Here is a 72,089-nt window from a genome sequence, read left to right as displayed (position 1 = left end):
GGGATCTTAGTTCCCTGACCAGGGATTGAACCCACAGTCCCTGCACTGGAAGCACAGAGTCTTAACCACTGGACCGCTGGGGAAGGCCTTCATGTTCTTCCTGGCGGCCCCCACACCTTCCTTTCCCAAGGCTGCATCTCGGGTTGCTGCGTCCATCTGGACCAGCTTTGTTCATCCCCTCTGGCTGTCACTCTGCCTCCTCTTCTTTAAAACCCTGACACATGCTCTGTTTCTGCACACTCGGAGCAGCCCCCCAGTGTATTGACTCTAGTACATTAATTCCCCAGGATTTTTTGTGGCATTGAGGTATTGCTGGTGTGTGTGTATATAATACAGACATACATATAGACAAGTAGACATATGTGTGTGATTTACTATAATATTAAAATTAAAGAATCTGCATCTCTTAAAGTCATTGTCACTGTCCCTACCAGAGAAGTTGAAATATTTCAGTGCAGAGACGTAGAAATTGCTGTCCATTAAGCTCAACATTCAGAAAACAAAGATCATGGCATCTGGTCCCATCACTTCATGGGAAATAAATGGGGAAACAGTGGAAACAGTGTCAGACTTTATTTTTTTGGACTCCAAAATCACTGCAGATGCTGACTGCAGCCATGAAATTAAAAGACGCTTACTCCTTGGAAGGAAAGTTATGACCAACCTAGACAGTATATTAAAAAGCAGAGACATTACTTTGCCAACAAAGGTCTGTCTCGTCAAGGCTATGGTTTTTCCAGTGAGATGTGAGAGTTGGACTGTGAAGAAAACTGATCGCTGAAGAATTGATGCTTTTGAACTGTGATGTTGGAGAAGACTCTTGAGAGTCCCTTGGACTGCAAGGAGATCCAATCAGTCCATTTTAAAGGAGATCGATCCTGGGTGTTCATTGGAAGGACTGAGGCTAAAGCTGAAACTCCAATACTTTGGCCACCTCATGCGACGAGTTGACTCACTGGAAAAGACTCTGATACTGGGAGGGATTGAGGGCAGGAGGAGACAGGGACGACAGAGGATGAGATGGCTGGATGGCATCACCCACTCGATGGACATGAGTTTGAGTGAACTCCGGGAGTTGGTGATGGGCAGGGAGGCCTGGCATGCTATGATTCACGGGGTCACACAGTCGGACACGACTGAGCGACTGAACTGAACAGATATATACTTTTTAGGGAAATAAATGAATTGTTCCATTTTGAAAAAAAAAAAAAGTCACTGAGACCCTCTCTTTTGATATTGGTGGATCTGGCTGGACTTCTAGTTCGGTTAGTGATTTTTTAGTTATAGTTAAAGGCTTCATTAGATGAAATGTTACTAATTTGGCAGCAATCTGAGCTGCTTTACTTTTGTGTCTTCCGTGATGAAGAGGTTGACTAAGCAAATCAATAGTGCAAGTGAAACCGAACTCCTTAAAATATATAACAAACGTTTCAGCCAATGTAGCACATCAGTCACCTTTCTTATCCTGGTGAAATACACATGACATGACATTTACCATCTTAACCATTTTAAGAATGCAATTCAGCATATATACATTAATGTACAATATTTGTTTTTCTCCTTCTGATTTACTTCACTCTGTCTGACAGACTCTAGGACCATCCATGCCTCTGCAAATGACCTTATTTCACTCCTTTTAGTAGCTAAGTAATATTCTGTTGTATATGTGTACCACCTCCTCTTTATCCACTCATCTATCACTGACATTTAGGTTGTTTCCATGTCCTGGCAAGAAACTCAGCTCAGTGCTCTGTAATGAAATAGGGGTGGGGTGGGAGGCTTAAGAAGGAGGGGGTATATGTAAGCATATAGCTGATTCACTTTGTTGTACAGCAAAAACTAACACAGTATTGTAAAGCAATTATATTCCAATTAAAATAGGAAACTGGAAAAAAATATATAACTCAGTGGCCTTAAGTGCCTTCACTGATGCTTTTGAACTGTGGTGCTGTAGAAGACTCTTGAAAGTCCCTTGGATGGCAAGAAGATCCAACCAGTCCATCCTAAAGAAAATCAGTCCTGAATATTCATTGGAAGGACTGATGCTGAAGCTGAAACTCCAATCCTTTGGCCACCTGATGCGAAGAGCCAACTCATTTGAAAAGACCCTGATGCTGGGAAAGATTGAAGGCAGGATAAGGGGATGACAGAGGATGAGATGGTTGGATTACATCACCGACTCGATGGACATGAGTCTGAGCAAGCTCCGGGAGTTGGTGATGGACAGGGAAGCCTGGCGTGCTGCAGTCCGTGGGGTCGCAGAGTCGGACACGCCTGAATGAACTGAAGTGCGTTCACAGTGTTGTGCAAACACAGCCACCATCTAGTTCCAGGATTTTCCATCACGCCTCATGGAAACCCTGACCTGGTTGTCAAGACCCTTGGAAACCCAAGCAGATTCACGGCAGCATTATTTGTGATGGCGTGGAGCTGTGGTCTTTATTAAGGAGAATAAATCAGGAAAACGTGTGGACTCACTGGGGAAAGCAGCGCTTTGCTTGATTGTCAGACAGACTCCACCTCCTGCAGAGATTGTAGGCATCACTTGTTCACATTCCTTCTTAATGGCTGGTGCAGGATGAGAAACCGAAGTTTTGCTATGGTTACAGATTATCGCCAAAAGAGTAGTTTAGCCTAGCCAAGGTTTTTGTTCTGATTTCCGCAAAGTCTCCTGTGGGCAGCATGATGACTCAGAGACTCAGCTGTTTTCACTGTGCTACTCTGCTTCTCCGCGTTGGGCTTGCAGGCCCCACATCTGGAACCCGAGGGCTGCACGCGGGCGCCTGCTTCCTTGGAGAGGGGCGTTCCATCTCAGCTCGGAGGCCACGGGCCAGAGTTAGGCCTGCGGTGCCAACTGCCTGCACACCTGCACGAGAGCTGGGAATTGTTTTCTTTTGTGTGCTCGGGAAGGAAACAAAGCAGACGGTGAGGGGCAGAGTGAGCAAAGGCTCCCACAGCAGAAATCTTGAATCCAGATTCTTCCTCCATACTGAGGCCATGTTTGGGTCACCTAGCATCACATGGCAGCCCACTCCAGTGTTCTTGCCTGGAGAATCCCAGAGACGGGGGAGCCTGGTGGGCTGCCGTCTATGGGGTCGCACAGAGTTGGACATGACTGAAGCAACTTAGCAGCAGCAGCATCACATATGTTCACTGTCACATTTGGGGTGGAGGCTTTCGGAGCCATCCATGCAGGAATCTGGGGGGCAGGGCTGCTATGGGTACCGGGCAGGTCAAGATAGCAGCAGGAGGAACATGTGGCCTTTGTCTTGAGGACTCAGGATTCAAGAGATAAGAAAACAGTTCAGGTGATTCCCGGGTGGCTCAGATGGTAAAGAATCTGCCTGCAATGCAGGAGACACAGGTTCCATTCCCGGGTCCAGAAGATTCCCCAGAGAAGGGAATGGCAACACATTCCAGTCTTCTTGCCTGGGAAATCCCATGGACAGAGGAGCCTGGTGGACTACAATCCATGGGGTCACAAAGAGTCAAACCCAACTGAGCAGCTAACACTTTGAGTCCTCCGCTTCTTTCACTTCAGGTTATTCTAAGCCTTCAGGTTATTCCCTTCAATGGGCATCATTGAAGGGAAGGTGGGAGGGGAAGAATTTTCACAGCTTGGCTTGGTAAACCTGGCTGCTGCTACTGCTAAGTCACTTCAGTCATGTACGACTCTGTGCGACCCCATAGACAGCAGCCCACCAGGATCCGCCATCCCTGGGATTCTCCAGGCAAGAACAGTGGAGTGGGTTGCCATTTCCTTCTCCAATGCATGAAAGTGAAAAGTGAAAATGAAGTCGCTCAGTCATGTCCGACTCTTAGGGACCCCATGGACTGCAGCCCACCAGGCTCCTCTGTCCATGGGATTTTCCAGGCAAGAGTACTGGAGTTGGGTGCCATTGCCTTCTCTGGGTAAACCCGGAAGGTCTGTCTAATCCTTGCAAAATGGTTCTGTAGCAGAAAAGCTGACTGGATCTTTGAATGCTTGACTACAGAGCTTGGACTGGATCTCACAGTTGAGAGGTTTGCTGCCGCTCGTTCTGAGCAGGAAGGAGGAATGTGCTGTCTGACTTCTCTAGAACCAATTTCACTCACCATTTGTACTTGCAGATTCAGCTTCAACCCTGTTTTCTTGCATCTTCAAGGTCAACAGCAGGCACTCAGGAGGTAGTGGCTGTGCATTTGTGCCTGGGGCTTTCTAAGACTAGCCACCCGGTGAATTTCCTCAATATGCTGTTCAGGGATGTTCTTATCTGTGGAGGACCCGGGAAAACCAGAGACACAGTCACGGCCTCAGTAAGCCATGGTGGAGCCATGTACACTAGAATTATTAATGGGATGGGGCTTGGCAATGCTTGTCATCCTGAGGCGCCCAGGGTGTTCTCTGTGTGGCTCGGAGGACTGGTAGCCCTTACTTTGGTATGTACAGTTACACCGTCCACGATAATATGTAAAACAACAAAAAAAAGTTGAGTATTCACTGAATACAGTATTTTTGAGAGAACTTCACCTTTCAAAATAAAATGCATGTTCTTTTTAAAATTTTTGAAGTATTTTTGATTTACAATGTTGTGTTAATCTCTGCTGTACAGCAGAGTGACTGAGTTATACACATACATTCTTTTTCGTATTCGTTTCCACAATGCTTTATGTGTTCAGTGTGTGTGTATGTGCTGTGTCGTGTCCAACTCTTTGCAAATCCATGGACTGCAGCCTGCCAGGCTCCTCTTGTCCATGGAATTTTTCAGGCAAGAATACTGGCGTGAGTTGCCTTTTCCTATGCCAGTGGATCTTCCAGACCCAGGGATTGAACCTGAGTCTCTTGCATCTCCCGTGTTGTCAAGCAGTTTCTTTACCACTAGGCATCACCTCAGAAGCCCCATTTTTAAAAATTATTTTTAAAGAATGTATTGAAGTATAGTTGATTCACAATGCTGTATTAATTTCTGCGGTACAGCAAGTGACTGTTATACACATATTCATCCTTTTTCATGATGGTTTATCACAGGATACTGAGTATTGTTCCTTGAGCTCTGCAATAGGACCTTGCTGTTTACAAAACTCATGTTTTTGAAAGGCAAGTAAATGAGTAGAATACCAGCCTATCATTGTTGAATTATCCTGTGTTGGGGTGGAAGTTGTAAGGGGTTCAATGAAAGCACTTTACTTGGATGAGAACCCCAAACGTTTTTGCCCCCTCCCGTGGCCTTGTTAATAACCTAATAGGGTCATCATTAGGTACTCAAAGAGCAGGCAGCTTTTTATTATTGCCCCCCTGGATAGTTCTAAAGAAAACAGTAAAATCATGAGCATTTAGGTGACGTCCAAGCTCCTTTTTCCCTGTGAAGTATTTACGTTCTTCATGATTCTGTGTATAAATAGTCAAGGTGCAAAACCGAGGAGCCAGGATAGGCACCATCCTGAGGATGGACACGCGTGAGAGGAGTGGCGAGCGAGGGGAGAAGATGGGATGCAGGTGTGTCTGTACAATAGCATCTCCTTAAAGAACCGAAGCAAGTATGACAAAATGTTAACATTGGATTAATAGCCCGTAAGATGCCTATTAGCACCCGAACACTTCCTTTTGTCTGGAATAATTTATAATTAAGTAGAGAGTTGTAAAATAAAGCCGCGGTGAAATCACAGTCTCAGAGACCATTATGAGGAGTTTTGATTCATTTAAATACAGTTGAATGAACAAGGTAATAATATGGATTCAGGTGTAGTATGTAGTCTTTATTGAGAAATTATATTTTTAAGTGATCACACTGGAAAATGTAAGCTCAAGCAACCTTCTGTTCACAATGGTATTTCTCAAAAGTCTTTCCACTCGGTCCCAAGGAGGGTTGTTATTAAGTGTACGGACAGTTCAAAATTCATGTTTTGTTCTCTTAATTAACTTGGTTGCTAGAGGTAATCACATTTCAGCTTCAGACGGACCAGCAGAATGGGACCTGTGTACCGAGAACTAGGATCGCCTAGTCAACTCACTGAGAGGAGATTGAATCTAGTCTGCCTTATCCACATCTAGTGACTACTTCAGATCTTTGAGGAGCATGAAAAAAGATTGGTGCACTCAAATCGGTCCCCCTTTCTGATTTCTTGGCTTTGCCAGCTGCTTATTGCTTTTCTCCACCATTATACACACAACAAGCAAAATCTCCTACGGTCAGTTCCTATCATTTGCAGTGGTGTGTTCTGTAAAGTCTCGTCAACACTGAATTAGCGAACATTCAACCACCACTCCTGGAAGAAACCCAGCTTTGGTTTCCTGCGAGCCTCTGGTCACCACATTTTTGTTACCCGATCGACACAAGCCTTCTGTTATGTGTCTCCTGTTTAAGGACACTGTATGGAATGCGTCGGAGAAGGCAATGGCAAGCCACTCCAGTACTCTTGCCTGGAAAATCCCATGGATGGAGGAGCCTGGTGGGCTGCAGTCCATGGGGCTGCTACTAGTCAGACACGACTGAGCGACTTCACTTTCACTTTTCACTTTCACTCATTGGAGAAGGAAATGGCAGCCCACTCCAGTGCTCTTGCCTGGAAAATCCCATGGACAGAGGAGCCTGGTAGGCTGCAGTCCATGGGGTTGCTACTAGTCGGACACGACTGAGCGACTTCACTTTCACTTTTCACTTTCATGCATCGGAGAAGGAAATGGCAGCCCACTCCAGTACTCTTGCCTAGAAAATCCCATGGACAGAGAAGCCTGGTAGGCTGCAGTCCATGGCGTCGCTACTAGTCAGACACGACTGAGCGACTTCACTTTCACTTTTCACTTTCACGCATTGCAGAAGGAAATGGCAGCCCACTCCAGTGTTCTTGCCTGGAGAATCCCAGGGATGGCGGAGCCTCGTGGTCTGCCGTCTATGGGGTTGCACAGAGTCGGACACGACTGAAGCAACTTAGCAGCAGCAGCAGCATGGAATACATACCGTTGATTTATCAACACTGAACACAAGGCCCAAGCAGCAGAAGCCATGTTCATCTCACACAGGGGGTTACTCTGTGAGGCCATCATATTTAGGGACACAAAGTGACATTTCTACACTGACTTAAGGACCCTTTTTTCAGCAGCAGAATCATGAAGGGAACCCCCACAAAATATGAAAACCGTGGCAGGAGATCACCATGAAAAGGACTCTGGTTCCCAGTCTGAGCTGTTGACCGCCCCCAGGAATGCACATGACAACCAAGGATCCTCACCCCTTGGTGCAGGTTTGTGAGTGACTTCAGAGGTGATGCGAGTATTGATCTTGGGTTTGCAGGTGGATTTGGGCCAATCGGTGAATTTGCAGATACGGAGTCTGTAAACCATGAAGTACAGGGATGACTGTCCTTGGCAAACGCAGCTCCAGCCTCTGGAAGTGGCCCTTGTGCATGTTGTCTGCCTAGATGTAGGTGCAAATGTCAGTGTGCATGAGGATGTAGATGTAAGTGTGGACACGTCAAACTTGAAAGGCAGAAGCGTCTGGTGCACACCAGGAATAAGGCGTCTTGCAGTCTTTTATTCTGTTTAGTAGCGACGATCCCTCTCTGGTCTAAAGACAAAACTGAGTCGTCTCCAAGCCCAGGGACCAGCTATCAATTCCTCGCCTGTCTGAGACACGTTGCCGCTGCGAGGACTTGGGCTTCACGGTGCCCTCCATCCGGAATCCTCCTCCCTCCTCCTACAGCTGGCCCCTTCCTCGTCTCAGCATCTCAAATTCAGCGTTGCTTCCTCAGGGCTCCTTCTCTGGCCAGCCTTCTCAACCCGGCTAACCCCAACCACTAAGCCCCAGCACACCCGCCTGCTGTCTCCCTGGCGGTGCTTTCCACAATCGGCTTCTCTAGGGTCTATTTTGCACCCACCCTCTGCCTGTGAGCATCCCTGACTCACAACGGTCAGGGCGTGCTTGTTGAATGGGTGATGGGATGAAGCATACTGAAGATGGCCAGGTCAGTCCAAGGTTGCACAGATGGGTCATCTCCTGGTTCCCCGCTTGAAAGGGAGTTCAGGCATAGCCAAATGTTGCCCTGTGATATTAACTAGGTTTCTGGATGGGGAGGGCGCATGTAAATTATACTCAGGAAGGGAAGTCCCAGTGATCCGTGGCTATGGTCTTCAGGGGTCTGAAGAGTCTCCACGAGGACCTCCAAACCATGGAGGCCAAGCGAGGAGAGGTGAGCGGTCCACACACCTGGGTCGTACAGAATAGCCAATCGTGTAACTGCTTTAGAGAGTGAGGCCTCAGATTTTAGGTAGCTACATGGCTGCTTCCACTTTTTATTTTTTTAGATTTTTTTTAAAAATGGGATAACCCAGAGGGATGGGATGGGGAGGGAGGTGGGAGGGGGGTTCAGGTTGGGGAACACATGTACACCCGTGGTGGATTCGTGTCAATGTATGGCAAAACCACTACAATATTGTAATTAGCCTCCAACTAAAATAAATAAATTTATATTAAAAAAATAAATAAAATGTGAACCATTTTTAATTTGTTACAGTATCGCTGCTGTTTTCTGTCCTTGTCTTTTGGCTGTGGGCAGAGGCGCCTGGCATGCTGTAGTCCATGGGGTTGCAAAGTCGGCCACGGCTGAGCGACTGAACACAGCATAGCACAGCGCGTGTGGGATCTAGCCCCTGACCAGCGGTGGAACGTGCACCCCCTGCTGGAAGTCGAGGTCTTAACCGCTGGACCAGCGGCGAAGCCTCTCTTATTTTGTTTTGTTTGACAAGAGGCTTTCCTGCCTTGTTCAGGTGATGTGAATTGGCCAGTAGTTCTCAATAACTGAGTCTGGTTTAAAAGTCTTCCACGACGTGGCGCCGATAGCGTGACCACCTGTCTTCTCTGTTTCCCTAAAACAAGCTTCTTCCCTGGCAGGGTGATCGGCCCCGTGTCTGGAGAACATGTGGCCTGTGGCTCAGACCCTGCTCCTTTGGTTATGCTGGTCCTCCCGCCTACAGGCTTCATGCACATCTGTGATCAGTGTCCTCACTTCCGAAAGAGGTGAATTCCCACCTCCACGAAGCCATGGATACACTAGGGCACACTGATCTCACACTCTTCCTAAATGCTACCAGTGTGCAGTTTCCTATTCTGTTCAATTATTAGCTGTTTCTATCAGCAGAGTATCTAAAATGTTCTGGTACAAAGCATGTATTCAATAATGCATGTTGACTGTTTAGAGGTTAAATCACATGAAGTCTGAGGCCTCCTCTCTCTTTACTTTTCTCTGCCTTATGCACACACGGGATATGTGAAGATAACATATAATTAATACCAGTTGTTTTTCAGCGCATTTTTTTTGGTCACCTGCTAATTCAACTAATAATTATTGAACTTTTATAAATGTGTCAGGCCTCGGAGATACAGCAGTGAAAAAAATAGAAAAAAAAAGCCCTCTGTTCTCATTTAGTTTTATCTATTAGTAGGGAGAGAGAGAATAAAAAATAAGCATGATATTTTATATGTCAGATCACAATAATTGCCGTGAGATAGTGCAGGGAAGGGCTGTGGGGTGTGCAGGGGGTTGGGTGGAGAGAGCCTCACTGAGAAAATGCTGGTTGAGCGAAGACATGAAAGAGGAGAGAGAGTGAGCCCGGGGCCATCGTGGGCAGAGCCCTGGACGTGGCGGCAGCAGGTGCGAAGGCCCCGAGGCAGCGCTGTGCCCAGGGTGCCTGAGAGGCGAGGGGCCGGTACGGCGAGTGAGCAGAGTCGTGGCGCAGGCCGGCGTCTGGTGGGCTCTGCGCAGTCACCGGGCTCTCTGTCAAGTTGGTGGAGCTTTTCTCTGAACCAGATGCTATGTCGTTGGAGTCACTGAGCAGTGGGTGACTCAATGTTACTCTTTTAAAAAGTCACTTGGCTACTGTGATTTAGGTGTAGAGGTTTAAGAGCAGTTGCCTTATAAGTTATTAGAAAACTGTTGTAGGAATCCAGGCAAAGCCTTTGGGGGTCATGGTGGTGGGTTGGGACAAATCAGCAGATTCTGAGGGCACAGCACTTTTTCGGGGGGATAGGGCTGCACCATAAGATCTGTGGAATCTTAGATCCCCAGGCAGGGATTGAACCCAGGCTCCCAGTGGAAGCACAGAGTCCTAATCACTGGACCAGCAGGGAATTCCCATGAGGGCCCAGCAGTTATAGCACAGAATTTAAAGATTTTCTATCAGAAATTCTGGGGTTGGGGGTGGGGGAAGGAATCAAGGCTGACTTCCAGTGTTTTGTGGGAGGAGCAGGTGGGGTGTGTCCGACCACAAGTCTGGTAGTGTTTGAGATGCCTATGAAACATCCAAGCAGTGGGATATTCCACATCCACACTTCAGGGGGGAGGGACCCAGCTGGAGACACCAAATTGGAAGCAGTTGCTATGTGGATGCTACTCGATGCGGTGAGGCTAGACCACATCACTGTGGGAGTGAGCCTCAGTCCTGTTCACGCACCCATAGACATGGAACTCCAGGAGAAGCAGCTGGAACATAAGCCCTGATGTGTCCCCAATTCTTCATCATTCCCTCAGCACATAGAAGCTGCTCAGTAAAATTTACTGCCTGAGCAGTGATTGTCAGGACTTGTCCAATACGACCTGGCCATAGTTTAGGCATTGAAATGTCCTAATTTCTAGTCCAAGGGTCTCCTGCTGTCCTTTACTCTCCCCTCAAGTTTAATTCTCATTATTTTACTCACAATAAGCACATCTGTGCATTACCTTTCTGTTCTAGTTTCTTTATTAAATTGCAGTTTAGCCAAGTTGCTATGTTTAAATAACATTTTCTTAATCTTATGATGCCTTTAAAACTAGTTAGCTGCATTTTTTCCTTCTATTTTAAGAACAAATGAAGACATGAAATAAATTTCTCAATGAATCCAATTTTTAAAAGGGAGAGTAAGAATTTTTTAAAATTCAATAACAATGCTTTTTACCCGTTCCGTTGAATTACAACAGTATTCAACCCTTTAAAAATCTGATTGTTAAAGATTTTTCTCTGTCGTTAGAAATGGCATGCTATATTAGACACTTAAAAGCCTGAGAAAACATAAAGTTCCATCATGATTTGTGTCAAATAAATTTTATAATAAAAAGGAATAATAGGTATAGGGAATGGATTCTTAATATAATGTAAATTTTTTAAAAATATAAGTTAAATTAGATTTAGGATTGCATTAAATCCAACTGAATCTTGCTGTCAGCACTAACTTAGAGGCACAGTTTCCTCTCGAATGTACAGGTGAGTCACTGTGTGTACACAACATTTGTTGTTGTTGAGTCGCTAAATCACATCCAGTTCTTTTGCAGCCCCACAGACTATAGCCCTCCAGGCTCCTCTGTCCATGGAATCTCCTAGGCAAGAACACTGGAGTGGGTTGCCATTCCCTTCTTCAGAGTGTCTCCCAACCCAGGGATTGAGCCTGCATCTCCTGCATTGGCAGGCAGATCCTTTAACACTGGGTCCCCAGGGAAGCCCCACGTTACTAAATTATAAAAGCTCTGACTCTGGCTTCTTGTCCTGACTCTGGCTTTTCTCCATCTGAATGAAAACCATCCTTCACACATGTCTTTACCACTCTGTCCCCTAGTGACTCTGGAATTGTCACTATTTTCTGTTCTCTTTATCTTTAGGGAAGAACCTATAGAGATGCGAGTTTTTTCCCCAAAAACAGCCCTGTAGTACCACTTACAGCTTCCTTGGAGAGTGTAGACCCCTCCCTGAACACTGCTGGTGTGGACATCAGTTCTTCTCTGACAGAAGACGCCAGGATGGTGTGTTTTGTTGGTGAAGTGTGCCCCCTGGGCCCCACACTGGGAGGGAGGAAGTGCCCTGGGACCCAGTGGCCACTTGAGCCTTAGCAGCAGACAGTGCTAGAACTTTCTGTGAAGGGTCAGATGTGAAGGGCTGAAGCTCTCTGCCCGCGAATGTCTCCCTCCCTGGTCTGACGTTTCTGCATTCGAGATGTACAGTAAGTCCCCTACGTGTGAACAGGCCTTTGAGCTATGAGCTTTCAAAGACGTGAGCATGCGTTCCCCGTGTCTAATCGCTCTGCTTCACGCGTCTGGCATACAGTGTCACGTGTCTGGCGTCCTCTATGAGTGGTTGTGCTTTTGTGTAATTTGTGTGCAGTCCTGGGTGGCACTAGTGGTAACACATCCACCTGCCAATGCAGGAGACGCAAGAGACCCAGGTTCGATCCCTGGGCAGGGAAGATCCCCTGCAGAAGGAAATGGCAACCCACTCCAGTATTCTTGCCTGGAAAATTCCATGGACAGAGGAGCCTGGTGGGTTACAGTCCATGGGGTTGCAAAGAATTCGACACAACTAAGCATCCACACACACACACATACACATAGAGAGTACAGTAGTACAACATCTTTATTTCAAGTCCAGGATGTTTCAGTTCAGTTCAGTCACTCAGTCATGTCCGACTCTTTGCGACCCCATGGACTGCAGCACGCCAGGCTTCCCTGTCCATCACCAACTCCTGGAGCTTGATTGTACTGTATTACTATACTTTTGAAGGTGTTGCCCTGTAAGATCAGAAAGGCTTTATCTTTTGTGTGTTTGTTTTTATGTGTTATTTATGTGAAAAGTATTATAAACCTATTACAGTACAGTACTATATAGCTGATGCTGTTAGCTGGGTACCTGAGCAAACTTCGTTGGATGTAACAAACAAAATGAAACTTATGCATGTGCTCTTGGAATGGAACTCAGTCATATGTAGGGGACTTACTGTACTCCTTTGCAGTCCATAAAATGACAAACCTAAAGGGAAAGTTTCTAGGAAGGCTATCACCTTATAGTGATGTGTATACCTCTCGTGACATCATTGATTCTTCTTCTCAAAGAGAAAATATATAGACAAATGAAGAGCAGGGAAAGATGTGGAGAGCCAGTTTCCTGACAGGGGCTAGAAGGAGGAGCTCATAAAGTTGCTCCCACGAAATGAGATTATCCTGGAGACGTCATCCATCACACCATGTTTATGGAAGTTGACTTCCAGGACATTGCAGACCAGCTGCCCAAATTGAAAAGTACATGTGTCAAGTATTCATGGGGAAATCTGAGTGAGAGGCCCTGGCAGAAGTCCTGGCGCATCTCTCAGAGTCTGGATAATTGCGGTCCAGCGCATCGCCAGCCCTGGAACGGGGCTGGGAAGGATGAAGGGACCCGCTGGGCAGAGGCCCTGGTCTGGCGGCTGCCCCGGCAGCCTTTCACATCGCTGACCGTGCGGAGCCCAGCTCCTGTCGTGGAGGCAGGAGGGGAGTCTGAGAGGGTCAGAGGGGCCCTCTGCTCTGTATCCTCATCCGCATTTTCAGCAGCACCAAACCTCCTCAGAGCGTGGCTCTCTCATCTTCATCATGCTGTGATGTGACCCCCGGTGGTGCTTCCATCCCAACGGGGGCCTTCCAGGAGTGTTTCCTGATTTCCTCCATGGCTATGACTGTCCTGGTCCTCAGTGGCATCTGGTGATTTGTGCGGGTCGTTCTGTGGCCACATAGTAAGCAGCTGTCTAAGCAAACGGTGTTTGGATGTGGAAGCAAGCAGCTCAAGGACTGCAGTCTTATGGGGCTGCGGTGGGTCACTCTTAACTTTTAAAAAAGGCAAATTTGGGACTTCCCTGGCTGTCCAGTGGATAAGACTCTGTGCTTCCAGTTCAGAGGATGCAGGTTTGATCCCTGCTTGGGGAGCTAGGATCCCACATGCCACACGATGAGAGAGAGATAGGTGTAGACGGGCTTTAGGGAAACAGTGCAAAAGGAGAAGCCCCACCCATTTCTGAGCTTTCTGTGGGTGATTTTGTAGCCCCCACTGCTCCCTCCAACAGGGAGAGTCGTAGAGAGTTGACTTTCCTTACTGGCTGAGTCCATACTCAGGAGATCACCCACTTGCTAAAATGTAACTGTCATCCTCACACGAGTGCAACCAGCGCCTTTGCAGCCATTCACAGATGAACGCAGAGCCTCGGAGCCCTCGGTTGCTGGAGGTGTCATTGTTCACCGAGCTCGGGCAAAGTGATGCTGACTTTGGGTGTTAGCTCACATGCCGTCAACAAGCGTCTTTCTCGGGGTCTTCTCAGTGACACGGTTTCTGCATTTTTGAGCTTTTGGTGGGTGATTCTGTTGTTTAAAAGGGGACCCCCATTGGAACACCACGGTGCTTTCTTGTGTTCCTAAGCACAAGAGGTTGTGAACCACGTCATGGAGAAAATACCTGCGCGTGTCAGTGAGCTTTGTTCAGAGGGAGTGATGGTGCTGTTGGCCATGAGTTCAATGGTGATCAATCCGAAAATATATTAGATAAGGCTTCTTTTAGCAGAAATACATATAAAACAAGGTCTCCTATTGATTGGTCAATGAGAAATGGGACCAGAGTCTCCTAGGTACCTAAGCCTGTATTTTCTGTAGGAAGTGTGGTTCAGGACTCATGGAAGTTTTACAATATATAGCAGTTAGAAATATCGAAAACTGGACTGTCCCTCTTTGAGGGCTTTAATGCCTGCGTTTCAGTTGGGCGTAAATATTTAATTCCTTTGTTGAGCGCGCACACAGGTATATGAGCATTTGCGATAACAAATAACTCATTCTCCCAGATTCTCTTGGGCTATTTAATCAACATGTTTCTAAAGCTCTTCCTTTGCATCAGCATTTTCTTCAGTTCTTTGGAGAATATGAATATGTGAAGTATTCATCACCTTGGCTTAAAAAATGCATTTTAATGAAGCAGGCTGCTGCTGCTGCTTAGTCACTTCAGTCATATCTGACTCTGTGCAACCCCATGAACTGCAGCCCACCAGGCTCCTCTGTCCATGGGACTCTCTAGCCAAGAATGCTGGAGTGGGTTGCCATGCACTCCTGCACGGGATCTTCCCCACCCAGGGATCAAATGCGTGTCTCCTGCATTGCTGGCAGATTCTTTACTGCTGAGCCACCAGGGAAGCCCAAGAACACTGGAATGGGTAGCCTATCCCTTCTCCAGGGGAACTTCCCAGCCCAGGAATCGAGCCCAGGTCTCCTGGATTGCAGGCAGGAGTTTTTACCAGCTGAGCTACCAATGCAGCATGCACACACACACACGATCTAAGGAATGTGGTATCTTTTGAATTGGAATATAGTTGCTTTACAATGTTAGTTTCCACTGTTCAGCAAATGGAATCAGCCATTTGTTGTTTTTTAGTCGCTCAGTCGTGTCTGACTCTTTGTGACCCCAAGGACTGTAGCCCGCCAGGCTCCTCTGTCTGTGGGATTTACCCAGACAACAATACCATTTCCTTCTCCAGGGGATCTCCCTGACCCAGGGATCAAACCAACATCTTCTGCATTGGCAGGTGAATTGTTGCCCTCTGAGCCACCAGGGAAGCCCTGAATCAGCTATACATGTACCTATAACCTCTCCTTTTTGGATTTCTTTCCCATTAGATCACCACAGAGCATCAGGTAGAGTTCCCTGTGCTAAGCAGAAGGTTCTCATTCAGCTGTTCAGTTCAGTTCAGTGACTCAGTCATGTCTGATTCTTTGTGACCCCATGGACTGCAGCACGCCAGGCTTCCCTGTCCATCACCAACTCCCAGAGCTTGCTCAAACTCATGTCCATTAAGTCAGTGATGCCATCCAACCATCTCATCCTCTGTCATCCCCTCTCCTCCTGCCTTCAATCTTTCCCAGCATCAGGGTCTTTTCCAAGGAGTGAGTTCTTCACATCAGGTGGCCAAGGGACTGGAGCTTCAGCTTCAGCATCAGTCCTTCCAGTGAACGTTCAGGATTGATTTTCTTTAGGGTGGGCTGGTTTGATCTTCAGGGTTCTCATTAGTTATCTGTTTTACGTATTATCAATAGACAGAACCTTGTGCTCAGTTATGTCCGACTCTTTGCGACCCCATGGACTGTAGCCCGCTAGGCTCCTCTGTCCATGGGGTTTACCCAGACAAGAATACTGGAGTGGTTGCTGTTTCCTTTTCCAGGGGATCTTTGTGACCCAGGGATCAAACCCACATCTTCTGTATTGCAGACGGTCTCCTGCGTTGCAGGCAGATTCTTTACCAACAGAGCCACCGGCACCAATTGTGCATATTTATCAGCCCCAATCTCCCAGTTCATCCCACCCCAGCCTTCCCCTCGTGGTAATCACACCCTGTTCTCTGTGTCTCTATTTCTGCTTTGCAAACAAGATCATCTGTACCAGTTTTCTAGATTAGGAGTCCAGTGCACTATCCATTTCCCCACAGAGCCACCTGGAATTTCCTACTGAAGCAGAGCTAAGAAGGGCCACAGAGATTTACTGACCTGTTCCTGCCTTGAAGGCCAATGTGGTCACACAGGGGCTGCTGGAAGGGTGAACAGGCTGAAGGTGGCCGGGATGTGGGCAGATGCTTGAGAAGGTGGTTTATTTCGGGAGAAACCCATGACAGCAGGTGCATCAGAAACTCTACGGAAAGGAAACAGAGAACTTGCACCGTAAGGAATATTTTAAGAGTAAGACAATGCAATTTAAAGCTGATGGGAAAAGACTGCTGAGTTATTGCCATTTCATAACATTTTATTGTGATTTAAAAGCTTCGCATAAGACAATATCTGACATTTTCAGGGCTATAGTTAAGTTGAAATGCCTTTGTATCAAAACGGCTATGGACATTGAATAGTACCTTGTTTGTAAAATAAAAATGTGTTCCCCACCCCCCCCCACACACACACACAGGAGGGGCAAGGTAGTCCAGAGACCCTTCTCCATCTAGTTTGGAGATGTATAAATACTGCACGCTTGCAAGGATGGAGCAAGCTATTTTCTACTTCTTTGAACTCTAAAATTTAATTTCATGTTACCTTTCTGAGTTTGCAGTTTTTTAGACTCGGAGGTGAGGCCGGCCTCCCGGTCTCCTGGTTCCCGGTGGAGCGTTTTCTGTGCTTGACACCAATATTTTTCTGTGGTCCAAGCAGAGTTCTGGGCCTCCGCCTTCTTTTCCTGCCTTAATATCTTTAATCCAATTGGAGTCGAGCCTTGCTCCCACCTGAGTTCTCTTTTCTTCCCACAGTGACTTTGCATAATGCAATTTTTGGTTCTTTATAGATTGATTTTACAGTTTAACTCTCAGAGGATATTCTTTATAATAATTGTGTTTGTCAGCTCAGGCTGCCAGAACAAAATACCATACACTGGGGTGGCTTCCGCTGGAGAAAAATAAACTTCTCACAGTCCCAGAGGCTGGAAGCCCCAAGATCGAGGTGCCAGCTGATTCATTTTCCTGGTGCGGGCTCTCTTCCTGATGTTCAGAAGGTTGCCTTTTTGCTCTGTCTTCACATGGCAGGGAGAGGGAAGAGGTAGACTTTCTGGTGTGTCTTCTTATAAGGGCATTAATCCCATCATAAAGTATTTTTCCTTATTAACTCATCTAGGTTTCATTGCAAGGAGATCAAACCAGTCCATCCTAAAGGGAATTAACCCTGAATATTCTTTGGGAGGACTGATGCTGAAGCCCCGTGCTTTGGCCAGCTGATGCAAACAGCCAGCTCCTTGGAAAAGACCCTGATGCTCGGAAAGACTGAGGGCAGGAAGAGAAGTGGACGACAGAGGATGAGATGGTTGGATGGCATCACCGACTCAATGGACATGAATCTGAGCAAATTCCAGCAGATAGTGAAGGACAGGGGAGCCTGGCATGTGGTCCCTGGGATCGCAGAGTCGGAGACGACTTAGCGACTAAACAACCTTCATTACGTTCCTATTTTCAGATACCATTGTGCCAGGGTTTGCTGCTGCTGCTGAGTCACTTCAGTCGTGTCCGACTCTGTGTGACCCCATAGACGGAAGCCCACCAGGCTCCCCCTTCCCTGGGATTCTCCAGGCAAGAACACTGGAGTGGGTTGCCATTTCCAGGGTTTAGGGCTTCAAAAATGACAGGGGTGTGGGGAATGCTCGTCCAAGACATCAAGTAACTTACAGGTACCAGACATCAGCTATAATATCCAGAAGTGGAAATCACTCACTTGGGGACAGTAGTTAATAGTAGAAAGTCTTACTTAAAATCTATGCTATTTTTCTAAATTACATGTTGATACTTTCTAGAGGCAGACTTCCCATTAGTATCAGCGATTAATCATAATTGAAACAATACGCCAAGCAATTACCGGACCCTCTCCAGGTATAATGAAGAACACATCTGCCAGATGGAAATTACAGGGTGATGTACCTGGCCCACCATCCCAGCGTCTCCAGGCAGAGTTTCTGTCTCAGCATTTTCTCAGGCATATTTGTCTCTAGATTCAGAGTCAGTAGGGATTATAGATGTCTGAGCTTGGGAACTTGAAAATTCATTCCAGTGCCTGCTTGATTATTCCCCACTCATCTCCCTGCTCTCCTGTTTATACCTGATGATAACTTCCACCGTCAGTTATAAGGTACTCATCATGACATCTGCCATCCTTTGAGACAGAAAACATTTGCCAGAGGACATGGATTTCTTCATGTGTCTTTCTTGTCTTTCATAACAGAGCATCAAGCGCAAAAGCACCTCTCCAGCTTTACTGACTTAAGTGATACTGGGGTCCGTGTTTTAAGGCAAATTACCCACCGGAATGTCAAAACAGAAATCTCATAACTATGGAATATGTGGGGTTTCAGTCCCTGGGTACCACTTCATCATCGTTCAGGAAGATTTTGAACAACTAGAAAAAATTTAAATCCTCCAGAAGTCATTGCACAAGAATATGCCCGAATTCCCTGTGATTGTGTGTTTAAAGGAAGAGGATAGTCCTTGTTAGGGTGGAGTGGTTGCCTAGGGCAGTTGGGAATCTGTCCAGAGCTCTGTGGAAAGTTCTTGCTTTTGCAATTTTTTTCCCCTAAGCTTGGAAGATGGCATAAAGGAATCAGCCTGTTGAACAAAGCAGGCAGTTGCCGCTTATATCAGATTTATACCATTTCTGGAGACTGAGTTGCATTTGAACCTGAATGCAACTAAGCTCCCATATTTCTTCCTGGAAGTAAGGACTCTACGGGGGCTGCTGTGAACACCTGGGTTCAAGACGCCCACCGGGTCAGCTGAACAGAGGCTCAGCCTCAGTCACACACCTGCTTCCAGGCAGAATGGAGGACCCAAGGGGGACCCATTTCCCATCCCCAAAAAAGTGGACATGAAGAGATGCCTGCTTGGGTGGGAAAGTGAAAGTGTCCTTTGCTCAGTCGTTTCCGACTCTTTGTGACCCCATGGACTGCAGCCCGCCAGGCTCCTCTGTCCATGGGATTCTCTAGGTGAGCATACTGGAGTGGGTAGCCGTTCCCTTCTCCAGGGGATCTTCCTGACTCAGGGATCAGACCACAGTCTTCTACACTGCAGGCAGATTCTTTACCGTCTGAGCCACCAGGGAAGCATGCACAGGAGGTTCAGAGCAAGGAAGAGGAACTTTCTGTAGTGGTGTGAGGGCCACTTGCTGACCAGGAGAGCAGTAAACTCATCTCTGTGGTGTGACTTATCCAAGACCCAGCTCCTTCCATCGTTAGCCAGGGCTCGGGTAAGTGTGAGTGTGTCTGTCTGAAGTTGTGCTTGTGTGTTTGTGCTCAGTCGTGTCTGACTCTCTTGTGACCCCACAAACGGTAGCCCCCAGGCTCCACTGTTCGTGGGATGTCCAAGGCAAGAACACTCAAGCAGGCTGCCATTTCCTCCTCCAGGGGAGCTTCCTGACCCAGGGGTGGGACCCCCGTCTCCTGCATCTCCTGCATCGGCCGGCGGATTCTTTACCGCTGAGCCACCTGGGAAGCCCGTTCGTCTGACGTTACTGACCACAATATGTTCAGGTGCTGTGATTCATGGGGTCGCGGAGAGTTGGACACGACTGAGCGACAGAACTGAACTAAACTGAACACGTCGGTTATCTCAGAGTTTTAGGAAGTCTATTTAACCAGGAGAAAAATATTGTAGAAACTCACTCCACAAAGGGATTACATATTTTGAAATAAAAGAGTCAGTGATTTCTGCCTGGACCAACAGTCATTGCTTGCAGGCTGTGGTTTCTAGAGAGCAGCCACGGGGTTAGCTCGGCCTTCCTCTGAGTCTCCCCATCACGCCCGCCCCCAGCACCCCTGCGTCCTCTCTGACGGGAGCTCTTCTCTGCGTCACTCGGATGCCTCTGGCAGCTCCACCCATCCTTCCTCCTCTTGTGAAAGACCGCTTTTGCTTCCCAGTCAGCTTCGCCTAGACCCTGTCTCATCACTGTTGGGAAGAGGTTTTGGAAACAGGTGTCTGCTCTTCTTCATGTGATACTGAGGTCAAAGTTTGATTGATCTAGTTTTCTGCATCTTTGCTTCTGTTTTGGTGTGAGTGGAGGTAGGAATGAGGTTTTTTTTTAATTTTGTTCGCTTGAGACTCCCATGAGAGGGAAAGAGAGCACATCAAAGTCAACCAGAGCAAATATAGTGTTGCTACTTGTGGTCCTCCTTCGGGGGGAATGTGGTGCAGAGGGGTGCTCCTTTGGAAACAGGGTCACCTTCTCATATACCAGAAGTAACACGTTGAGAGAATAGAGCTCACGTTAGGACTCCTACCAGAAAGCACACAGTCACACAAGGAAATTTTGGAAGGTAATAGAGATACTTAGTACCTTGGTTATCGTGATCACGCCATGGACGTATGCATATGTCCAGAGTCATCAAGTTGTGTACATTAAATGTGTGCCATTTTTGTATACCGATTACACCTCAATAAAGTTTGAAAAAGAAATGATCATTCTTCTGGGACAAATGAGTACAGAAACTGTACAGAGTCAGCAATGACAGAGCAGGAAACAGACCCTCTTTGTTCACTCCAACGAAACAGCAAGGCAACAGTGAAGATCACTGCTTAGGAGCAGAACTCAATTCAAAAGAACAGTGTCTGAGCCCCTGGGGGATCAACCAAGGTGCACGGATGCAGCTGAAGTTACCCAGTACATCAGGTCTCCAGCTCAGATGCAAGGCAACCCTGGGGCATCCTGATGCATGGGGAGGGCGGGGCTAAGGACGAGTGAGGCAGCGGGAAAGCCCACCTTGAGGGTCTCTGACTGAGGATGCCGTCTTCTGGGATGGCCCCCAATGGCAAGCCGGGCAGGGAGGCTGAGACAGGCCCATTTGTGGAGACCTGGGAGTCCCATGGCTTGCTCCTACGTTTCCTCCAAAGTTTTGCTCAAATATTTCCTTCTTAAGGAGGCCTTCCCTGCTCCCCAGTTCCCACTGCAGTCTCCCCTCGTGACATCCCTCACCTGTACCAATGAGGCTTCCCAGTGTGGCACCTCTGTCCTTAAAGAGAAGTGTAGAAGAGACGTGTTCCCCCAGCTCCCCGTGCAGGCCCCCTGTAAGCTCCACGCAGGGGGACTTTGTGGCCCTCGTCCATGAGAGCAGATGTCAGCAAAACCCAGCCTGTGGGCTCAATGCGGCCCCATGCCTGCTTCTGTGAATCAGCTTTTGGGGCACAGTCACCCGAGTGCTTACATATTATCTGCAGTTTCTTTTGTGTCGCACTTGGCTGCTACAGAGGCCGTCCAAGGCCCTGCAAAGCCTGAAATATTTAATACCAGCCCTTTAGGGGAAAAGTCTGCTGACCCTTGGGATAGAAAATGTTAGTCACTCAGTCACATCTGACTCTTGGTGACCCCGTGAACTGTGTAGCCTGCCAGGCTCCTCTGTCCTTGGATTTCTCCAGGCAAGAATATTGGAGTGCGCAGCCATTCCCTTCTCCAGGGGATCTTCCTGACCCTGGGGTTGAACCCCGGTCTCCCACACTGCAGGCAGATTCCTTACCGTCTGAGCCACCAGGAACACCCAGGAATAAGGAAGCACCTGGCAGGTAGCATGTGCTCAATAAAACGTCTCTCCAACAGTGTGTCTAGCACAAAACTGACACTCAAAATGCTAATTTTTGCATTTCAGTTCAGTTCAGTCTCTCGGTAGTGGACACCGCCGGACTCCCTGTCCATCACCAACTCCTGGAGCTTGCTCAAACTCATGTCCATTGAGTCAGTGAAGCCATCCAACCATCTCATTCTCTGTCGTCCCCTTCTCCTCCCACCTTCAGTCTTTCCCAGGATCAGGGTCTTTCCCAATGAGTCAGTTCTTCGCATCAGGTGGCCAAAGTATTACAGTTTCAACTTCAGCACCAGTCCTTCCAATGAATATTCAGGACTGATCTCCTTTAGGATGGACTGGTGTAACCTTGCAATCCAAGGGATTCTCAAGAGTCTTCTCCAACACCACAGTTCAAAAGCATCAATTCTTCCACACTCAGCTTTCTTTGTAGTCCAACTCTCACATCCATACATGACTACTGGAAAAACCATAGCTTTGACTGGATGGACCTTTGTTGGCAAAGTTTTGTTTTTGGGGGTGATTAATAGTGAATGTGGCCAGATCAGAGCATCAGATCCCTGGTAATTTATAGAGTGAAACATCCTTCCACATGGACTGTGAGAGATTTGCTAAGACTGTGAGTAGAAAAAAGTACTGGCTTCCTCATCACTTTTCTTGCCGAGAGAAGGGGAGTGATTGGGGAGAGGGAGTTTTCATTACTGCCTTTTGTTGCCCTTGTAATTTTTGTGTTTGTTTTCAAGCCTCAGTTAATAACAGTCAAAAGCTAGGACACAGAAGCAACCTAGATGCCCATCATCAGATGAATGGATACAGAAGCTGTGGTGCATAAATGCAATGGAATATTCAGTTCAGTTCAGTTCAGTCGCTCAGTCGTGTCCGACTCTCCACGACCCCATGAATCACAGCACGCCAGGCCTCCCTGTCCATCACCAACTCCAGGAGTACACTCAAACTCATGTCCACAGAGTCGGTGATGCCATCTAGCCATCTCATTCTTGGTCGTCCCCTTCTCCTCCCGCCCCCAACCTTTCCCAGCATCAGAGTCTTTTCCAGTGAGTCAACTCGTGCATTTGAGTCAGTGCTCATGAGGTGGATGAACCTAGAGGCTATTATACAGAGAGAAGTAAGAAAGAGAAAAACAAATACCGTATTTTAACGCATACATAAGTGATCTAGAAGGACAGTTCTGATGGGCCTATGTGCAGAGCAGCGGCGGAGACGCGACACAGAGAACAGACCTATGGACTCGGTGGGGGAGGGAGAGGGTGGGGCGGATGGAGAGGGTGGCGTGGAAACACACATCCCTGTGTGCAGAACAGACAGTCAGTGGGGACGTGCCATGTGACTCGGGGAGCTCAAACTAGGGCTGTAACAACCTAGAGGGTGGGATGGGGTGGGACGTGGGAGGGAGACTCCAAAGCAGGGGGGGACATATGTGTGCCTGTGGCTGATTCGTGTTGATGTATGGCAGGAACCAGCACAGTGTTGTAAAGCAATTATCCTTCAACTAAAATGCATTTAAATAAAAGAATTTTCCCATTTAGAAAACAGGGTTCTTGTATTGCTCTGTGAAAGCTAAATCTCCCTGCATGGGAGTTCAGGCTTCTGACCCCCCCCATAAGGTGTGGGGTCTGGATGACCTTTGGCAGCAACTTAGAAGGAGTTGTGTCTGGAATTTGCTCATCATCATGACCCTGAGATCGATTTTTACATTGTGCATTAGTGTATTCATAAGGGAACATCTGGTTTTTCTGCCAAGAGCAAAATTGTGAAGTTAGAGAACTTTATCAACAGACTACCTGGCTTTTCCTTTCTTCTTGGGCTTTAAAGGTAGGGTTCTGAGCCTTTATTGAGACACGGACCCTTTGGCCATCTGGTGAAGTCTATAGACCCTTCTAAGGATGAACTGTAAAATGGAAAAAGAAAAGAAAGCCATGGGATTACAAAGAAAATGAATGCTATGTTGAAACTGCAGTTATCAAAACTTAAAGAAATTTTGATACAGGAACATGATTTTGAAATTAAAAAGTTGCAGGTAAGAATTCCTTGCTAGCGTGAGTAATATTTTGAGATATTTGCCACAACCACAGTATGATGTGAAAACCCCACTGATCTCTAACGGTAACGAAGTCAGAGGTTTGGCTGCCGCAGCTGCAGGTGTTGCCTACATCCATAACAAGGAGACGCTCAATGTCCGCCAGTGAGGGAAACAGATGGGTGAGTTTACCTCCACGCTCCTTCACACGCCCCCTTTCTACCCCAGTGATATTTTCTGGGCACTCTTCAGTCTTGGAAAGTATCCTTCAGTTCAACCTTGGGGTGAATTTAAGCTCATACATTTTATCTCCCGAAGAGAAGTAGCTTTTATTCCTTTGTTTGCGAATCAGCCCTGTGCATACACAGGTCCGCTCCCTGTTGAGCTTCCCTCCCACGCCCCCTCCCCACCCCTCTGGTTCATCAAGAGCACCAGACTCAGCTCCGTGTGCCTTCCAGCAGCTCCCACTGGCTGCCCGCTGGTCACACGGCAGTGCCTGTACGTCAGTGCTGCTCTCTCAGTCCAGCCCGCCTCTCCTTCCCGCCCCGTGTCAGCAATTGCGCTCTCTGCGTCGCGTCTCTCTTCCTGACCTGACCTCAGCACATCGGCACACCTGCGCACACAGATGGGCAGACTCGCGCAGGCGCGTGCGTGTGCTGTCACTTCAGTCACGTCCGCTGCTCTGTGGCCCTTGAGGGCCATCCACGTCACTGCAAACGGCCCAGTGTATTCCTTTTAATGGCTGAGTAGTGCTCCACTGTGTATGTGTCTGATATCTTCTCTATCCGTTCATCTGCTGATGGACATTTAGGTTGCTTCCATGTCTTGGCTACTGTAAATAGTGCTGCAATGAATGTTGGGGCAGAAGTGTCTTTTTGAATTATGGTTTTCTCAGGGTATATTCTGCCTTTTAAGCTGCATCTCTCAATCACGAAGGAAGACTTAATTTCTTTTGAGTGACATTTCCATGGCAGCCCCTAAAATCTTCATGCCGGTGCCCTGGGGACTCTGTCTGTGTCTCCAATTAGCCTGCGTGTGAATTAGTTTGCCCACAGCTGGCGCACATGCTGAAAGTGAGATGGACGTGGAACTGTGCAGTTTGCAATGAATCTGTCGGGCGGTGGTAGGCTAGGGTTGGCCCCTTGCAAAATAATTCATGTCCCGTTATGGGGATTCATCTTCTGCTTTGCCTCGCTGTCTTGCTTTTACGGGCACTTATTCCTAAGAAGTTGTTCTAATGGAGTATTGGATTATTAGTGTTGATAAAATAATAATGATCTTTTGTGGTTACCGAGCCTCCCTGTCCCCTGACTTTGTTTGCACGGGAAAATTAAAGGAACAAATTGCCATTGAGTGCTTTTCCACCTCTGCAGGAAAAATCAGCAGGAGAGAGAGCACACGCTCAGAATTATCAATGAGCAGATGCTAACAGGTTACGAAACAATGCAGATCGCAGGACCCTGGAATAAATGAGCTACAGTTGCTGCTCTGTCAGTGCTCAACATTGTTCATGGAACTCAGTAAGGGGCGTTAAGGAAAATAGAAAGAAAGGTCAGTAATATTCTCCTCCAGACTGAGCCATCTCTAGGAAGGCAGGGTCACTAACACGTTTATAAACCTTGCGTTTCACTTGCCCGGCGGTCATGGTCCCCCCTTTTCTTTGCTGCCAGCAGATATTCACCTTTCCTTCCTCCCAAGAAACGAGACTATAGGCTCATAAGCTTGTGTAGGTCCATGATTTCAAGCGGAGGTAGGGCTAAGAGTAACCTAACAGATCATCAGCCCTTAAAGCCCAAACCAAGGGACCTCTACATACGACACACTTATTGAACACAGCATGGGTATCCTTCTACATCTCACATTTGTGATTCTAATATGGTCTTGCAAAATAACAAAGTTAGAACATTGGGTCCCATGATTATCTGGTGAGAACAGGAGAAACCCTGGGAATTACTCTGTGCCAGAGCCTCCTGATGAGGGTGAAAGAAGAGAGTGAAAAAGCTGGCTTAAAACTCAGCATTCCAAAAACAGACCATGGCATTCAGTCCCATCACTTCATGGCAAATAGATGGGGATAAAGTGGAAACAGTGACAGAGTTTATTTCCTCAGGCTCCAAAACCACTATGGATGGTGACTACAACCATGAAATTAAGAGACTCCTGCTCCTTGGAAGGAAAGCAATGACAAACCTAGACAGCATATTAAAAAGCAGGGACATCACTTTGCCCACAAAGGTCCATATAGTCAAAGGGATGATTTTTCCAGTAGTCATATATGGATGTGAGAGTTGGATCATAAAGAAGGCTGAGCACCAAAGAATTGATGCTTTCAAATTCTGGTCCTGGAGAAGACTCTTGACAGTCCCTTCAACAGCAAGGAGTTCAAACCAGTCAATCCTAAAGGAAATCAAGCCTGGATATTCATTGGAAGGACTGATGCTGAAGCTGAAACTCCAAAACTTTGGCCACCTGATGAGAAGAGCCAACTCATTGGAAAAGACCCTGATGCTGGGAAAGACTGAGGGCAGGAGGAGAAGGGGACGACAGAGGATGAGATGGTTGGATGGCATCACCGACTCGATGGACATGAGTTTGAGCAGGCTCTGGGAGATAGTGGAGGACAATGGAGCCTGGTGTGCTGCAGTCCATGGGATCAGAAAAAGTCAAGTAAGACATAGCAACTGAGCAACAACAAGAAGAACATCTTTCTCCCATGGTGTTGTACTACAGAGAACTGGGCTGAGATGCTGTGTGTAACAAACACTCCTGTTCTCTGAACCAGAGATGTGCGTCATCTCAGAATCAATCAGTTAATCAACCGGTCTCTCGTCTGTTTATCTAGGAACTTAAGAACAGCATCATGCTAAATTATGTTAACAGATAATTATTGACACAGCTGTGAAATTAAAAGATGCTTGTTCCTTGGAAGAAAAGCTATGATCAACCTAGACAGCATATTAAAAAGCAGAGACATTACTTTACTGACAAAGGTCCATCTAGTCAAAGCTGTGGTTTTTCCAGTAGTCACGTATGGATGTGAGGGTTGGACTATAAAAAAAGCTAAGTGCCAAAGAATTGGTGCTTTTGAACTGTAGTGTTGGAGAAGACTTGTGAGAGTCCCTTGGAGTGCAAGGAGATCTAACCAGTCCATCCTAAAGGAAATCAGTCCTGAATATTCATTGTAAGGACTGATTCTGAAGCTGAAGCTCGAATCCTTTGGCCGCCTGATGCAAAGAGTTGATTCATTGGAAAAGACCCTGATGCAGGGCAAGATTGAAGGCAGGAGGAGAAGGGGATGACAGAGGATGAGATGGTTGGATGGCATTACTGACTCAGTGGACTTGAGTTTGAGCAAGGTCTGAGAGTTGGTGATGGACAGGGAAGCCTGGCATGCTGCCGTCCATGGGGTCGCAAAGAGTCTGTCACGACTGAGCAACTGAACTGAAGTGATTGACATGCAAGCCAGATCACAGAAAGCACTCTATTGCTCTGTTGAGAGCTGTATCAAAATATGTCTGAGCAGGAGTTGGAAAGTATTAATTAAGAAAGTCTAAACTCCATCCCATCAAAGTATCAGAAAGACAATAAGGAATATGGAAAAGAGATCGTATTTGGAGAGATCGTGGAAGGGGGTGGAGTTCTTTGTGATTGTTGAAGGCCAGTCTTCCGGAACAGGAAACCAAAGTCTTGAGCAGGAGGAATAAGAAGGAATGGACGCCTGGACGTGTCACGGTGAGCACGCAGAATAAAGGAGTCGAAGTCGACCAGTAAAAGACAGAAAAGACAGACTGCCTACAATTGGAGGGTAAGCAGCAGGGAGCTGGTTTCTCAGCAGCGTAATCAGAAAGTAGAGAAAGTTTCTCAACTGATAACTTGTTACGCAGTGAATTATTTTTCCAGAATGAGAACAAAATAAAATCACTTAGTACCAACCAACCAAAAAAAAAAAAAACCCACAAAACTTTATAGAAACTAAGAAAGAAATCCAGAAAGCACAGGTTTGTCCAGGACAAGATAAGGAAATTTGCTCCAGGATATAAATCAACAGAGTACCTCTTTTATCGAGAGCCTTGCTGGAAACACACGCTGGCTGCAGTACGTGGAGTCCTTAATGATGTGGCTGATTTACATTCTGGGTGAAACTCCTCCTCAGGTTATGAACAAGCTAAGAGCTTGCAGGCCAGGGCTGACGTGTGTGCTACACGCTGCATGATGGGGTTCAAAGGATATACTCTAGGAAAATAGAAAACCATCCAAGGAAAGGTTCAACATGTGAAAATAATGACAAGGAAAGGAAATGATGCAAGCAGATCGAAAAAGAACCATGAGTGTATTCTGAAAACAAATGACCTTTGAAGTTAGGAACTTAACTAGTGCAATAGTCAGGAGTGGGCAGTCAGACTTAAAACATTATAACTGGCTTAAATTTGAAAATATGTTGATTGCCTTTTAAAGTTTTTCAAAGTCAAAATGCATGTTAAAATTAGAACTTCCAAAAGATATAGAACGAATAACAGCCAAAGTGGTAGAGGAGAAAATGCAAACAACAAAAGCGGACCTCAGCTGCTCCCAGCGAAGAAAAACGGAAGAAAATGAGGAAAGGCGGAAAAAGTGAGACACACAGAGAAGAAAAAAACGGGGGGAAAAGGAAATGAATTCAGACATTTCAGTGACCTCAATATGGATCCAACCTATCTAGCTAAAACTCATAAAAAGAAGAATGCAGAAAATCTGTGAAGTCAAAGTATGGAAAAAGGGATAAACAACGTTAATTTATTTAGGAAAAGCTAATAAAATAATATATAGACGTGGCGAAATTCCATTAATATCAGAAAAACAGTCTCTAGGGGAAATACATTTTAAAAATACAGTAATTATATGTTGATGGTTGGCTTGTCTAAGAAGATTTAAACAGTTTTATTCTTTTTTTTTTTAGATTTTTGGATTGGAGGATAATCGCTTTCCAGTGTGCTGGTTTCTGCCATACAACAGTAGGAATGAGTCATAATTATATATGTATGTATACATATGTCCCTCACTTGTGAACCTCCCTCCCCGTCCCATGCCATCCCACCAGGTCTTCACAAGACAGCCCCTGGGCTCCCTGGGCTCAGCTCCCTGTGTTATAGAGCAGCTCCCTGCTAGTTATCTATTTTATAGATTAGGTAGACTATATATGTCAATTGAGAAAGTAGATTGAGCAACTTTAAATGTGTATCCACCGAATTCTGTAACTTCAAAATATATAAAACATAAATATATCCAGATATAAAACTTCAAAAATTAATGACATGAGTAAATGAGATACTTTAGGAGTTTGGGATTAATATATACACAGTGTGCTATTACTCAGTCATGTCTGACTCTTTGTGACCCCAAAGGCTTTAACCCGCCAGTCTTCTTCATGGAATTTTCCAGGCAAGAATACTGGAGTGGTTGTCATTTTCTTCTCCAGGGAACCTTTCTGACCCAGGGATTGAACCTGAGTCTCTTGCATCCCCTGCATTTGCAATAAGATTCTTTACCTCTGAGTCACCTGGGAAGCCGCCAAACACACACCACGTATAAAATGGATAACCAACAAGGACCAATTGTATAGCACAGGGAACTATACTCGATACCTTGTAATAACCTGCAATGGAAAAGAATCTGAATGACTGTGCTGTACAGTTGAAACTAACAACATTGTATGTCAACTACACCTCAATTAAGAGCGCAGAGTTATTTTACAAATTAATGACAACCCCTTCATAAGACCAGGGTAGCCTAATGACTGCTAATGAACCAAGGACAGCAGCCTCATGTGTTTGGGTGTCAGCCGTGTATCCAAAGTCGTCTTGGGAAAGGAAACATAAGGAAGATGACAGAACCAGGGGAGAAAAATGAGGCAGCTTCTCTTTCTCCTTCAGATAAAAAGGATACAGAGTTTCAGGTGCAGAAAAGAAAGCTTATTCCTGTCATCCTCGGGCTTTGTCTCTGAGAGCGGTCATCTCATGCACAAGCATGGGAGACCCTGCAGGGAGATTTCAAGCCTTTAAACTTCCCAACCTGCACTGCTGTGCTCCTATCTGAACTTCTGGGTGCTATTCCAGACCAAATTTCAGCAACTACCGGGAATGGCTATGCGTTAAGAAATTGCTAGACACCAGCAGATTGGCATGAATGCATGAACGTGTTGAGGGAGGCACCCCAGGGTATGCAGCTTCAGCCGTCCTTCAGGATGAAGGACCGAACAGCAAGCATCTCGAGTGGAGTCAGTTCCTAATGCAGGAGGCTACTCGTGGCTCCTGGCGGGGGTGGGGGGGTCCTCATGTTTCATCAGTAATTTATGGAGGTGTTTCGCCCTCTCTTCGATTCTGTCTTCATCCACCCCTTTGCCAACACTTGACTATTTAGTAACATTTATTATGATCATGTGGGGTTCCCATGTGGCCCAGTGGTAAAGAATCCACCTGCCAATGCAGTAGACTCAGGTTCGATCCCTGGGTCAGGAAGATCCCCTGGAGAAGGAAATGGCAACCCACTCCAGTATTCTTGCCTAGGAAATCTTGTGGACAGAGGAGCCTGGCGGGCTGCAGTCCATGGGGTCACAGAGTCGGACATGACTGAGTGACTAAATCATCAAGAGCATTATAATTTTGTCCCCGATATCTGAAGCCAAGAGTGAGCACCATGTGGCCTCCACATGTTTACCCCTGGCTATTAACTACGCTGACTCTGCCTCTCTGGCTCACTCAGGCAGAGCCCAGTGTCTTAAATCCTCACCCACATTCTTTCTGTCTCTTCAAATGTTATGCAATTTTGGAAGTCGAAGTCAAATTCTACCTCTCCAAAGCGGTCCTCCGGATCAAACAGGTTTCGTGCTTTGCTGAGCTGCCGAGCCATCCCCGGTCCTCAGCATGCCTGTGCACGCTGTTCGGTCCCCCCTCCTCCTTTCCCAAGCTTGAGTCGTGGGTCCACGTTTCAGGGCCAGGCTCATGTTTCACATTTCCATGACATCAGACTCAGGGAGGGATGCTGAGTGACGGATTCACTGTTATATTGATGGAGACACCAGAATGAATGAGATCATTTCTCTTGGGTTCTTGTAGCTTGGAAACGCAATGATTTTATGACAAAAGATCTGAATTTCAAAAAGGTGAATTTTGAAAGTGATTTGGTTATAATTTCATTTTCTAGCTCTTTCTTAAACTCCAATATATCTGCTGAGTTATCCAGTGTTTCAGTCTTTTGAAAGTGGTGCAGTAATTCACCTCTGCTGGGTAAGATCCAGTACTAACTTCATGAGAATAGATTCGTTCCAGTTCCTCCAGCTTCTTATTTGGTTTTGTAAATCATCGTTACAATCAACCCTGAAGTCCCTTCTGTCAAGCGATCCAGGCAATAGTGAACTAAAGGCAGGTTTGGAAACACTCGGGCAACTTTTTCTGCTCTCATAAAAGGATCATTATCTTTGTCTTTGGCTCACAAGAAACACCTTGGGGTAAGCTGAATGAGAAATGTGGACATTTTGCCATAAAGCGCTAGAAGATAATACAGGAAAAATGCAGTATGTCAGTCAGATGAACGGGAGAGACAAACAATAGAAACAATGTCTCTCAGCTGCAGCCTAATGGAGTGAAGTGCAGTGAGATGTAAATAAACTCGTTGACATGATCTGAGTTCACAATCTGACCTGGGATCTGTTGACGCGAGGAGTAGCAGCCCCAGCCCCGCCACCTTGAAGTCTTGTTTGAGAGGAGCCAAAGGGCCCTGGGAACCATTCAGCCTCTCTAAGGGCACAGGGGAGGCTGTCTACACAAGGACGAATCCGTTTCAGTGTGTGCTTACCTTCTCTCAGCTGCTCCCCGCCAGGCACGTAGGTTCCAGGTTGCCCTCGGCTCAGACGACCCATGCCGTGTCAGTCAATTATGCAGACCTCTGCTGTGACCTGCGGGGTAGCTGCACACAGCTGGCCCCGATGCAGCCGCCGCAGCGCCAGCTGAGTCCCCCAGCGCCTTCCGCGGTGTCATCCGTCTCTCCGTCCGTCCATCTTCTACCTGTCCGTCATCTGCATTTCTACATCACGTGTCTCATCTATGTCTCTGTCACCCATCTATCTAAATGTCTCTCGTCTTTCTGTCTTTATCTATCGATCTATCTAATCATCTATGCGATGAAAGCACCCGGGTGTGCATACTCATCCACAGGGGCATGCACACCACATTATTGTCACTTATTATGTTTTTCATTTGGGAAAGGAAGAAGAAAATAAAAGAGCATTTTGTGCCTTTGTTCCCTCCTGTCTCAGATCTAGAAAGCGGTGACTGGCGATCAGTGGCCTGGGGAGTATGCCTGACCACTACACCTGCTGGTCCTCTTCAGACTTGATGTGACGCTTGTTAGCTGATGGAGGTGTCACTGGGTGGGGGAGGCATCTTCCCTCTACCTCTGCCCCGTTATATCCCAGGGATGAGAGACGACCCTTGGGCCTTTCTGTGACTGAGCCTCACACCTTTGTACACAGGACAGCCCTGCTGGGGGTGCAAGTCCCAGGCCAGATGCCCCACTCTCAGTGCTCGAGTCTTGACTGCAAACCACCTCAAGGAAAGGCATCACTCTTACCTTTCCTGACTTAGTTTTCTCATCTGTAAAATGGGCTGGCAATCACTACTCTAACTCACAGGACCGTGGTGTCACGTTAAATCCCACATGAGACAAAGCCTTGCACCTGCCAAGTATGATGACAGTGTGCGCCCGGGGCAGAGCCTTCGGAGGGCGGCTCAGAGCCAGGCAGGCTGGTTTCCAGGGCAAAGGACACTAGCTTCCAGTAACACACGCACGTTCTCTCTTTCTCTCTCTCACACACACACACTTCTGCATCTGGTTATTCCTTGACAACATGACTCCAGATCCTGTGTCCACCTCATCAGCTTGTCTCTCTGTTGGCACGGCGTCTCCTCTCCCGCCCCCCTGGTGTTTGCCTCAGCAATCTGCCCCTCCAAAGAGCCCCTCCCCTCCCGAACTGCTCACTGACTGCTGCTTTTCCCACACTGACCACCTACCTGTGGTTTAGGTGCCACCGTCACCTACCCTGCCGGCTAGGACCCTGTCACCACCACGACAGTAATGGTGATGCTGTTCATGTCAGTCACCGGAAACAGTCTGAGTTGCTTACTGACCATGGCTGAAACAAACATCTAGCAGTCTCAAAACTGCCACTGCCAATTGGGATGTATGCGGTGATTAGAATGCAGTCTAGATCACTGGCAGGTCTCCAGCGATGCAGGCGTCCAAACAGAATCAGCTCAGACATAAAAGCCAGATCGTTACCACTGAGCTCATTTGAAGAAAAAGAGAAAATGAGTTTTTAACTTTGTTTTTATTGCAGATCATTTTGTAGGATTAAAAAAAAAGCATTTGCTTACTGTAGCCACCACGATGATTAAAAATGGATACTGTTGAAATGCTAATGAAATAGATAATCACGTGCTGGGAAGACAGTTTCCAATGGAAGAGTTAAATACCAATTTGGTCCGGCAATTATTACCAGGCTTTATCCCTGGATCTTTGAGGGTCTCTTCATTTAAAGATAATCCAAAAATAATGAATTTAGAGCTTACATACACTTTATGAACATTCCCACGACTATTTGACAAAGCTTTTTAATGCTAATTACATGTAATTTATTTGTGAGTTTACTTACTGGAGGATTTGTACTTGAGTATTATTTTGATTTTTAGTATAATCAGGATTTACTATTCCAATATGTGTCTCAGATTATTAAATACCTGAATTCTCTTCCTTCCTTACTTTCTTGCTGTGGCTTGTTCATTTATCAGCTAAGTATTACTGACTGCAGCTATGCAGTTGTTGTTCAGTTGCTAAGTTGTATCCAACTCCTTGTGACTCCATGGACTGTAGCATGCCAGGCTTCCCCGTCTTAACTATTTCCCACAGTTTGCTCAAATTCATGTCCATTGAGTAAGTGATCTAGCTAACCATCTCATCCTCTGCCACACCCAAGTCCTTTTGCCTTCGATCTTGCCCGGCATCAGGATCTTTTCCAATGAGTTGGCTAGTCACATCGGGTGGCTAAAATATTGGAGGTGCAACTTCAGCATCAGTCCTTCCAATGAATATTCAGGGTTGATTTCCTTTAGGATGGACTGGTTCGATCTCCTTGCAGTCCAAGGGGCTCTCAAGAGTCTTCTCCAACACCACAGTTCAAAAGCCTCAATTCTTCAGTGCTCAGCCTTCTTTATGACTCTCACATCCATATATGAAGACTGGAAAAGCCATAGCTTTGAGTTTGCAGACCTTTGTTGGCACAGCGAGGTCTCTGTATTTTAATACTCTGTCTGGGTTTGTCATAGCTTTCCTTCCAAGGAGCAATCATCTTTTAATTTCACGCTATGTACTTACCATAAGCTATAGGCATGTAGGATGGTGTTCTTACAGGTGTAAGGAGAATTATAAAGCTTTGTGAACACTTAGAAGTGGAAAAGGAGGCCTGGGACCCAACTCTGGGAGATCAGAGCCATAGGAGAGACCTGATTCATGTGTGGGATTTTTTCCAAAGAACAATGGATTCTTTTTCCATTGATTCCAAAGAATGTTGTTCTTTTTCCAAAGAACAATGGGCGGAGGGGTTACACCTGTGTTTTCAACACAAAAGCGCATAATTGGATCTGTTGACACAGTGGGGGGTAGCTATAGGAAAAACCTCAGGGAGAACCTTGGGAGAACTAAGATAAACAAGTCTAAGTATCCAGGATGATGAAGGGCAGCAGAGTGAAAAGTTATTTAGAGAAACAGGAAGTTGGCAGAATCATCAAGACTTAGCTATGGGAAGTGGAGAGTGAAGGAGAAACGGAGTCTACGATGATGCGGGGTTTGTACGAACCTCAGGGCTAGTCTCCGAGTCAGAAGAAGCAGCAGTAAAGCGACGGGTGTAAGTGTGGGTGCAGCAGCTTTGAGCTGCCTTTAGGATCTCCAAGGGGAAATGCCACGAGGCCATTCGAGAGTCCTAACAGCGACCACTGGTGCTGGGCCAGTGGGTTTGTTGCCAAGGGAGACAGAGTGAGCACACAGAAATGTCCTCTTTCAGGTCCTGGGCCGTGATGAAGAACCTCCAAAAGAGTGGCCGGAGTGGAGGGAGGGAGCCCACAACAGTCCGGGGCCTTCAAGTCCGAGAGCAGAGAGCAGTTCAGGAGGGAGGGGAGGTCAGCAGAGCACTGAGGTCCAGGTACCCAGGACTGTAAGGGACGGTGGTGGGGATGCTGCTCCCAGACACCTGGGTTCTCTTCCTCCCGGGCTCCAGGCACTGCATTTCCCAGCCTGACGTATTTAGGTGGGAGCCGTGTGGCTATGTGGGTGAAGTGCAGCATGCTAAGGGGATCTGTTCCTCTTAGACACCTCACACCACATCATTTGCCCAGATGTCACCCTCTCTGTGTGTCCCAAGCAGGGAAGATGCAGCATCAAGAGATGAAGGCACCTGGGTCCCTGATGACGTGACACAGAGCCCCTCCCCCACTTTGGACTGTGCTCTAAAAAGACCTAAAGGCTGTAAAGGATCTTCTGTTGCCTGAAGCCACTGAACTCTGAGGATTGTCTGTGTGGAAGTGGGCACGTTCTAATACAGTGTATGCTGGACTGGGCAATAAGCAGTATCAACCCTGGTGATATTTGCTGGTAGTGATTTAATGATGAGGACAGAACTGGGTGTCCGTAAACTGGGAAAACTAACTCAAGAAGCGTAACTCCAGCAGTAGGGCAGCATTTATTATTTATAGACTGTTTAATGATGGCCGTTCTGACTGGGTTGAGGGGATAGCCTGTGTTAAAGCGACCGTGGAGAACAGAAAGGAGGCTCCTTAAAAAACTAAGTCTAGAGCTATTGTATGAACCTGTTGTCCTACTCCTGAGCATATATCCCAGAAAAACATAACTTAAAAAGATGCATGCTCTTCTGTGTTCTTAGCAGCACTAGTCACAATAGCCAAGACACGGAGGCAAACCACCTAAAATGTCCATTGAAAGGGAAATGCATAAAAAGATGTGGTGTATGTGTATATGCAAAAACATTTGATGGACTACTATTAGCCATGAAAAAGAGTGAAATAATGCCGCTTGCAGGAGCATAGATGGACCTAAAGATCCTTCTATGAATACTAGGTGAAGTTAGACAGAGAACGACAAATATACATCACCTATATGTGGAATGTAAAACAGTGACACAAATGCACTTATTTACAAAACTGAAATAGACTCTCAGACATAGAAAACCAACTTATTGTTACCAAAGGGGAAAGGGGGCATCAGCTTGGAGTTGGGGATTAACATGCTAAGTTGCTTCAGTTGTGTCCGGCTCTTTGCAACCTTATGGACTGTAGCCTGCCAGGCTCCTCTGCCCATGGAAGTTTCCAGGCGAGAATATTGGAGTAGGGTGCCATTTCCTACTCCGATAGATCTTCCTGATCCAGGGGTTGAACCTGAGTCTCTTGCATCTCCTGAATTGGCAGATTCTTTCATTTCCTTGTTGGTAAACCTCCTCTGTTGGGCCAGAGGAATCCATTTTGCCTCACAGAAATTTAGGATTATTCCACCCATGTTGAGAAAGAAAAATAAATAGTGTTCAGCTTTTGACAATCAGAATGGGATTTTTTTAGGGTCTCCAAGCTGACTTGTTTTGAACATAGTGAGAAACTAGTTTGGAAAGTCAGATTCTGTGGAGAGAGCAAAGATAATTTGAAGTTGCCAAGCTCCATTTTTTTCACATCGAGGGACCCTTTCTGACACCCCAAACCAGAGGCAGCCTTGGCCACCTGGAGAATATGCCCCAGAGAGGTGATTCCTAACTAGGACACTTCAAGTACCCAAGAAGCTCTCCTAGGTGTCGATCAGAACTAACGTTCTAATGTGTGAGTATGTACCCACACACAGTCACACTGATATGAAATATTTTAAAATAAATTACAACTCAGAAATGTAAAATGGGAAGCTTCCCTGGTGGCTCAGATGATAAAGAATCTACCTGCAATTTGGGAGACCTGGATTTGATCCCTGGGTTGGGAAGATCCCCTGGAGAAGGCCATGGCAACCCATTCCAGTATTCTTGCCTGGGAAATCCCATTGAGAGAGGAGATTTCAGTTCAGTTCAGTTGAGTTCAGTTCAGTCTCTCAGTCATGTCCAACTCTTTGCGACCCCGTGGACTGCAACAGGCCAGGCCTCCCTGTCCATCACCAACTCCCGGAGTTTACCCAGACTCATGTCCGTTGAGTCGGTGATGCCATCCAACCATCTCATCCTCTGTCATCCCCTTCTCCCCCGACCTTCAATCTTTCCCAGCATCAGGGTCTTTTCCAATGAGTCAGTTCTTCGAAGCAGGTGGCCAAGATATTGGAGTTTCAGCTTCAACATCAGTCCTTCCAATGATCACCCAGGACTGATCTCCTTTGGGATGGACTGGTTGGATCTCCTTGCAGTCCAAGGGACTCTCAAAAGTCTTCTCCAACACCACAGTTCAAAAGCATCAATTCTTTGGCACTCAGCTTTCTTCACAGTCCAACTCTCACATCCATATGATTCATGGACCTAACATTCTAGGTTCCAACGTTGCTCTTTACAGCATCAGACCTTGCTTCCATCACCAGTCACATCCACAACTGGGTATTGTTTTTGCTTTGGCTCCATCTCTTCATTCTTTCTGGAGTTATTTCTCCACTGATCTCCAGTAGCATATTGGGCACCTACCAACCTGGGGAGCTTGGCAGGCTATAGTCCATGGGTTGCAAAGAGTCAGACATGACTGAGTGACTAACACTTAATGTAAAACCACATATTTACTATCTAGGGATCATATTACACACCTATCCATAAACGATCAAACAGAAGAAAAGCAGGCTGCGTCAGAGACCCACTTCCTCTATTGGAAGACCAGGCATGACCAGGGAATGGGGGAGTCTCATGCTGAACATGCAAACGCCAATGCTTAAGCCCTCTATCTTTTTCCTGGTGGTGATGGAATTCCAGTTGAGCTATTTCAAATCTTGAAAGATGATGCTGTGAAAGTGCTGCACTCAATATGCCAGCAAATTTGGAAAACTCCGCAGTGGCCACAGGACTAGAAAAGGTCAGTCTTCATTCCAATCCCAAAGAAAGGCAATGCCAAAGAATGCTCAAACTACAGCACAATTGCACTCATCTCACACGCTAGTAAAGTCATGCTCAAAATTCTCCAAGCCAGGCTTCAGCAATATGTGAACCGTGAACTCCCAGATGTTCAAGCAGGATTTAGAAAAGGCAGAGGCACCAGAGATCAAATTGCCAACATCCGCTGGATCATGGAGAAAGCAAGAGAGTTCCAGAAGAGCATCTATTTCTGCTTCATTGACTATGCCAAAGCCTTTGACTGTGTCGATCACAATAAACTGGGGAAAATTGTGAAAGAGATGGGCATACCAGACCACCTGACCTGCCTCTTGAGAAACCTGTATGCAGGTCAGGAAGCAACAGTTAGAACTGGACATGGAACAACAGACTGGTTCCAAATAGGAAAAAGAGTGCATCAAGGCTGTATATTGTCACCTTGCTTGTTTAACTTATATGCAGAGTACATCATGAGGAACACTGGGCTGGAAGAAGCACAAGCTGGAATCAAGATTGCTGGGAGAAATATCAATAATCTCAGATATGCTGATGACACTACCCTTATGGCAGAACGTGAAGAGGAACTCAAAAGCCTCTTGATGAAAGTGAAAGAGGAGAGTGAAAAGGTTGGCTTGAAGCTCAACATTCAGAAAACAAAGATCATGGCATCTGGTCCCATCACTTCATGGGAAATAGATGGAAAAACAGTGGACACAGTGTCAGACTTTATTTTTTTGGGGGCTCCAAAATCACTGCAGATGCTGATTGCAGCCATGAAATTAAAAGACGCTTACTCCTTGGAAGGAAAGTTATGACCAACCTTAATAATATATTAAAAAGCAGAGACATTACTTTGCCAACAAAGGTCCATCTAGTCAAGGCTATGGTTTTACCAGTGGTCATGTATGGATGTGATAGTTGGACTGTGAAGAAAGCTGAGCGCCAAAGAATTGATGCTTTTGAACTGTGGTGTTGGAGAAGACTCTTGAGAGTCCCTTGGACTGCAAGGAGATCCAACCAGTCCATCCTAAAGGAGGTCGATCCTGGGTGTTCATTGGAAGGACTGATGCTAAAGCTGAAACTGCAATACTTTGGCCACCTCATGCGATGAGTTGACTCACTGGAAAAGACTCTGATGCTGGGAAAGGTTGTGGGCAGGAGGAGAAGGGGACGACCAAGAATGAGATGGCTGGATGGCATCACAGACTCTGTGGACATGAGTTTGAGTGAACTCCGGGAGTTGGTGATGGACAGGGAGGCCTGGCGTGCTGTGATTCATGGGGTCGCGGAGAGTCGGACACGACTGAGCGCCTGAACTGGACTGAACTGATGTTGACTCTCTGTAGTTGTTCAAATAACTTGTGATTCTGTGCTCTCCACCCAGACATCACTGGGTGGTTCCCCTCCCGCGTGGGACTCCCCAGGACTCTGATGTGGACGTTTTCCAGAACCGTCACTCGTCTTCAGAGATGAGCCGGTAATATTTCTGCATGCAGACACACCTCTTGTGTGCATCTGGTCATCAGTAAGGATTAGAATGTAGAGCTTGATGCTCCTCACTCGGATCCCAGAGATTCTGAAATGTCGTGTTTCTTTACCTTGAGTTCCATATCACTCTCTTTGGGCATTACCAACGATTTAAGAGGAGACCCTTCATCAGCAGCCACTGGTCCAGGCTGGCACTGATCCAGCCCCCCAGCCAGGGCTGTGAGAACCTCCTGTCCTGAGGGCAGGGATCTCCAGCCATTTGACCTCGGTCCTGGTTCCTCCCAGGGCAATCCCTGTCTATTGTTCTCCAAGTTCTTTCTGGAAAGACCCTTTGGAAAGTTCTTTCTCTTCCTTTATCTTGGCCACACCTGAAGTCTTAAGGGAGGAGTACGGTCTGGCAGGTTGCTAATTCGCTCGCTCACCCAGTTTCCTGCTCCTGCAGAGTTGGGGAAGTAGCTTTGTGTTCTGTGGCTTAACTGTCAAAATCCTCCACTGGCCTGTCTCGTTGACACTATGGTTCAATCACATGAGTTAGATTCCAGATCAATTTGCTCTAGTCAGTTCTTTGAACTAGCAACTCTACCAGAAATTATTATTATTATTATTATTTATATTTCCAGTAGTCACATATGGATGTGAGAGTTGGACCATAAAGAAGGCTGAGTGCCAAAGAATCAATGTTTTCAAATTGTGTTGCCAAAGAAGACTCTTGAGAGTCCCTTGGAATGCAAGATCACACCCATCAATCCTAAAGAAAATCTACCCTGAATATTCACTAGAAGGACTGGTGCTGAAACTGAAGCTCCAATACTTTGACCACCAAATACAAAGAGATGACTCATTAGAAAAGGCCCTGATGCTGGGAAAGATTGAAGGCAGGAGGAGAAGGGGACGACAGAGGATGAGATGGTTGGATGGCATCACTGACTCAATGGACATGAGTTTGAGTGAACTCCGGGAGACAGTGAAGGTCAGGGGAACCTGGTGTGCTGTGGTCCATGGGCTTGCAAAGAGTTGGACACGACTGAGTGATTGAACAACAACAAAACAACACAGCATGTGGAATCTTAGTTCCATCACCAAGGATGGAACCTGTGCTCCTACAGTGGAAGTACAGAGTCTTAACCACTGGCCCACCAGGGAAGTCCCTGTGCCAGAAATCATTGCCTAGACCTCCTTGTCAAGTTTGCTGGGTCTCTTTCCACCACTCTCATTCCTTTGCCCTCATAGTTTAGCTGCTGTGACCTGAGATGACCGGGCACAGGGAGAAAGCCATGTCTGTTCTTTGCTGGGAAGCTGGTGCTTATCTGCAGGTGTCACCCTAAGGTCTTCTCAGCCCCATTCCTCACTGGGTTTAGAAGCAGTACAGTCCCAAGCCTCTGTGTACTGGACTCTTGCTATTCTTATTTTCTCTTGAATCAAACTTTCCTGATAACACCTTAACAAATTTACCCAATAAGAGCCCTACACATCAGGGCTCTATTCCTCCCAACCATTTACCCCACTGTGATAACGTCCCCTGATAGTGCAGGCAACAGTTTTAATAAAATGTTTGTTCGGTGCAATACCTCCTACAGTAGTTTTTTTTTTTTTTTCCCCTTCATACAGCCCATCACGAAGTTATTGTCTCATATTTCAGATGTTCACATGGTCCCTTCTTCCCTTCCTTTCTTTCTGGAAAACTCCATTTCTGGTTCAAATTTGTCCATCAGTCAAGGTAGGATAATTGCTATAACAGCCACCCTAAAGGCTCAGTAGCTCAGGACTGTCAAATGTGCCTCCAATTCTTGCAAATCCCAGTGCAGACCTTCCTTCCTAGGATGGCTCAACATGGGAAGTCCAAGATGACCCTTCACCCTTGTGCTGCTCTGACTCCAAGTCCTCAGGGTCTGTGAATCCGATGCTGTCAACTGTCCAACAAGCAAAAGCAGACAACCCTGTGTGAGCCCCGTGTACTTGTTCTGAGCAAGAAGCCCAGTATTTGTGGATTGATGTATTTTTCTGAAATGCAGGAGATTATTGGGAGAGGTAGCGTATTTTTAATCAACAAGAAAAAGGATGGAGCTAAATGGCTTCTGGGAGCCCTGGAAGAGCATATGTATCAGGGTGGGGGGTGGGTAATGAAAATAAATTTAAGCAGTTAAAAAAAAGTGGACTTGAAGTTAAAGACAAAAGTGACTTATTTAAATTTTCTTTCAGAAGAGTAGTAATGACTGCAGAAGTACAGAGAAGGATAGACAGGAGTTAATATAAACAGTACGGAAAAGTAAATTCTTCAGGAGTTTACTGTTAGCATTAAATTAGCTTTGTAGAAACTGAACGCACGTATAGAAATACCGCAGAACTACAGACGTGCCTGAGAGGTAGCAGAGTGTAATATAATAATTACATACTTGTATTGAAAATTTCTGCTGTCAGCTGAGCTCATTAAAAATCAGTTTAGATTTTCTCCAGTAACTAAACTGAGAACGGTCTATCTATTCAAAAACACATCACATAGTCGTGGCAATAATGGTTATGCAAACCGCAGCATAAGCAATTTCACAATAATATTGGTCATCATTACAGAGTACATTCAGTTTAATCTCCTCCTTTCTCTCTTTTATGTGAAAATCATGTTTGCAGCTCTACGAGGAGAAGTGCATCTGAACACAGCAAGGGTATCTTAGGTTCTTATGGGTGGGCTTACGTGGAATTGCCTGGGGAATGGTCCCAGTGGAAACAGGACGGCTAACAGATGTGAAGTGGGGCTCATTCCTTAAAGTTTTTCATTTCTAGCATGATCTGGAGAGAACACTTTTCCCTTTGTTGTCACCGCTCTCGTCATTGTTTTGCAACCCAACTGTGGTGCAGACGCCCCAAAGGTTATGTGTTTATGAGGTTCTCCCACCAGGGGTGTGTAGACATCTTGTGTCCTGCTGATGAATTTGGTTCAAGGACATGAAGCTGGGAAAATAGAGTTCAGGGGTCAGACAAGACACCGTCTCAAGGGCTCCTAAGTCTTTCTATTTGATGACTCTTCTCAAGAATGGCTTCAGAATGACCCTAAGACATCAGGTTTAGAGGTATCAGGGCAGTTGGAACTTTACATAAGATTGAGGACAAGTACAAACTAAATGTTGATACATAACACTATACACTGGTTTGGCCTTCAATAATCTCTGAGGATGACTGCTTTTATAGGTCCCAAACAAACACTTCTTCTCCCTCAAAGGTGGTTAGGAAATAAAAGTGAAATTGACTCCAGAAGATAAATTATTCTTACATTTCTGTAGGAGTGGCAGGATTATGAGCATTTTGAATGTTTTCTCCAGGTTTGATGTTTTAGTGTCTAATGCTTATGAGAAGTATTATCATAATAATATCTTAGATCATTTTGTAATCTTTGTAAATGTCCCAGAAAGCACAAACAAATTTATGCAGCCTGGAATCCATTATGTAACTGCTTACCAGACTAAGGTCTCCTGAGTTTTAAGTGAATATTTGCTTATTGTTTACATAAACCCAATATACTTTCTGACAAATACGTTTCTTCTCATTGCCCTAGCTGCACAATTTTTTATTGATCAGATAATTACAAGGAAAAATCTCAGCCAAGAGTTATAGCTAAATACATTTCCCCCCTTCCATAACAATAAACTCTATCTCATTTTCCTGTATATTTAGACAATACCCATCTCCACATGGTCACGAGGAGTCAGAGAGGACTGAGCACAGCTCAGCAGCATCTGCATGAGAGCTTCCCTGTTGGCTCAGTGGGGAAGAATCCGCCTACCATGCTAGGAGACGGATTAAATCTCCGGGTCAGAAAGAACCCCTGGAAGAGGAAATAGTAACCCACTCCTGTATTCTTGCCTGGGAAATTTCAGGGACAGAGGAACCTGGTGGGGCTATAGTTCATGGGGTCCCAAAAGAGGCAGAACAACTGAGCAACTAAACAACATCTCCATAAATAAGCAAGAAAATATTCATCTCCCTTATCTGATGAATCTGATTATCCAAATTTAATCAATAATAAAATACAGGATGAAAACCAACAGGGCAAAAGTATTCTTTCCTAGCTTGCTTTTTGATCTTCTTTCACAGCTAGGATTTCCCCAGACATACACCAACAAACATCAACTGGAAAGTTATTTTCTCTTCTACTTTAAAGGCTTTTTTTTAAAAATGTCTTCCCAGGATTTCCCTGGTGGCCCAGTAGTTAAAACTCCACACTCCCACTGCAGCAGGCATGGGTTCTACCCTCGGTCGTGGAACCGAGATCCCGCATGATCGGCGGCATGGCTAACGAAAATGGCTTCCCAGGGTAAAAAGTGTAGAACCCCCTCATGGTCAGCATTTCCTAGTTCCACTCAAGCTTTATCTGCTTCTGTGTAAGGACTTCCTCTTCAGGCGTGTATTACAGAAGGTATGCCGATGTGACTCCGTCCTCATGGAGTTAGCTGTGTTACCGGGGCGGCGATGCGGCTGGGGATGCAGCATCTCCTTTGGTGGGGAGAGCAATAAGGGATGGGACAAGTTGCCACCCATCTCGGTCCACGCTGTGCTCCAAACCGCACTTCCTGCCCCATTTCCAGCCAGTTATGGAGCGCAGCGGGGATGCAAGTGCAGGCCCATCTTGGCAAAAGATGGGATTCTTCTTGGCTTGAGGATTCCACATCAGCCTAGCCTGTCCGTGGAGCTATGTTGCAGGCTGAGGCTCTTAGTGTCCAAACATCCCCCTGTCCCCTTTCACAGGTGTCAGACCAGCTCTCTCCCTCCTCAAACACCCTCCCCCACTAACCTCTTGCAAGCCTGACATCATTTGAGAATCTGCTTCTCAGCTCACTCGAACTAATGCAGGAGGTGTGATCCCCCTTTCACAATCATCAATTAAATGGACAAGCGTGATGGCTTATATGGTATGTCAGTTTGGCTGGCTATGGTGCCCAGTTGTTTGGTCCAAGACCAGTCCGGATGTTGCTGTGAAGGTATTTTTCAAGACATGATGAACATTTAAATTGGTAAACCTGCAGGAAAGATGGACATTTACATCAGTAGACTTCGAGTAAGCAGATTATATTCCATCATGTGGGTGGGCCCCCTCCAACATCTTAAGAGTAAAGACAGGTTTCTGAACAAGGAATTCTCAAGACCTCAACAGAGAAAAGAGTCAGGCATTAAGGAATTAAATACCCTAAGGTGCGATGTGAGAGTTGGACCATAAAGAAGGCTGAGCACTGAAGAATAGATGCTTTCAAATTGTGGTGCTGGAGAAGACTCTTGAGAGTCCCTTGGACAGCAAGGAGATCAAATGAGTTAATCCTAAAGGAAATCAACCCTGAATATTTGTAGGAAGGGAGGATGGTGAAGCTGAAGCTCCAATATTCTGGTCACCTTATGTGAAGAGCCAACTCATTGGAAAAGACCGTGAAGCTGGGAAAGATTGAAAGCAGGAGGAGAAGAGGGCAACAGAGGGTGAGATGGGTGGATGGCATCACCGACTCAATGGACATGAATTTGAGCAAACTCTGGGGAATAGTGAAGGACAGGGAAGCCTGGTTGCTGCAGTCCATGGGGTCACAAAGAGTCGGACATGACTGAGAGACTGGACAACAACACCACTGTGGGGTCAGGGGACATGACAGCAGGTGCCTTGAGGAATATTATAAGGAAAGGGTTACAGAGGGAAGAGGGGTCTCCATTTTTGAAAGGACTGTTACCAAAATCTTTGCAAAAATAATTTGTCAGAAGCTTCAGGAACTCTTCTACAAGGTAGTTGACTGTCTGATACTGTATTTTTATTTTTGGTAAGAATTCATTATGGAGCTGAAAGGGGTCTTAAATTTCAGAGTTAAGGAACCATAATTTCTTTCTCTGAATTAATCATAATATTTGTGATTAAATAAACATGCAATTCATGCCCTGCCTCTTTGGGGTAAAGTGATCTCAAACATAAAAATGAAACAGAAGCAGCGAGTGCCTTTACATAGGATAAGAACCAGAGGAGAGAAAATGTATTGTTAATAACAATGATTTTTTTTGTTATTATAGAATTCATAGGTGCTTCCAGTCTTCACTCTTTTCCTGAATTTCCAAGAATCTCTACAGTCAACAAGTATTGATTTTAGCATAGAAAACTCTTTATTGAAGATACTACGGTGTGTGCGAATTCTCCCTGCAAAGTCCCGGGCTCCTATAGGCTTCCCAGCTCTTTGGTTTTCATGCCACAGCTCTGTTTTCTGAATCATCTCTGTGAAGTAGAAATTCCTGGCTTAAAACTTAGAGGCACAAAATCGCCACTATCTGCAGAGGGACCTTTCAGTATAGTGAAGAGAAGACTCCATCCGGGGGAGACGCAGGCACGCCCTCCGGCTTCCTCCAGAAGCTGCATCGTGCTGTTAGGGTTCCTCTCCATCACCTGTGCCCACGCAGCTGGGCACCTTCCCCCTCTGCTCTTCCTGTCGAGTGCCCTCATCTTTCACGGCTCCTTTCTATCCCTTCCCAGGAGTCTCTACTATACTTGGCATTAAAATTTCCTTCATCCCTCCGTGTAGCCATAACCACAGTCCAGCATTTCCCTGGCACATTAACACAGAGGGCCGAGCGATAGAGTGACTGTGGACCGCTATCTCCCCTGTGAGAAGTTGGCCAGGAAACTTCACGACTCATCACACTCTGCCACTGTGTAAGGTTGCCCTAAGCCAGTGGTACCCAGGCAGCCCATGAGTGAGGGCAGGTCCCAGCACTTGCTGTGACTTGTGAGACTTCAGCAAGTGTCATTGTTTATCTGACCCATCCTAGAGATGACTTGGTATCTTTTTAACTGAGCCACTATGTCAGTGAGAGAGGGAATGGACGACCTGGAACCAGAGATCCCCGAAATCTCCACAAAGGAGGCAATCGCATCTCAGGAGGGCTGGATGCCCCGAGGGACATCTGGAGGTCTAGTCACTGCAGGTCCATTTGAGAGTCTCAGCCGGATGCAAATGTCCTCATTGCAAGAGGCCTTGGATGATATGTTCCAAAAGCAGTAGTGGTGGTGTGTGTGTCTGTGTCTAAGTGGCGTCTATGTGTGTGTGTGTGTTTTCAGTCGCTCAGTCATGTCCAACTCTTTGTGACCCCATGAACTGTAGCCCACCAGGCTCCTCTGTCCATGGGAGTTTTACCAGCAAGAATACTGGAGTGGGTTGCCATTTCCTCCTCCAGGGGATCTTCCTGACCCAGGGATCACACTTGTGTCTCCTGAATATCCTGAATTGACAGGCAGCGTCTTTACCACTGTGCCACCTAAGAAGCCCATGTACGTGTATACATGGTGCGTATGGTATGGTACGTGTGTGATGGGGTAATTGGTGTCATGAGGTCAGTGATTTAATAATTCCTACAGGTTAGCTGTTAGAAACCACAGATTGTCTTTTGTGGGGGTAAGGTGGTGGCTCACAGCGGAAGCTAGCGTTAATGATGGAGCTCAGTGCCGGTGAGGATTCCAGGATTCAGACAGACACGTCCTCTCCCCCTGCGGGTGGGGAGGATGTGCATCGTTGCTCCATCACATCCTACAGAGTGGCCTGCATGTCCATGCGTGGGGAGCCCTGTACGGACACGCAACTTCCCTGCCCGGTAACCCCGGGACCCCCGTCCCCCTGAGTCCCTCTGTGCAGGGCACAGCTCTCCCCTCCATTCAGCTCCATTCCCACCCCATCGTGTTCTGGACTCTGATGCTGGTTTAAGCTCTTTTCCTGAAAGACAAGTCAGATATTACAGAGAAGAGTAGTCCTCATCACAGCATCACCTTGACTGACACACAAGCCATGCAACCTTTTCTGACAATTCATGGAACCAACCACCCCACATCCAATGGATGAGTTTGATCTGGAGACGAGTTTGATCTGGAGACAGGTTTGATCTAGAAATGGGTTTTGTCTGGAGATGGGTTTGATCTGGAGATGGGTTTGGTCTGGAGATGAATTTGATCTGGAGATGGGTTTGATCTGGAGGTGAGTTTGATCTGGAGGTGAGTTTGATCTGGAGGTGAGTTTGATCCCTCCCTCACACCAGGACTCAGCCCAACTCTTCACACTAATCAACACCTTACCTGGATTGCAATGACTTAGCCTTCAAGAATGGACACATTGTCTAATTTAAAACGGTGACAGTTAGGTCCAGAATATGCATATATATGTGTATACATATGTGTGTGTGTGTACACATATCTGTTTAAGAGTGTTTATGTATTTTGGCTGTGCTGGGTCTTTGCTGCTGTGTGGGCTCTTCTGTAGTTGCAGTGAATGGTTGCTGTCTAGTTTCCGTGTGTGGACTTCTCATCTCAGTGACTTCTCTTGTTACTGAGCATGGGCTCTGGAGCACTTGGACTTCAGAAGCTGTGGTTTGTGGACTCAGCAGCTGTGCCTGCTGGGCTTTAGGGCACAGAATCAGTAGTTGTGGCACACGGGCTTAGTTGCTCCGCAGCATGTGGGATCTTCCTGGACCAAGGATAAAGTCTGTGTCCCCTGCATTGGCAGGCAGATTCTTCACCACTGGACCAGGGGTGTCCCTACATATGTTTTTAATATCGAGGGAGAAACGTGTGCTTTTTCCCTGGTGGATGTGAAGCCAAGTGAGGGAGCAGAGCTGAAGCCGCGTTGGCACCTTGGCGAGGGCTAGTATGAATCAGGGAGGGGAAGTCTGGCCAAGAATGAGACCAGTGCCTGGAGAAGAACAGCGTGGAATTGATGGGTGGGATGAAGTAGTCGTGGTGACCTTGTTTGAGGTCACACAGTATTGTGGCATGGTTGATTCCAACCCTAGACTGGGAATTTTCAGTGACCCCAGTCAAAACTTTTCAAAACTTGAGCTGGTGGTCATTTCAGTTTATGGTTCCCTTTGCTGTGCAGAAGCTTTAAACTTCAATTAGGTCTCATTTGTGTGTTTTTGTCTTTATTTCCATGACTCTAAGAAACAGATCCAAAAATACATTGCTGCAATTTATGTCAAGTATTCTCTTCTGGAAGTTTTATGGTTTCAGGTCTTACATTTATATCTTTAATCCACTTTGAGTTTATTTTTGCATACGGTGTTAGAGAATGTTCTGATTTCATTCTTTTACATGTAGCCATTCTGTTTTTCCAGCATTACTATTGAAGAAACTCTTTTTTTTTCCATTGTATATTCTTGCCTCCTTTGTGGTAAGGTAATTGATTATAAATTCTTGGATTTATTTCTGGTCTTTCTATCCTATTCCATTGATCTATATTTCTGTTTTTGTGCCAGTACCATACTGTTTTGATTGCTATAGGTTTGTAGTATAGTCTGAAGCCAGAGAGACTGATTCTTCCAGCTCTGTTCTTCTTTCTCAAGATTGCTTTTTCTATTCTGGGTCTTTGTCTTTCCATACAGATTTTTTTTTTTTATTTTAGTTCTGTGAAAAATGCCATTGGTAATTTAATAGGGATTACTTAAAGCTTAAACTGCAATACTTTGGCCACCTCATGCGACGAGTTGACTCACTGGATAAGACTCTGATGCTAGGAAGGGTTGGGGGCAGGAGGAGAAGGGGACAACAGAGAATGAGATGGATGGGTGGCATCACCGACCCTGTGGACATGAGTTTGAGTGAACTCCAGGAGTTGGTGATGGACAGGGAGGCCTGGTGTGCTGTGATTCATGGGGTTGCAGAGAGTCGGACATGACTGAGTGACTGAAATGAACTGAAGTGAACTGAACTGAACTGAACTTTGAATCTGTAGATTGCCTTGGATAGTATGGTCATTTTAACAATATTGTTGATTCTTCCAATCCAAGAACATGTTTTATCTTTCCGTCTGTTTATGTCTTCTTCAATTTCTTTCATCAGCATCCTATAGTTTTCGGAGTACAGGTCTTTTACCCCCTTCAGTTCAGTTCAGTTCAGTCGCTCAGTCGTGTCCAACTCTCCGCGACCCCGTGAATCACAGCACGCCAGGCCTCCCTGTCCATCACCAACTCCCGGAGTACACTCAAACTCATGTCCACAGAGTCGGTGATGCCATCCAGCCATCTCATTCTCTGTCGTCCCCTTCTCCTCCCGCCCCCAACCTTTCCCAGCATCAGAGTCTTTTCCAGTGAGTCAACTCGTCGCATGAGGTGGCCAAAGTATTGCAGTTTCAGCTTTAGCATCAGTCCCTCCAATGAACATCCAGGATTGATCTCCTCTAGAATGGACTGGTTGGATCTCCTTGCAGTATAAGGGACTCTCAAGAGTCTTCTCCAACACCACAGTTCAAAAGCATCGATTCTTCAGCGATCAGCTTTCTTCACAGTCCAACTCTCACATCTATACATGACCATGGGAAAAACCATTGCCTTGACTAGACGGACCTTGGTTGGCAAAGTAATGTCTCTGCTTTTTAAAATACTATCAAGGTTGGTCATAACTTTCCTTCCAAGGAGCAAGCGTCTTTTAATTTCATGGCTGCAATCAGCATCTGCAGTGATTTTGGAGCCCAAAAAAATAAAGTCTGACACTGTTCCCACTGTTTTTCCATCTATTTCCCATGAAGTGATGGGACCAGATGCCATGATCTTTGTTTTCTGAATGTTGAGCTTCAAGCCAACCTTTTCACTCTCCTCTTTCACTTTCATCAAGAGGCTTTTGAGATCCTCTTCACTTTCTGCCATAAGGGTAGTGTCATCTGCATATCTGAGGTTATTGATATTTCTCCCAGCAATCTTGATTCCAGCTTGTGCTTCTTCCAGCCCAGCGTTCCTCATGATGTACTCTGCATATAAGTTAAATAAGCAAGGTGACAATATACAACCTTGACGTACACCTTTTCCTATTTGGAACCAGTCTGTTGTTCCATGTCCAGTTCTAACTGTTGCTTCCTGACCTGCATACAGGTTTCTCAAGAGGCAGGTCAGGTGGTCTGGGATTCCCATCTCTTTCAGAATGTTCCACAGTTTATTGTGATTCACATAGTCAAAGGCTTTGGCATAGTCAATGAAGCAGAAATAGATGTTTTTCTGAAACTCTCTTGCTTTCTCCATGATCCAGCGGATGTTGGCAATTTGATCTCTGGTGCCTCTGCCTTTTCTAAAACCTGCTTGAACATCTGGGAGTTCACAGTTTACATACTGCTGAAGCCTGGCTTGGAGAATTTTGAGCATGACTTTGCTAGCGTGTGAGATGAGTGCAATTGTGCAGTAGTTTGAGCATTCTTTGGCATTGCCTTTCTTTGGGATTGGAATGAAGACTGACCTCTTCCAGTCCTGTGGCCACTGCTGAGTTTTCCAAATCTGCTGGCATATTGAGTGCAGCACTTTCACAGCATCATCTTTCAAGATTTGAAATAGCTCAACTGGAATTCCATCACCTCCACTAGCTTTGTTAGTAGTGATGCTTTCTAAGGCCCACTTGACTTCACATTCCAAGATGTCTGGCTCTAGGTCAGTGATCACGTTATCGTGACTATCTTGGTCGTGAAGATCTTTTTTGTACAGTTCTTCTGTGTATTCTTGCCACCTCTTCTTTACCTCCTTAGGAAGGTTTATTCCCAGGTATTTTATTCTTTGCAATACAATGGTAAATGAGATTATTTCCTTAACTTCTTTCTGATATTTTGCTGTTAGTGTATAGAAATGCAACAGATTTCTGTATATTAATTTTGTATCCTGCAACTTTACCAAATTAATTGATGAGCTCTAGTATTTTTCTGGTAGCACCTTTAGTATTTTCTATGTATAGCATCCTGTCCTCTGGAAATAGTGACAGTGTTAGTTCTTTCCCAATTTGGATTCTTTTTATTTATCTTTCTTCTTTGATTGTTGTGGCTAGGACTTCCCAAACTATATTGAATAGAAGTGGCAAGAGTGGGTGTGAAATATCTGCAAATGATGCTACCAACAAGGGATTAATTTCCAAATTTACAAATAGCTCATACAGCTTAATATCCAAAAGACAAACAACCCAATTTAAAAAAATGGGCAGAAGACTTAAATAAACATTTCTATAAAGAAGACATTCAGATGGCCAAAAGGCACATGAAAAGATCCTCAACATCACATTTGCATTAGAGAAATGCAAATCAAAAGTACAATGATGTACCACCTCACACAGTCAGAATGGCCATCATTAAAAAGCCTACAAATAATAAGTACTGGAGAGGGTATGGAAGAAAAGGAACCTCCTCCATTGTTGGCACAACCACTATGCAATACAGTATGGAGATTCCTTAAAAAGCTAAAAGTCCGTTTTTAGATTCACCATGCGATCCTGCAATGCCACTCCTGAGCATATACTTGGAGAAAACTATAATTTGAAGAGATACACGCACCCCAGTGTTCATAGTGGTGCTATTTGCAATAGCCAAGACATGGAAACAACCTAAGTGTGCGTTAACAGATGAATGGGTGAACTCCAGGAAAATCTTAATATCATTACCCAAACAGTTTTCACATGTGAGGATCGTATATACAATGGTGCGTATATACAATGGAATGTGCTCAGTGATAAAAAGAATGGAATAATGTCATTTGCAGCAACATGGCTAGACCTAGAGATTATTATGTCAGGCAAAGACAAATACAATGTGATATCACTTGTATGTGGAGTCTGAAAAACTGATGCAAATGAATGTACAAAACAGAAATAGACTCACAAACACAGAAAACAAGCTTATGATTCCCTAAGGGGAAAGAGGGTGGTAGGGATAAACTGGGAGTTTGGAATTTACTGATACACACTACAAGTAGGTGTATCAGAACACTGCCACTAATAAACACTACATATACACACATACATGTACACCATGCATAAAATAGATAAACAACAAGCATGCACTATACAGCACAGGGAAGTATTTTCAGTATCTTATAATAACCTATGATGGAGAGGAATCTGAGAAAGAATATATATATATACACACACACACATACCTGTATAACTGAATCATTTTGCTGTACATGTGAAACAGATGGCTTGTGATGAACGGTGTCAGACTCGTGATCTCTGAAGAAGATGTAGCTTCAGGATCAGGGCCCAGACTTAATCACTCAGAGCTTTTGTGGCAGAAGTTGTATTACAGTGAAAACGGACAGAGGAAGCTTCTGACGTGGACGTCAGAGGGGGACGGAGAGTGGCCTCCTCGCTAGTCTTCAATTCAGTTCAGTTCAGTCGTGTCTGACTCTTCACGACCCCATGAGCTGCTGCAGCACACCAGGCTTCCCTGTCCATCACCAACTCCCAGAGTTTGCTTAAACCCATGTCCATTGAGTCAGTGATGCCATCCAACCATCTCATCCTCTGCTGCCCCCTTCTCCTCCTGCCTTCAATCTTTCCCAGCATCAGGGTCTTTCCAATGAGTCAGTTCTTCGCATGAGGTGGCCAAAGTATTGGAGTTTCAGCTTCAGTATCAGTCCTTCCAATGAACACTCAGGACTGATTTCCTTTAGGATGGACTGGTTGGATCTCCTTGCAGTCCAAGGGACTCTCAAGAGTCTTCTGCAACACCACAGTTCAAAAGCATCAATTCTTCAGCACTCAGCTTTCTTTATAGTCCAACTCTCACATCCATACGTGACCACTGGAAATACCATAGCCTTGACTAGATAGACGTTTGTTGACAAAGTAATGCCTCTGCTTTTTAATATGCTGTCTAGGTTGGTCATAACTTTCCTTCCAAGAAGTAAGCATCTTTTAATTTCATGGCTGCAGTCAGCATCCTAGTCTCATCAAGGCCTTATATACTTTTACCAGATCCACTCCCACAACATTCCTCTTAAGATAACAAGATTAGTCAGAAGGTTCTTGTTAAGAAGGAGAAACATGCCCTCCAGCAAGATACATTGTTTTTATATAATCATTAGTACAGAGCTTAAGGAAAAGCATACCCTTGAGCCAGATGGTGTTTTGCTGTGTGATCATTAGCTCTAGGCTTAAAGAAAGTCATAACAATTGTTGTCATAACAATTCAGAGTTTAAGAAAAAAACATCTTATGTGACTAAGACAAAGCAATGTAGAAAAAAGCATTTGTCCCTTTCTCCTTCTCAAGAGCCCTGGACCCCTTTCGCCTCGAGGACCCTGGAACCGTTTCGCCTCAAGGGCCCCGGACTTCTTATCAACCTGCCTAAGCATTAGCTCTCTCAAAACTAATACAACATTGCAGATCCACTATACTTCATTTTTTTTTTAATGGTTAAAAATAAAATGCAAAAAAATCTTTGGTTTGGATCATGCAGAGTGAGTGGAGGACCAGGTATCTGGACTCCAATTCACTTCTGTCCTTGCTTATTTAGAGAGCAGGGGTACGGGACAGACATCTACAAGACAGGCTATTGTGGGGACCCTATAGGTGTCTTTCTCCTCTGTTCTGTGTCTCCTGAAGCCCACTGGGCTCCTGTTCCCTTTGAAGCTGAGAAGGAAGGCCCTGTTTTTGATGATGGTTTCCGCTTCTGATTCATTCTGTCATCAAGATATGTCCCATATTGATCCTCATGGAAGCGAAAGTGTAGGTGCTCAGTCGTGTCCAACTCTGAGACCCTGCTGACTGTAGCCTGCCAGGCTTCTCCATCCATGGGATTTTCCAAGATACTGGAATGGGATACCATTTCCTTCTCCAGGGTGTCTTCCCAACTCAGGGACTGAACCCAGGTCTCCCGCATTGCAGGCAGACTCTTTACCGTCTGAGCCACCAGGGAATCCATCTTGATCTGCATCTGTGAAAAAACTGTTTGGGTAAGGATATCATGAAGATTTTCCAGACAGCTACATTGTATATCAAGTACTAACTTTCTTTCCGAGCAAACTGATCTTGTCTTCCATGATGAAGAGTCAGGAATTGAGCAGATATAGGAACGTTAGCCTCACCGTGCAGAGCTGAGAAGCACGCTAGGTTTCAGTGGACCTCTGTACCGTGTAGCAGTTCATCCTCTTCCCCAGATTTCTCTACGGATAAAAACGAAGAAGCAGTCGGGAGACAGAGAGAACCTCACTTCATTCACAGCGTCGGTGTCCCAACAAGGCAAAGCTAGTGCTGGCAGTGAGCAGAACAAGACACTGCCTACCTTTCTCTGACAAAACCATAGAGACTAGGTTTTCTCTTGATTTACGGGGAACTGATTGGGGGATGAAGTGCTCATTTCTGAGAACCAGAACCCTTGATTTCTCTTTACCTCAAGTCCCATATCTCATCCTTCCTCCCTTGCCTTGAGTTATTCATCTGTCTACTTGGCCATAGCTGAAAATAAACTTCTTCCAAACGAGTGGCGTTTTAACTCCAGCCACAGAAGAGGTTGTGTGAGGAAGGCTGCTCCTTTCCTGTAGCTACACACATAGACAACAGCTTGCACACCTGCCCATTGATAGGAGTGCATGTGCATGCACGCGCGTGCACACACATACACACACACACAGAGCTGTGACAACATTAAACACATTAGAAATCTAGGGATGCTAGCTGCTTTCACGTGGCCAAATACCTCCTAACAAGACCAGCTCCATCTTTCCTTTAGTGTCAGATGGGGTCCCCTGGGACATTGAAAGAATAATGGAGAGGGAAACGGATACAAGAGAGTTCTTCAGCTGGGGGATACCTGTGAAAAATACAAAAGACGGAACCAGATAACAGGAGACTCAGCCTAGAACAAGGATCTGAAATGTCTCAGGTGACCCAGTTGGTAGGCCCAGAGCACAGAACGTGCGTCAGAGGAGTGGGCAGCAGTGGCCTGGGCCACCTCAGGCGGCGCGTGGGGCCCACCCCAGCAGCAAGGCTGTGGTTGAGATGCGATGGGAGGTGCCGGTGCCGGGCCACTGTGGGAGACTGACCACACTCCTCCAAGCTGAAAGGCAGCCTCTCACTGGTGGAGAGATCTGAGCTGGGCACCTACCTGACTGCCCAGCACAGGAGTACCTATGTCTCAGGGCTAGAAGGGAGAGCAGCAGGGGACCCTTAGAATTGTTCTAGATTGAATAGACACGTTGGTTTGGGGTCACGATATAGCATGTACATCTTGGGGTCACTTTCCTGTTTATCCCCCTTGTAGAGATTGGGGAAGCACCTTGTATAAAAATGCAAACCCAGTAATTTGTTGTCTTTAGTTGACAGCTTAATAGACCAGTGCAGTTAACTTTCAAAATCAGGGTTACTATGTTGAAATTGGATATGAAACTCACCAATTATAACGGTGTAACTTGATGAATATTGATGACTGTATACAGTCAGGTAAGTGTCACCACAATGATCATAAAGGGCATTTTCACCCATCACTCCAAAAGGTTTTCTCTTCATTCTCCAGAAATCCTTGATGTGCTATTTCACTAGACTTTTGCCTTTTCTATTATTTTATTATTTCACATAAATGGGATCACACAGCATATCTATACATCTCTATACATATGTTGTTTAATCAATAGGTCCTGCCTGACTCTTTGCAACCCCATGGCCTATAGCCCATCAGGATCCTCTGTCCATGGGATTTTCCAGTCAAGGATACTGGAGTGGGTTGCCATTTCCTTCTCCAGGGGATCTTCCCGACACAAGATCAAAGCCATGTCTCCTGAATTGGCAGGCAGATTCTTTACCATTGAGCCACCTGGGAAATCTATCTATCTGTGTGTGTGTGTGTGTGTGTGTGTGTGTGTGTGTGTGTGTGTGTGTGTGTGTGTGTATGTGTATGTGTGTATTTCTTTGGCTTCTTAATAGAATGCTTTAGACATTCAGTCATGTTGTTATAAGTATCAGTTTGACAAGGGGTATTATATTTTATGCAAATGCCACAATTTATCCACTTGCCAATTAATGGGTTTGTATTCAGTTTGGAGTTAAGATGAATAAAGCTGCTATGGACATTTGAGTACAAATAGTTGTGTGATATATTTTCATTTCTTTGGGGTAAATACCTAAGACTGGGATTGCTGGGTTGTGTAATGTGTACCTTCAACTTTATAAGAACCCATCACACTGTCTTTCAAAGTAGGTTTAGCATTTTATGTTTGAGTCCTAATTGCTCCACATCTATACCAGAACTTGTTCATCTTCTTGATTTTAGTCTTTCTAGTGATTAGATAATAGTATGTCATTGGAGTTTTAAAATTTCCTTTATGACTAAAGATATTAAGCACCTTGTATTTTTTGGCAATCATATATTTTTGGTGAAATGTCTATTCAAAATTTTTGCCTATTTAAAATATTAAATTCTTAATTTTCTTGTTATCGTGTTGCAAGTGTGTGTATGTTGTTAGTGCAAGTCCTTTATCAGCTTTATGTTTTGCAAATATTGTCTCTTCATTTGATTTACATTGTCTTTTGATGAACAAAAATGTTAAATTTTAATGAAGTCTTATTTATCCCTTTTTGTTTTATTCGAAGAACGAAGAACTTATGCCCAAGTTCAGTAAGGCATCTCTCATGCTTTTTTGTTAAAGGTTTATGTTTTAGTTCCTATATTTAGATCTGTGATCTATTTCAAGGATAATTTTGTGAATGATGTGAAGTAAATGTTGAGATTTCTTTTCATTTATATGTTTATACTTTTGTTGCTGTTGTTGCAGGATTGTTGAAAAGACAGCCCTTTTCCTTTTGAATTACTTTGGTAGCATAGCCAAGAAAAGTCAGTTGATTATATGAGTGTAAGACATTTGTGAACTAGCTAATCTGTTGAATTGTACATATGGCTACTCCTTATGCAAATACCGCATTGTCTTGTTTACTGTGGATTTAAAGTAAATCTTAAGATTGTTGTGCTGTGTGTGCTCAGTCATGTCCGACTCTTTGTGACCCCATGGACTGTAGCCCACCAGGCTCCTCTGTCCATGGAATTTTTCAGGCAAGAATACTGGAGTGAGTTGCCATTTCCTTCTCCAGGGGAATCTTCCTGACCCAGGGATGGAACCAGAGTCTCTTGCATCTCCTGCTGAGCAGGCAGATTCCTTACCACTAGCACCACTTGGGAAGCCCGATCTTAAGATTAGCAAATGTTAAGTCCTCCAACTCTGTTCCTCCTTTTTTCAAAATCATATTGACTTTTCTAATTCCTTTGCAACTTCATTTGTACTTTGTAATTAGTTTGTTTCTATAAAAGCCTAAATGGTTCTGATTGCAATTATCTTGTATTTATATATCAATTTGTTAGTCACTCAGTCGTGTCTGACTCTTTGCGACCCCCATGATCTGTAGCCCACCAGGTTCCTCTGTCCGTGGAATTCTCTAGGCAAAAATCCTGGAGTGAGTTGCCATTTCCTTTTCCAGGGGATTTTCCTGACTCAGGGATCAAACCTAGGTCTCCCACATCTCAGGGAGATTCTTTACCGTCTGAGTCAACAGGAAAGCCTGTATATCAATTTGGGTAGAATTAATCTCTTAACAAAATTATGCCCTTTAATCCATGCAGGTGGCATGTCTAATTTGTTTAGGTGGTCTATAATTTCTCTCAGAAATGTCTTCTAATGCATACTAAATATACAGAATATGTACATATTTTGATAATTTTAATTTTGAGTACTGTTATTGTTATATTTCAATTTCCAACTTCTCATTGCAAATACGTGGAGATACAGTTGATCTCTGTGCGTTGCTGCTGTGCCCTCCAGCTTTGCTGAACTCGCCGGTTATCCCCAGTTGACAATTTGTGGCTCCCTTAGGGCTCCTTCTCTTTCTCTTCTCTCTCCCTCATTGTTTCTGTCACTTTGCTTGGACCGTCGGTAAAATACTGAATAAAGTATTTGATTCATCCTTGCCTTGCTCCCAGTCTTGGAAAGCATTCCATCTTTCATCATCGAGAATGATGTGAGCTGGATCTTCTCATGAGAAAGAGATCTTTACTTTTGTGAACTTCACACCAAAGGATCTTAAAATGTGAGCCTTGGGCCAGTAACAGTACTATCATCTGGGAACTTGTTAGGAATCCAAATTCTTGACCTATTCCAGGCTGAATGAGCAGCTCTGAGGATAAGGCTTAGCAGTATTTATTGCACAAGCCCCCAGGAGCTTTTGACACGTTCTGATGTGTGGATTGCTTCCAAGTCTTCTTCCTTTCTCTTCTTCCTTCTTTCCTTCCTTTCTTTTGCTCAACAATTTTTGTTGTTGTTGTTCAGTTGCTGAGTCATGTCCAACTCTTTGTGACCGCGTGGACTGCAGCACACCAGGCTTTCCTGTCCTTCACTATCTCCCAGAGTGCATCCAGCCATCTCATCCTCTGTCATCCCCTTCTCCTCCTGCCTTCAATCTTTCCCAGCATCGGGGTCTTTCCCAGTGAGTCAGCTCTTCGCATCAGGTGGCCAAAGGATTGGCGCTTCAGCTTCGGCATCAGTCCTTCCAATGAACACTCAGGGTTGATTTCCTTTAGGATGGACTGGTTGTGTCTCAGCTGTTTGCACAGTATTTAATAGTTGCTTTCTCTGTGTTCTCAGTCGTGTCCAACTCTTTGCAACCCTATGGATTGTAGCCTGCCAGGCTTCTCTGTCCATGGAATTTCCAGGAAAGAATACTGCAGCAGGTTGCCATTTCCTACTCCAGGGATCCTCCCAACCCAGGGATTGAACCTGCATCTCCCACATATCCTGCATTTGCAGGAGTCTTTGTTTTACCACTGAGCCACCTGGGAAGCTCATTTAATAATGATTTGGCCATTCATCTGATGTGACTCCCCAAAAGGATACCCTGCTGCTTTGAGTAATGGTTTGCCAACCCAACAGTGGACAGACACTACAATGTGAGTTTCTATCTATGTGCTTTCACTAACATTTAAATAAAGGTCACTGCTTTCAATATGGCAACTCACTCTCAAACTTTTATGAAGCAACATCATCACAGGTAATTTGCTGATAGTTTCATACTTTTTCTCACAAAACTCCACACTCTTAGGAAAACAGAGTAGCTTGAGGAAAGTTACAAAAAGAAATTAATGGTCAGTTTTTGGCTGATTGAGATTTGGCCCCGCATAGAGGATCTCTTCTGCAGAACCGGTGGGAGTGAGGAGCGAGGTGTAATAACACAGCAGAGTGGAGGCCAATATCCCCCAGTTGCTCTTCATTTCTGTTCTTTTTCCTACATTGAGTTAGCCGAAATTTGTCCCAAAGACAAGCAAATCAAATAAAAAATCATTTACTGTGTTTTGACACATTAAAACAAAGAGTACCGTGTGCACTCACATATCACTCTTCAAGAGAAAACGCAGGGAGAAGCTGTGAAAGACAAACCATTTATCTGAGTTTAATCCCTGAGAGCTGGAAATCAGAAATTTTCACTGTGCCACTGGAAGCAGAGCTTTTTGGAAAATAGGGTTAGTTGTGAAATAGTTCTGAAAGGGTGATTTTTAAAAATTCTATTCATTCCCTGTTAACCTAATTGTGGTGAGTCCACCTGATAGGCTAAATCCCAGGCTCTCCTCTTAGAAGCTAGAAGAACTATTTTTGCCTCCATGAAACTGTGGCTTGGAAACATCTACATAAGGATATGTTAGTGCTATAGTATATAGCTTCTAAAACTCTTCAAATATTGCCCTAACCCCGCTTTCTAGTTTTATCTCCTTTTTATTTATTTATTTATGAAAAAAAAATTTTGGCCACATTATTCAACATGTAGAATCTTGGGTCCACAACCAGGGATCAAACCCACACCCCCTAGAGTGGAAGTGCAGAGTCTTAACTGGACTGCCAGGGAAGTCCCATTTCATCTCCTTTTCATTCCTTAAACATTATTGACCTGGAGAGGTCCATAAGAAGGGTATATGGGATTGTTTTATCAAGAAGTCACCTATTCTGTATCCCAGGGTGGAAACAACAAAGATCTAAAGGAAGATGCTCTTCTGGTAGACGGACCTTTAGACAACTCCATAGGACCTCAAACCAGCACCTCCATGCTCCATTCATTAGACTGGCCCTGGGAAAAAAGTCTATCCGTGGGCATCCATTGTGGCCAAATCAAAACCAAGAATATTCCCTAAAGCAAACCATTCAAAGGACACACACAGTATAATACATTCTAGAAGTTGGGCAAATACAGATGAAGAGAAGGATTGCATGAGCAAAATAATTAAGGTTTTTTCTTATGTTACTCTAATATAGAAGCCCACAAATCTATTCATTTCAAAGGAAACTGAGAATTTTTGCCGTGTTAAGAATAAGAAATGGCATGAATATTTAAGCAACTTCTTAACGATGTTCTCGGGCCTAAAGCTCTCCTGGCAGTGGACTTTGTGTACCCACTTGAAACTTTTGTCCCCATTAGTATCTGAATCCTTTCCAAGGAATTGGGAGAGAGTAGAACTGTCTTTACTGTTATAGCAAGGAGATGAAGTTGGCATTAGAAGTATTTAGGCTAAAAATAATACCAAGTACAGCCAAAGAGTAATGTGTTGTATCATTATCCACGGTTTTCTGGAAAACAAGGGTAGCCCTGCTTTCTGCCAGTTTTCAGCAATTGAATCTCTGTGCTTTGGGTGAACCATCGTCTTCAACCTGGATACAGTAGATATGCTGTGCCACCCTGGGACATCACACAGCAATTATTTTAAAATAGAGGCCTATTATCTGGGAGTCTTCCAATAGCCAGGGTTTTAAATTTTATGTATTTATTCAACACATATTTCTTAGAGAGAACTCCAGGTTTTCCCATTGGGTTGTTTTCCTCTATTTCTTTGCATTGATCACTGAGGAAGGCTCTTGACAATCTCTTTTAAAAATTAGAGATAGCAAAGGAACATTTCATGCAAAGATGGGCACAATAAAGGACAGAAATGGGAGGGACCTAACAGAACCAGAAGATACTAAGGAGAGTGGGCGAGAATACACAGAAGAACTGTACAAAAAAGATCTTCATGACCCAGATAGCCACAATGGTGTGACCACTCACATAGAGCCAGACATCCTGGAATGTGAAGTCAAGTGGGCCTTAGAAAGCATCACTACGAACAAAGCTAGTGGAGGTGATAGAATTCCAGCTGAGCTATTTCAAGTCCTAAAGGATGATTCTGTGAAAGTGCTGCACTCAATATGCCAGCAGATTTGGAAAACTAGCAGTGGCCACAGGACTGGAAAAGGTCAGTCTTCATTCCAATCCTAAAGAAAGGCAATACCAAAGAATGTTCAAGCTTTTGCACTATTGCACTCATCTCACAAGCTAGCAAAGTAAAGCTCAAAATTCTCCAAGCCAGGTTTCAACAGTACATAAATCAAGAACTTCCAGATGTTCAATCTGGATTTAGAAAAGTCAGAGGAACCAGAGATCAAACTGCCAACGTCCGTTGGATCATTGAAAAAGCAAGAGAGTTCCAGAAAAACATCTATTTCTGCTTTATTGATTATGCCAAAGACTTTGACTATGTAGATCACAGCAAACTGTGGGAAATTCTTCAAGAGATGGGAATACCAGACCACCTGATCTGCCTCCTGAGAAATCTGTATGCAGGTCAGGAAGCAACAGTTAGAACTGAACATGGAACAGCAGACTGGGTCCAAATCAGGAAAGGGGTATGTCAAGACTGTATATTGTCACCCTGTTTTTTTTAGCTTATATTCAAAGTACATCTTGTGAAATGCTGGGCTGGATGAAGCACAAGCTGGAATCAAGATTGCCATAAAAAATATCAATAACCTCAGATATGCAAATGATACCACCCTTATGGCAGAAAGCGAAGAAGAACTAAAGAGCCTCTTGATGAAAGTGAAAGAAGAAAATGAAAAAGCTGGCTTAAAACTCGGCATTCAGAAAACTAAGATCACGGCATCCAGTCCCATCATTTCATGGCCAATAGATGGGGAAACAATGGAAACAGTGACAGACTTTCTTTTCTTGTGCTCCAAAATCACTGCAGATGGTGATCGCAGCCATGAAATGAAAAGATGCTTGCTCCTTGAAAGAAAGTTATAACCAACCTAGACAGCATATTAAAAAACAGAGACATTACTTTGCCAACAAACGTCCATCTAGTCAAAGCTTTGGTTTTCCAGTAGTCGTATATGGATGTGAGAGTTGGACTATAAAGAAAGTTGAGTTGATGCCTTTGAACTGTGATGTTGGAGAAGTCTCTTGAGAGTCCCTTGGATTGCAAGGAGGTCCAAACCGTCCATCCTAAAGGAAATCAGTCCTGAATATTCATTGGAAGGACTGATGCTGAAGCTGAAGCTCTAATACTTTGGTCACCTGATGGGAAGAACTGACTCATTGGGAAGCACCCTGATGCTTGGAAAGACTGAAGGTAGGAGGAGAAGGGGACGACAGAGAATGAGATGGTTAGATGGCATCACCAGTCCATGTCGTCACAAAGAGTTGGGCATGACTGGTGACTGAACTGACTGACAGCAAATATTTGCTGAGCACCTAACATGCTGAAGGTGCTAAAGGTGGAGCAGACAGCATTATAATAATAGTGCCTATAGTTAGAGAGAAGGCAAAAGTGGAGACAGTTGGCTAAGACACAGTAACTTGAGGTTATTACATGCTGTGTGCAATGTGGGTGATGGGCTTCCCCGGTGGCTCAGACGGTGAAGAATCTGCCTGAAATGGGGAAGGCCTGGGTTTGATCCCTGGGTTGGGAAGATCTCCTGGAGAAGAGAATTGCTACCCACTCCAGTATTCCTGTTTGGAGAATTCCATGGATGGAGGAACCTGGAAGGCTACAGTCCAAGATGTCACCAAGAGTTGGACACACCTGAGTGACTCACACTTTCACACTTTCCTCTGGGAGATGGGATGAGGGGTGGATGAGTGAAGGAGACGAGTGATGGAGGCGATGACATTGAAGCTGGACCTAAAGGCTGAGAAGGAATCATCCTTGTAAAACTGGAGATATGGGATAAGAACGATTTTCCTTCAATGTATGCATGTCCCTCAACACATGTGGTGGCCAGGAATTTTGAAATCCATAATCCTTATTCAGAAATCAGGAAACATAACATAGAATGTACAATAATGTGACCTATTTTCAATTTACACAGTGAAAAATACTGGATGAATTTTGACAGAAACCACAACCTTTCTCAACCCTCTAGAAATCCATTCTTTCTGTTCTCTGGAATAATCTCATACCCACCCAAAATTGGAAGATCCCATAATCTTGTTCTCCAGACTCATATGCATCATCATTGTTTTTTTAAAATTATTATTATTAGTTACTTCTTGGCTTTGCCACACAGCATGTGAGATCTTAGTTCTCTCACCAGGGATTGAACCCAGACCTCCTGCAATGGAAGCTCAGAGTTTTAGCAGCTGAGTGGTCAGGGAAGTCCCCTGGATCGCCACTGTGAGAAAATTGTATCTCTCCTTTCTACTTGCATTCTAGCCTCAAATAGTAGTGTATGCGTCTTGGCTGGTGAGAATCTATGTGTCCAGGATAATCTTCTGCTGTTTACAGTCTGTTTCAGAGAGAAAGCGCATTTCTCCCTGAAACACTTCCCCTGCTGGTCTCTTCCTGAGATGCAGAGACCCTGCGGCTGCTCTGGGTCTCCACGCGGGGCTCACTCTGCTCAGAGGGGCTGAAGGGGCTCCTGCCTTCACAGGGGAAGGCACTACTCATGCACAGAAGGGAGACCCCTGAGAGGGGCTGCCCCGCCTTCTCGTTGTCGTTCAGTCGCCCAGTCGCGTCCGACTCTTGTGAGCCCATGGGCTGCGGCACGCCAGGCTTCCCTGTCCCTCGCCATCTCCTGGAGTGTGTTCAAACCCATGTCCATCGAGTCAGTGATGACATCCGTCCACCCATCTCATCCTCTGTCTCCCCCTTCTCCTCCTGCCCTCAAGCTTTCCCAGCATCAGGGTCTTTTCCAGGGAGTTGTCTCTTCACATCAGGCAGTCAATGGCATCACCTCAATAATCCCCTATTCCAACACCTCTGAAGAGAGGATTCTGCTTGTCATTGCCAGACGGGCCTTTTAACTTGTGTCTTCAATACCTTGTGCTGTGTGTTTCCAATAGTCTTTTGCATGGTTTCCCACATGAACAGTGAGACCTAGGAGACTGTTCTTGGCAGAAGAGGGAAAACGTGAGCTTCTCTCTTGAGCAGTGAGATTCTTGGTTATTGCCCTAGGAAGACTCCGTTGTTGTCCAGGAGAATATGGGCTGTGATAGCAGCATCAATACACACACACACACAGACCCCTGAAATGGAAAAGTTCAGATGTCCATCACAGTAAAATAGATAACACATAGGAGGGAGGCTCCAGAGCAAGGTGATATGTGTATAATTACGGCTGATTTGTGTTGTATGGCAGAAGCCAACACAACATTGTTAAGCTATTTTACCCCAACTAAAAATTAAAAAAAAAAATAAATTAGAGTAATGGGAAAAAAAGAGGATAATACAAAGTGGTGACAACAAATACATTTGAGTTATACGTTTTAATACATGTGATTGCCTTACATAAAAATTCTTTTGTAGAATAAAAGCAAGTAACACAATTTCATCATATAGTAGAAAATCATTCTGAAACTTCCAAACCAAAGATAATGAATGTATTTGGGGAATACATATACATTTAGTAAAGCTGAAAAGAAAAACAAGGAAAAGATAACCATAAAATTTACAATAATAGTTCATTTTGAAGGAGGAAGAGAAGCCACTGAGGATGGGGCTCAACTGGCTGCTCAGTGGTTTGGGGAATCACAGTCCATTGCTTGGGCTCTGTGATCTATGCATGCACTTCTTGTCTTTTGTGTCTCATATTCTTTACATTGTAAAAGTTCAAAAGGGATTCATAAAGCAAATGGTTCTCTACTTTATTAGCAATTTGTTCATTCCAATTAATGAAGGATGTGCAATTACATCCACACTAGAGATTGGAGTCCACAGAGAAAGTAACTTCCAAAACCCCATTTTTGTGAAAACTGGAAAATCCAGGTGTTTCCCGGGGAGAGTGGCTCTTCTCTGATTCAGCTCAATACTGGAAGAGAGAAGCGTGGCAGACAGAGCTGGGGCTTAGACTCTGGCCCAGGAACTCTTGTGAATTTCTGCTGCGTTCTTAGATTAGCTGTGACGTGCCTGCTCACTTCATCCAGAATAATATTCTTCCCAAGGGAACCCGTGGTCCATGGTCCGTGGAGACTCTGAGTGTGCCAGAAGTAACTCTGTTTATAAATGCCTGCCTGGGAAGCGCTGTGATGGGCAGAGAGAGAACCAGGAGTGATGCTATGTGTTGTCTAAAGGGGAGACTGGCTGTGACCACAGCCCTTCTAGAATGTTCTTTCCAGCCTCCAGAACCCTCCCCACCTCCAGTCCTTATCTGCAAGTCTCTGCATCACGCACAGTCCATGCCTGGTGGACTCATCTTCCCACCGTTTGCAGATACCTCCTATTTCTGCCAAAGACTTCTCAAGTGGGTATGCTTTCTCTCCACTGAACACATCTAACCTCTGGCAAGGTCCAGTCGAAGCCAGTCAACCAATCGTCTATCCAGCAACCAAACAGCTTGTTTATAAATGCACTGCTAAGTCTCTTCAGTGGTGTCCGGCCCTATGGAGCCTGCCAGGCTCCTCTGTCCATGGGATTCTCCAGACAAGAACAGTGAAGTGGGTGGCCATGCCCTCCTCCCGGGGATCTTCCTGACCCAGGGATCGAACCCATCTCTTTTGTCTCCTGCATCGGCAGGCATGTTCTTTACTACTAGCATGCCACCTGGGAAGCCCCTATAAATGCAAAGTAAAATTCAAAGTTGACTGCATCAGTGAAACTATCTCAGCCAGTTCAGTCACTCAGTCATGTCTGACTGTGACCCCATGGACTGCAGCACGCCAGGTTTCCCTGTCCATCACCAATCCTTGGAACTTGCTCAAATTCATGTCCATCAAGTCGGTGACGCCATCCAGCCATCTCATCCTCTGTCATCCCCTATTCCTCTTGCCTTCAATCTTTCCCAGCATCAGGAAATGGTCTCAGATGAATCTAATCACCATTGATCTCACCACCATGTAGACATTTAGTTTAACACATAATAGGCATAGGGCTTTCCTGGTGGCTCACGCAGTAAAGAGAGCACCTGCAATGCTGGAGACCTGGGTTCGATCCCTGAGTTGGGAAGATTGCTCGGAGAAGGAAATGGCAACCCATTCCAGGATTCTTGCCTGGAGAATACCATGGACAAAGGAGCCTGGTGGGCTACAGTCCATGGAGTCGCAAAGAGTCAGACATGACTGAGCAAATAGTAGTTTGACTTTAACTTTGTAATAGACATGTATACATTATCTTATGTTTTTGAGTGCAATAGTTATCAAACACTTTTTACTTAATGTCCAATTACAGTACAATGAGTCAAGGATGAATTTACAGTCGACCAACCAGTCCAGATCCAAGTTTATGTGGGAAAAATATGAAGATGATGGTCAGTGATTGTACCTGAATATTTCAGTGGATTGTTTATTTGTGGGAATATGGGGATGGTGATTAATGCATGGGTTATAATGTGGCCCCAGTGAAGGTCTATTTATGGTATAGTCCCAGCCACAAATATTGCTAATGCATATATATTCATTTCTACTCATTTTGTGTTAATCCACCAGTACTAAAAAACTGAACTTATCAGAAACATAAGCTAAGAAATAGAGACACAAATGTACATAACAAACATATGGACACCGAGATGGGAGACAGGGTTGAGATGAATTGTATAAGTTTTCAGTCATTACGTAAAAATGAAAGTGTATCGAGTGGCATATGTCTTACAGGTAACTCAGGGTACATATTGTTCCGAAAATTCTCAAGGTGTATCTAGAAGTCAGAGATCACAATCTGTAAATCACTGCTTTAACTGTTCTAGAGCCCACGTGCTATATTTGGTTACATTGTGTTGGTTTGGCTTGTGTGAACAGTTCTTGAGTCTCTAAGATCTGCAGAGCACACTTGCAGGTTGGTTAGAAGAAGGACCACCATTGGAGGGCAGCTTCACAATTTACCGGTTAGGTGACCATGGACAAGTCACTTAAGCTTTTCAGGCCTCAGTTAAGAAAGCTGATCACCGAAGAATTGATGCTTTTAAACTGTGGTGTTGGAGAAGACTCTTGAGAGTCCCTTGGACTGCAAGGAGATCCAATAAGTCCATTCTAAGGGAGATCAATCCTGGGTGTTCATTGGAAGGACTGATGCTAAAGCTGAAACTGCAATACTTTGGCCACCTCATGCGACAAGTTGACTCACTGGAAAAGACTCTGATGCTGGGAAAGGTTGGGGGCGGGAGGAGAAGGGGACGACAGAGAATGAGATGGCTGGATGGCATCACCGACTTGATGGACATGGGTTTGAGTGAACTCCGGGAGTTGGTGATGGACAGGGAGGCCTGGTGTGCTGTGATTCATGGGGTCGCAGAGAGTCGGGCACGACTGAGCAACTGAACTGAACTGAACTGAAAAGAGGAATGATACCTCATGGAATTGTTCTAAGAGCTTTCAGCATTCAGGGCACAGAATCAAACCATGGTTTTAAGGACCTGGAAACACAGCTTCTGCCCTCAGGGAATTGGAAGGTGAGCAGGAAAGACAGGAGAAAGGGGAGTGAGACACTGTGGTCCAAACGGCCCAGCTCTGACAGCCTGAGACCATCTGCCACGACACCATGTCACCCGGACAACAAAAACCAATCTGGGGCTGACCGTAGGTTGCATGGTTCAACCCAAGGACTGAACCCAGGTCTCCCACATTGCAGGCAGATTCTTTACTGGCTGAGCCACGAGGGAAGCCCAAGAATACTGAAGTGGGTAGCCTATCCCTTCTCCAGAAAATCGTCCCAACCCAGGAGTCGAACCAGGGTCTCCTGCATTGCAGGTGGATTCTTTACCAACTGAGCTATCAGGGAAGCCCAACCATAGGTTGCGGTCGCAGAGTTGGACACAACTGAGCGACTGAACTGACTGATTGACTGATAGGTTGCATCCCCTTTCCTATTAGCTATTCTTCCTCAAAGGCCTTTTTCTCCCACAAAAGTGACTCTCCCTCCGTAAGAATTCAAGCAATATCTGGCTTGCTAATCTCTGATAAAGGTTGTTGCATATTACTCATTGCAGGGGTGACATTGTAAAAGCTTGTTCCTAGAAACAGCAAAAGCTTCATCCAAGGGAAAATAACCCCATCACAAGGAGATGGGGCACCCCTTAGGCTGCAGGCTCCTGGAATTGTGTGCAAGCCCTGTGCCGGTCTGACTTTAGCGTCGTATGGGTGTACAGTCTGTAACTTTCGCTAGATTCCTAAGGGGATCCATCACCCAGAAAGGGTTAAAAGCCAACTCTTTCCTTGATCATACTGCAGAGAGTGTAGCAGGCAGACACTTGCATGCACAGACACTGTCCCCCACTGTCAGTTGTTTAATTCACGCCCTGCAGCATGAACGCTGGAGCCGCTTTAGGAGGTTCAGCCTAAATCTTTCCCAAGCTACTTTGCAGCCTGCGAGGATAAGCACAGCCGCTTGCACAGTCTTCTACAAGGAGAGCTCCAGAGTCCTTTAGGCAGTGGTGCAGGGCCTTATAAACCATCCTTAAAGAAGCATGAACTTTTATTTCCCAGGAAATTGGTCATCCTTCTTTGAGACATCTTTATGGACTAGTCTCTCTAGTAAGCCCTTACTGCTAGGTCCTGTGGGAGACTGGCTTTATTACTTCGTCTATGTCTCAGACCCTTTGTAAAAGTGTTCCTGGGGTCTCCTGCCAGGCAGAGGAGGTCTAGAAATGACTCAGTCCTCAGTGGCTAACTAAAAGAAAGAACAAAGGCCAAAAGAAAAGAGAGAAAATGCCTAAAAGCTGAAAAATCTGCTCTGTAATAAAATCAGAATCAGTTCTGGATTAGTCTCTTTTAATATGGAAACCACATACAAGGTCTGGGAATACATGATGGCAACTATAAATACCTCCTGTGAAGCTGGAAACCACTCCGGGGAGCCAAACTAGAAAATCAATTTACCATCAATTAGAAAAATGCAGTGTTACCTTAAAAGGCTTCTAGGCCCAGATTGGAACTGTGGTCTGATTGATACATAGTGAGGGTGAGAAAGGCTCTGGAGATGGAGTTCCTGAGTATCCATCCTCTTTCCTGTGCGAATGTGGGGAAGGATATTTCTCAGTTCATCAGGTTTCTCAAGCGGTCACGATGAGAATTCCATGAGCTAATATATGTAAATATCTCAGAGCAATATCAGACATCCTAAGTGTTACAAATGCTGTCTCTTATTTACTACTATTATTATTTCAGCTGGCTCATTTTTTAGGTTAATAACTATTCATGTAGGAATCATCCACACACATATGAAATGTCCTGGGAGAACCACGCAAGGGGTCTATCTAAATGCTGCCCCAGGCGGACGGTGCCCCAGCTCACACACACAGGTCAGAGGGGCAGGCGCCTTCTCCTCTGTGACCTTCAGGAGATGACATTTCTCTCTGTTCCCCCAGGTGTGTTACATGGTGGTCCTCATGTGTGTCTGCCAATAGGACGCAAAGCCGTGATCTGCGCAGGTGGAAACCCAAGCCTGCTGGACACGTTATAATCTAACAAGTGATTACGCTGAGTTGCTGACCTCTATCTTTTGTGAGTTTGCTTAACATTGGATGGTTACCTGCCATTCCACCATCTCCGAGTACTTCACCAAACTTAATCTGGGGCCATAAAATCCTCTGTGTTCCTATCGCCCTCCTATAATCTGTCCCTGGGACCCTGAAGTCACCTCTTTACGTCTCTGCCTGCTGTGGTGGAGACTGCCCACACAACGTGTGCCTGCCCACCTTCATGAAGTCTGAAATTAAGTCATTAGGATGGTCATTATGCTTTGTTTAAGTTCCCCAGACATTGTCTTTCCATGTGCAAAACCTCGTGGGAAGTAAACAATTCGTGAGTCATGAAACTTTAGTTGTTCAATAATGTCCGACTGTTTGTGACCCCAGGGACTGTAGCCCACCAGTCTCCTCTGTCCATGGAATTCTCCAGGCAAGGATACTGGAGTGGGTTGCCATTTCCTTTTCCAGGGGATCTTCCCAACCCAGGGATCAAACCCAGGTCTCCCCCAATGCAGCCAGATTCTTTACCATCTGAGCCACCAGAGAGGTCCAAATAGTTAGTAGATAACCAGTTACCATGGGCTGGTTGACAGTGGTGGAGGAATCTTAGGTCTTGTCAGGAGGGAGCTGAAGACTGGAACCTTAGCTCAAGGTAAGAGACGGAGAGGAGGGCATCTGAAGACAACCTCTTGCTGTCCTGTGTCCCCTCCTTCACACCCTGCCCACCACCAGCTGCGTCAAGACACAGGGCTGCTCTCTGAGAGCTGTCTGTGGAGTGAGCAGAGACAGTCTGTGTAGCGGGGAAGTGGAGGCCCGCTCAGCATAGAAGTGCCGCGTGATAGGAAGAGGTCAGAGTGAGGAGAGAGAAGCGTTGTCAACAACTGCTGGGCGATAATGCGGCCTCCTTCTGAAATCCATTTGGAAAGCAGTGTACGGGGAAATAGTAGGCCTGGAGCAACTTCTTTTTCGTTTTGAATGTTTGGCCAGGAGGGACCAACAGAGCAAGGATGAACGTTTGTTTCCTTTTTCCTGCTGGGGCTGATCAGCAACAGAAGACTGAGCACCTCGCTGTCTACATTTACTGTGTTCACAGAGGCCGATCTCGTAGGGTGGTCGAGAAGTTAACTACTTTTGGATGGTCAACAGTAAAATTTAAGAAAGAGCCTTGTTTTTTAAGGAATCTCCATAGTGGCTGTATCAATTTGCATTCCCACTAATAAAGCTACCATATGACTCAACAATCCCAAAATTGGACATGTACCCTAGGAAACCATAATTGAAAAAGACACACACACCCCAATGTTCATCACAGCACTACTTACATTAACTAGGACATGGAAGCCACCTAGATGTCTATCAACAGAGGAATGGATAAAGAAGTCGTGGTACATATGCACAATAGAATATTCAGTTCAGTTCAGTTCAGTCGCTCAGTCGTGTCTGACTCTTTGCAACCCCATGAATCACAGCACACCAGGCCTCCCTGTCTATCAACAACTCCTGGAGTTCACTCAAACTCATGTCCATCGAGTCGGTGATGCCATCCAACCATCTCATTCTCCGTCGTCCCCTTCTCCTCCCACCCCCAATCCCTCCCAGCATCAGAGTCTTTTCCAGTGAGTCAACTCGTCGCATGAGGTGGCCAAAGTATTGGAGTTTCAGCTTTAGCATCAGTCCTTCCAATGAACACCTAGGACTGATCTCCTTTAGAATGGACTGGTTGGATCTCCTTGCAGTCCAAGGGACTCTCAAGAGTCTTCTCCAACACCACAGTTCAAAAGCATCAATTCTTCGGCGATCAGCTTTCTTCACAGTCCAACTCTCACATCCATACATGACCACTGGAAAGACCATAGCCTTGACTAGACGGACCTCTGTTGGCAAAGTAATGTCTCTGCTTTTTAATATACTATCTAGGTTGATCATAACTTTCCTTCCAAGGAGCAAGTGTCTTTAATTTCATGGCTGCAATCAAAATCTGCACTGATTTTGGAGCCCAAGAAAATAAAGTCTAACACTGTTCTCACTGTTTCCCCGTCTATTTCCCATGAAGTGATGGGACCAGATGCTATGATCTTAGTTTTCTGAACGTTGAGCTTCAAGCCAACTTTTTCACTCTCCTCTTTCACTTTCAACAAGAGGCTTTTTAGTTCCTCTTCACTTTCTGCCATAAGGGTGGTGTCATCTGCATATCTGAGGTTATTGATA

This window comes from Moschus berezovskii, chromosome 3, assembly GCF_049115385.1.
Source record: "Moschus berezovskii isolate FMDL1 chromosome 3, NW_MosBer_1.0, whole genome shotgun sequence".
NCBI lineage: Eukaryota > Metazoa > Chordata > Mammalia > Artiodactyla > Moschidae > Moschus > Moschus berezovskii.
Note: the sequence above shows the minus strand (reverse complement) of the source record.